The sequence below is a fragment of the Phaseolus vulgaris genome, chromosome 8 (assembly GCF_000499845.2).
Source record: "Phaseolus vulgaris cultivar G19833 chromosome 8, P. vulgaris v2.0, whole genome shotgun sequence".
Taxonomy (NCBI): Eukaryota; Viridiplantae; Streptophyta; class Magnoliopsida; order Fabales; family Fabaceae; genus Phaseolus; species Phaseolus vulgaris.
In genome coordinates, this window is record NC_023752.2 from 22,519,509 (window position 1) to 22,591,597 (window position 72,089).

The window sequence follows — 72,089 nt, forward strand, 5'->3', positions numbered from 1 at the left end:
AAGTAAAAATAAAATAAAAAATACATGTTTATGTTTTAATTTAATGAATCCACCATCACTCAAGCAACAACTTATTATTCAATTAATGTTAGTAAATAACATAGATAAAAAGAAGAAACAAAAATTTAATACCAAAATATGTGAAACTTTTAGAAATGGCAAAGTAGGACGGGTCATGTGGGCTACTGAAAAAAAACACATGATAGGTTGCCTTCAACCTACCGGCCCGTCCCGCATAACTCACAGCTCGTGCGAGCCAAATACTTATATAAATAGGTTTTGTATTATTAACATTAGGAATTATAATATATTAAAAATTATACATGATATACAAATAAGGTTTAATTAAGTTTCAAGGTTTTGATTAATTTGGTTATTTTGAATTAGGTTTCTATTAAATTTTATTGGTCTATTGTGTACTCAAAAGTTCTATATTTTTCAATTGAGTCCTTATCGTTTGACTTTTGTCACCTTACTTAGTTGTCTCTATATGTTATTTTGTGTTAATATTAAACGATATAGTTTTTGGTTAACATAACACGTGTCTTTTATTGTTGGATATGTTAGAATATATGGTCTTAAACAAGAGAAGGGATGAATTGTTTAAGAGGAGTTTTTGAAAACTTTTTCAGGTTTAATGAAATTCTTTGTATAAATTTAGAACATGAATCAAGTTAGCCAAGAACACAAGCAGTTATGCAGCAAAACACAGAAAAACAATCGGTTGTTTCTTTGAAACAATCGGTTGTTTATATCAGTTAAGCTTAAAACAGAATTAAAAAGAGTTCAAGGTAAGAGAGAATCACACAATTGGCTTATACTGGTTCACTCTTAAACCATGAGCTACATTCAGTCCCCAGAATACCATTGGGTAATCCACTAAGCAATCAAACCAAATTACAAAACACAAACCACCAAAGTAGTGACCTTGAACCCTTCAAAAAACACACTACCTTTGGCAAACCACACCAAGAGTATTGATCTTGAACACCTCAAGAACACACAATACTCCTTGGCAACACAACACCATAAATACAGTAGGTTTAGAAAGGATTACACCTGATTACAGTACAATCTGAATTGAATACAATTGCAATCTTATTTCACTCTCTCTGGAAAATTCAAAGTTTGATGTGAATCTTGAAATCTTAGAATCAAATCTATCAAATTGAACTTTTCAAAGCTGTTTCTTACTTATTTGAAAACATAAACAATATATTTTCCAAAGATTGGTCAAAGCAATTAATGAAGGAACGTATTCAGTTAGAAAACATTTAAAACAGATTCACCATTCAAAATTGAATTTTGTTAGGATTTTCAAAGAAACAATCAGTTGAAACCACGAAACAACCGATTGTTTTGGCTTGACAGTTAAGTCAACCAAACCAAAACAGTTTTCAACCTTTTTCAAAACTCCTAAGAGCAAAACAACTGGTTGATTCGACAAAACAACAGGTTGTTTTTCACTTAGTTAGAAAAACACTTGATTTCAAAAAGGTTTTAAATCACATCAGTTTTAGATTCAACAAAGGAGTGGATCACACTCTATTATACCCAGATCCCACCGAAACACAACAGCAACACCATCCTTTCATCAAACACTTTGGATTTGGATTCTTCAAAGCACTTGATCACACTTGATCAACAGGATGAAGATAAACGAAAACGAAAAAATAAAGCCTAAAAAAATGGTGTTGAGAGACTATGAAACACATGTGGGGTTGAACAACAAAATAATAACAATAGAATAAGGATTAATGCCAAAAGTAAGCAAGCTCGTTGTAAGTTTTTGATCATCCATGATCTTCATGGACAACTCCAACCTCGTCCTTGTTTTGTAGTCTCCCAACACCATATTTAGGTTTTCGTTTTGCTTTCCTCTTTGTTTTTGTTTACCATCATCCAACATGTTTCCGTTTTCACTTCCTTTTCAATCTCATCCAAAAAAGTTTTTCATTGTCATTTTGAACCAAAACAATAAAAAACAACTTGTTATTGGATGTGCTACAACTAAACCTTGTTATCTAATGTTCTTCACTACCTTCACATATAACTTTAACTCCACGCTTGTTTTGTTGCTCAACCCCACACTTGTTCCTTAGTCTCCCAAAATCGTATTTATGTTTTCATTTTTCTTTCCTTTTCATTTTCATTTACCATCATCCAACAATAAAATTCACCTTATTAACCACTTAGTCGCATATGTTTTTTCAAACAAAAACTATGTTTCCCCTAATGTAATACTAGGTTAACCTAGGTTCAATCCCCAAAGATGCATCTCATACAATTTTATTACTTTATATTCTCCTTAAACAAACTAAATTGGGGAAGAAGTGAATTTGCAAAAATAGTAACAGTAAAGAACATTAAATCGGGTACATAAAGAACAAAACAAAGTAATCAAAATGAACTAGAGTTAAGTAAAAACACTAAATGATTTACTCCAAAAACAGAACTTGAAAGTTGATGTAAATAGAAACTTAGAATTAAATGGCAGAGAAATAAAATTGCAGAAACAAAATGAAAACAGAGCATGTATTAGACGATTAAACTAAAACTACATTAGACGATTCAAGTAATAGATGATTGTGAAGTAAAATGAAACTATGATCTAATTTTAAAGCAAAAATAAAACACAAATCAATTTGTGCATTATGAAAACTAAGTACAACTATTAAATCGCCCATTCGATAATATTTTACCATACTCTATAGTTCTACGAAAGAAAAATTGAGCATTTAATGGAGATGTAAATGTTAAAAGTGTAAGATGTCAAATTGTAAATGACAGAAAATGTGAACAATAGAAATTGAAAAGAAAAAAAATAAATTATTAAAGTAAAAAAAAAAACAAGAAAAATGTAAAAAAAAAAAGGCCATCTAATGAACAAAACTATACATTTTGGAAACAAAACATGACTAAAATCAAAATTGCAATTAAATGAACTAAAATTGTAAATAATTAACTACATAAAGTGAAATTTAAATGCATAATTGTAAACAAACAAAAATTAAAAGCAATTGCAGTAAAAAGAATAAAATTTCATTCGAGAAATGTGAAATCCAAATCTAAAATTCTTGTTCAATGAAGAAAATACATAATCAATCCAAGACAATTTCAAAAGAAGAAAGCAATTTAAACATAGCGTAGTCTAACCTAGTTTTAAGTTTGTTGTTACTCATTTCCAAAATTCAATTATCTTCCAAAGGTAAATGTACAAAATTAAAAGCAGTAAGGAAAAGTATAAGACAAGGAAGATAGAGAACAGGAATGTAGAAGAACTCGAATGGACACAAACTGAAATTGCATTAAATTGTAAAAATAGAAAACTAACTAAACTACCATTTACTCTTAAGTAAGTGTAAACACAATTGTGTCTAAGTAAAAGGTAAAAGTAAAAATGTCTTAATTTGTGGTTATAATTACTATTTACAAGGTTCTAGAAGTACATATGGATGAGCTTAAACTGAAATAAAAATCGGGCCCATAAAAATTTATTACAAAAATTCTTATACTAGACTGTCTTCCAGCTCCTAGATCATCTAATGCTTCCTCTATTCAACAAATTTATGTTATTTGTTCCTTTCAACTCAAAATGCTAATCTTTCATGGTCCAATTATCTTCTTTAAAGCTCCAAAGTTCAAGAATCTACTATTGAGATCAGGGATAGTCTAGATGATATGTCTAGATGGTCTGTTAAGCTCCTAACGTTCTTATGAGACTCTAAATTGTCCCTGATTCATACTTTTATGTTTTGATGATAACAAAAACTATTTGAATGAATTTATTGAATATTGAAATATCTAAACAATGTTTCTTCAACTGCAGTGTTCATTAGATGGTCTGATAGATAATCTTGAGTGCTACAACTTTTGTTCATATTAGATGATCTAATAAATTAGTCATGTTAGATCGTCTAATGTACAAGTTGAATACGTAACAATTTTTTATTACAAAGTTAAACGAAATATTTTGAATATACATATCCACTATATGTGTTCAATCAAAGAGAAGATTTGAAATCATGCAGTGAATATGTTCATCCCCATTTTTTTTGATATCTCTACAATCTATCTTTCTTTAAATAGATTTGACAAAATTAACTTTTGTGATTATCTTTTATCATGTTTCTATATATTAATCTTTTCTAAGTAGAAGCATTTTGAAATACTAAAATTCTTAAATGATTTATTTTAATATCACGAAAAATCTAGAACGAAAACATTATCAAATTAAGTTTAATTTGTTTTTACTAATCCATATTGCAATTACTTTCAAATTATTTTTGTAAATAGATTCGAAGCAAAAACAAATTGAAAGATCGCAAATCTAAACTTTCTGTTATTTGTTATGGTCTTGCACCAAAAATGTGAAGATATAAAGATACCGCAAAATTCAACATTAACCAATTTGAAGATTAAAGGAAACATTCAAAAAGGTATATAAATGGATTGAATGTGTATAATGAAGTAAGGCAAGGAAAGCAAAAAAAATCATACTAGTGATCTTGCATAACACATTTAGTCTTTTGGGTTATGAGTGAAATCATTGTAATTCTTCACTTTGTGAATTTATACATGTGAGTTTTTCTTTGTTTCTTTTGAGAGTTCTTAATCTCAATGGGAGGTTAAGAAGTTGTAATCTAGAGAGGTACGAATAGTGGTTGTAACCTGGAGAGGTTAGAATACTTGTTGTAACGTGAAAAAGATAAGAATACTTGTTATTACCAAGTGTGTTAGTAGTGGAAGCTCTTAAGTAGTTGCTTAAGGGGATTATATGTAATCTGAGTTTGGGTGAACCAAAATATGTTCACGTGTACTAATATCTCTTTACTTTTGTTATTGCTTTTATGTTATTCTTATTGTTGGACGATATGTTAAACTATCCTACTAGACAATCAGTTAGATCGTCCTACTAGGCGATCTACTAGATGGTCCTACAAGACGATCTGTTAAACGCTCCAACTAGATGATCTGTTAAACGATCCTACTAGATTATTTGTTAGATAGTCCTATTAGACAATTTGTTAGACAATTCATTAAACATTCTACTAGACAGTCTAATTATTTTATCTATGCAAAAAGAGAGTCTAAGGATCCATTCAACTCCCTCTCTCTGTTCTGGAACCAATTGCACCTACATCTACTACAACAAAGATTAGTTCAAAATGTTATCATAGTTAAATCAACTAATTAGACGGTCTATAAAAATTTAAGTTGAAAATATAATTTTTATACAAGATTTTTTATAACTATAGTTCTCTACAAAAATATAAATCTATACTAAAAACAAAAAACAATAACATAAGAAGCCTCTACGAGATACAATTAGTCCATAAAATATGAAGAAACAAAAGTCATCACACCTATTGACCAAAAACTATGTCGTTTACTATTAATACAAAATAACATGTGGAGAATAACTAAGCAATATGACGAGGGAAGATGACAACAATATCACCCAATTAACATACAAATTAAATGGGGATGACTCAATTGAAAAATAGAATTTTTGTAGTATTGAATAGATTAAGAAAATTTAATAGGAACTTAATTGAAAATATCAAAATTTATCAAAGACTCTAAACTTAATTAAGCTGAATAATAACTATTATTTTTTTTCTATCCTTTCGTAATTCACACTACAAAAAAATGGATTTATCTACAGAAGAAATCTATATGTAACAGCAAAAATTTGTAGGTAAATCAGCATTACCCACGAATTTTTCACTAAAAAAAATATGTATGTAATGTAGGCGTTACGAATGTTGAATCCGTGGGTAACAACAGTTTGTAGATAATACCCACCAACAACAGTCGGTAGGTAATATCCACCAACAACAATTTGTAGGTAATACCCCCAATAGCATTTCGTAGGTAATTCTACATGCATCAAAATGTTCATTCAAACATTTAAATGAATCTCTTTAGATATTTTATACTTGTACACTATTTAACATATCCAACATATGAAGTAATCCAACATATATTAATTGAACAATTTATTACACAAACATCATCTGATACATCTAACATAAAATAAAACACAAATTTTATTTCAAATTCAAACATAACATAATCGAAAGCTTAAAATTCCTAAAAGTCTACCTAATCAATATCTTCATTTTGTTGTTGCCTAGGAGGTTCTTGTTGCGGTTGTACTTAAAAAGATTGTTCTTGAAAGACATTTCATTCTTGTGGATCATGTTGGTATGGAACACCTCAACAACTTTGGCAACAAATCAAAGTAAAATTCATGGCCCCATGTACCACCAAATTAAAGGAGCTAGCAATTTTATTATTTTTACTTCCACTCATATTTCATATTTGATGTAGTAAATTATCCTTTATAATTCCTGTAGACTAGACATAACCATATAACAAACAAGTAGTTGATAAAACAACGTAACCATAAGTTTGAGAATAAAATCATAAATCCAAAGTCATAACTAAGTCTCATTACAACTTATTTAAAAGCTAATATACAACATGTAACTCAAAAGTAAAACATGAGTAGGGTTTGACTCGCTAATGGATGTATAAGCTATTCTCTATCACTTCACTGCTACAATTTTTGCAGTTAGGGTTAGACGCAAAAATCGTGTGCCCTCAAATGGGGAAGCTTCGCTCTCAGATTTTGATTTTGGAATTTGGGTTTCGATTTGGAAATGAGGTTCATACATTGGATTTGGAAACTAATAAGCTCTGGGATTTCGCTTTTGGATTTGGAAACAACTTCAAAGCTTTAATTTGGGTGATTTAGGAATGTAGTCTTCAGGTTTGAACTGGCAACCACGTTCAGAGGTTTGGTTTAGGAACAAGGTTCAGAGGTGAGCTTAAGAGGTTCAAAGGTATTCTCATTTGGGAAAATATTTTGATTTCAATACTTTCGTTTTCCAATTCAATACACATAGTGCGCTTTCGATTTTTGAAACTAAAACATTTTGAAAATTTTCCAACAACAAAAAGGGCGCTACGAGAAATTTATTTTTAACAGGGGGTATTTTTTTTTTTTAATTTACCCATGCCTTCACCGATGACTTATCTTTTCCCACCAATCTTTATTGGTGGGTAACTACATCTCTTCATTAGTTTTTCCAAACTTACTTTTTTCCATCTAAAATGATATTACCTATGGATATAACAGTGGGTAAATTAAATTTACATACAAAAAAAAGTTGGTGAGTAAATTAAATTTCCAACACCTTTGAATTATATTTTTAATTTTCCAACACCTTTCAATTTTGTCTTAATTTTCCAACACCTTTCAATTTCGCTTTTACAATTCCTTGTCATTTCAATTTTGTTTTACAATCTCTTGTCATTTACAATTCCATTTTTTATATTCATTAGGAATTTAAATTCCGCTTTTGAATTCCTTTGTCAATTTAAATTCCTCTCATGTTAAGTGATTTCTTTAACTTTCCATAGCCATTTTGCTTGAGTCATGATGTTCTTAGTGTTCTAAGAGTATTTTCCTATTCGACTTAATTGAATTTATTTGTGAAGAATTAAAAACAAAATTATAAGTTGTCTTAAGTAGTGGTTGATTTAATTCCAAATATAGAATGCAAGTGTTCACATAAATTGGATTTGAATCCAAATTTCATTTTAGAATTTGAAAAGTGAATAAAAAATATGCATGAAAAGAATATGGAAATTTTGAATCCATAGAAACAAAGAAAATTAGGTGCATTCACATTTCAAAAATCAAGTTGTTAAAAAATATTCTATTTGTGTGGAAAATTGTGTTCATATCTTGTGGAGTTTTATTCTTACTTTAATAATTTCTAAACATAAGCTTCATATTTAAAATTTAAGTTTGAGTCTTAAAAGTTTTTTTTGTTGTTTGTATTGTTAAAAGTTTGTCTCCATCTTATTTCCAAATTTGGTTTAGCTTTCTTGCTTTATACTTTTCTTCCTTATCTTCAAATTGTCTTAAGTTTTCTGAGTCCTCTTTGAGTGAGTGATAAGAGTATTGTCATCTTTCATTTGAAGCAATTCTTGCATGCATGGACTCTTTGGATATTAGAACCTTCTTTTTTAGTGAAGAGTAATATTAACCTTACTTCATCTTTTGCTAAAAAGTCGAGTGATACACGTGAGAATAGTGATTAAAATTGTTATGTTGAACTAATTGTTTGAATTTGTTTCTGCAAAATTATGTCTCACTTGTCATCTAGGGAATCATCCAAACCACCTTCTCTTCAAAAGGAAAGCCTTATGGTGGAGCTTGAAAAGACTAAGAGAAGCCTGGTTCAAAGGGAAGAAGATATATGGAAAATGATGGAGAGGTTACAAAGACTAAATGAGTCACAAGATAGGCAAAATCGGGAAAGAAGATGGGAGCCTAGAAGAACAACAAGATATCAAATGCACTATGGAAGCTAAGAAGAGGAAGATGAAGATTGGAGAATGCAAAATTATGAAGTTAGGCACCATCATCATCATCATCAACCCAAGAAGTCCATGTCTTACCCAAAGAGTTTGTGATACACAGTTATCATGAATCTCTTAAATATCTAAAAAGCCAGAGCAAACTTGCTAAGTGGGTAAAGTTTATTGAGCAAGTTTCCTATGTTATCAAACATAAGCAAGACAAGTCAAATGTGGTTGCAGATGCTTTTTCTAGAAGACATACATTGCTCAATTTTTAAACACTCAATATTTCGTTTTTTATCACATCAAGGGAATTTACAAAGACGACCTTAATTTTTCTCACATCTTACAATAATGCTCAAAAGGAACCCACAAAGACTTTTTCATCCATGAAGGCTTTTTTAAAGGAAAAAGACTGTGTGTGCCTCAAGGGTCTTTGAGACACTCTCTTGTTAAGGAGACACATGAAGGTGGATTAATGGGACATTTTGGGGTAGGAAAAACCTTAGATACCTTGCATGAACAATTCTTTTTTCCCATCATGCGAAAATATGTACACAATTTTTGTAATAAATGCATAACATGTAGGAAAGTTAAGTCTAGGGTTCAAGGTCATGGTCTATATACCCCTCTACCCATCCCTGACATGGCTTGGGTAGATATTTCAATGGATTTTATTTTATCTAAGGGTATGAATTCTATCTTTGTGGTGGTGGATCATTTTTCCAAAATGGCCCATTTCATTCCATGTCACAAAGTAGATGATGCTTGTAATATTGTCAATCTCTTCTTTAAGAAAGTTGTTCAATTACATGGACGTCCTAGAAGTATAGTATCTGACAAAGACTCTAAGTTCTTGACTCACATCTTGAAAACCTTGTGGAGCAAACTTGGCATAAAACTGATGTTTTCTACTACTTGTCATCCCTAAACAGATGGATAAACAAAAGTGGTTAATAGAACTTTGTCACAAATGTTGAGATGCCTTATTTTCGAGAATCCTGGGGTGTGAGAGGACTTATTTCCTCACATTGAGTTTGCTTATAATAGAGTAGTTGATTCTACTACTTCTCACACTTCTTTTGAGGTTGTGTAAGGGTTCAATCCCCTTGCACCAACACGTCAAACGACAAATAAAAAATAAGGTAGGCAAGTATGCTCAACATGCAAATAAGAGACGTAAAGAAATTATCTTTAAACCTGGGGATTGGGTATGGCTTCACTTAAGAAATGATTGTTTGCTTACTCAAAGGAATCTAAATTCCTTCCCCGTGGTGATGGTCTCTTTCAAATCATTAAAAGGATCAATGATAATGCTTATGTGTTAGATCTATGTAACACATATTTAGGGACTAGTTCTTTTCATGTGAGTGATCTAACTCCTTTCTTTGCAGATATTTCAAATTCGTGGACGAATTCTCTCCAACCTAGGGAGCATGATGAAACCCTAACTTATAAAACATCCACTAAGACATCCCAGCCTTCTAGAAGGATGATTAGGAGCATGACACGGGACCCAGGGCTAGTCAGACTCATTCCATATGACTCACAGTCCATTATGCCTTAAAGGATTACCAGGAGCATAGCAAAAATTTGGACCTGAGCACCAATTATTTTCCCTGCTTTTTATTTCGGTAGAATAGGATTTAAATAGCATAAAATTGGGCTTGTGTCAAGCCCACATTTTTAACTTACCTTCTAGAAGAGATCTCCATATTTCCCCCACCATGTGCTTCACATTTTGAGCTAGATTCTAGAAGGCTCTCTCCATGAACGGCTCATTCATACCCATTTCCCATGTGCCTCTCTTGATCACCTAGGCACCTTAGGCTATAAATAGAGTGCATTGCTCTCTTGTAAATCACATTAAATTTTGAAGTAAAGAAACCTTTCTTGAGTGAATTTTTTAGTATTCTAAAGTTATTTGAGTCTTATCTTGGCAAAGAATGCTGCAAGTGGCGACTCCTTTCCTCACTCATCTTAGAGCTCTCCTTCCTCAAGTGGCGTGATTCTCTTCCATCTTCATTGATGCTTCATCCGCCTAAGAATTCCTTTTCTCTTATCTATTTCATTTTCATTCATTATTTCGTCAATTCTCTTCCAATTCTTATGCTTAATTCTGTGTGCCATTAGTCATTGTGTGTGTCTTTTCTCTTTGCTCTTTAAAGAGAACCTTCAGAATTACTTAACTACTTGGTTAAGTTTGTGTCTAGTGACAATCTTCACTGAGTCATCACCTTATCTTGCTAAACAAAATTCTAATCCAAGTGAAATACATAAAAACATGTGTAATTACAAATTAACTCATATCAACACCTCTATTTATAGAAGATATTTTTTAAGAAGGAATCTAAAAATCTAGACAAACTTAAGAATTGAAATCTTAAGCTTGGAAACCCATCTCATTGATAAACAATGATATGTTCTTTATCTATTTAGAAGAATGATCCTTATCATGTATACATCGTAAGACACAACACCTCTTTTAGGAAGAAACCCTATGATCATCTAATGGCATCTTCTTATAACCAAGTTTTTAAGGTATGAGTGGCTTCATTCCAAACAATACTCAGTCTTACCTAGGAGTGACTATGTTCCAAACAATACACAGTTGCTTAGCCAAGAGTGTTTACGCTTTAAACAGTGCCTGATTGTTTACCTAGGAGTGTCTGCATTCCAAACAATACTCAGTCATAGTTAGGAGTGGTTGTGTTCTAAACAAAACTCATTTGTTTGGCCAGGAGTGGTTGAGGTTCATAAAATACTTGTCTTATATTTTCAATGATAGTCTACCTTGTGAAACATGATCAAGCTTATCAAGAATTACATGGAGTCTTAGTTAATAGACTAGCCAGTACAAAAATATCAAGCGTAAATATTTCTTTACTCTCAACACTTTTATATTGTTATTGAATTGTCATCTAACTTTAAAGAGGGTCTTTTGAACTAGATTTGCAAAAATATCTTGATAGTGAGTTTGTCCACTTGAAACTGCATCTGACTATTTTAATCATACATGGATCTTGTGGAAATTATGAAATGTTTTATTATACAATTCAATTATCTCTTCTTATGTATTTTACCTAGCTTTCACAGTTAATGTTAGAGCTTGGCCTCTAACGGGTTGAACACCTAACAATTATTAGAAGAAAATATATGATAACGGCAAGGATGGAATGACATATCATGTTAGGGAGCATCACTCACAAGGTTAGTGACATTCTTAGGAGAAGACTAGCCCTATTGAAAATATTGAATGGAAATGTACATAAAATTCACACACTATCAATTATGGACCATCAACACTGAGACATCGACATCGACATCAAATCTCTAGAGGAAGACTAAACACAAGAAAAGTTCAATTACATGCAGTTGAACAATAAAAGCTAAAGCTAAGTGCACTCTTATTTGTGCTTTATCTATAAATAAATATAAACAAGTTAGTAGGTTGAAGACATCTAAGGAGATGTGGGACTCCTAGAAGATAAACTACAAGGAAAATGAGAACGTGCTACTAAGGAAGACTACTACCCTCAAACATCAATACAAGTTTTTCACCACAAATGATGGTGAATATATTGATGACATGTTTGAAAGAATGTAAATTATTCTAATCGAACTAGAAGCTTTAGGACAAAGCTTCCAAAAAGCTTAGATAAATTTGAAGTTGTTGTATAACATGCCATAGGTGTGAGAACCGACAACCACAACCATCCAAGAAGCGTACAACTTAAAGAAGGTCACTTGGGATGAGCTTTTAGGAATCCTAAAAGTCATAAGGTTCATCTCTAAGATCAAGATCAAAATGAGACCATAACAATGTCTAACAAGGGTTACATGCAAGGTCTACGTTAAAACAACTTCAGATCAGACACAAGGACATTTATCACTGAAGGCTTTAGAAGAAGATATTTATACTTCTGAAGTTGAGACAAAGAACTCAATTGATGATATAATATCTCGAATGTTAAGAAAGGTTAAGAAAATGCTTAAACAAATTAATTTGTAGAGGAAGAAAATTGAATAGAATAGATATATGTGTTTATGAGTCTACTTAGGTTGTGTTCTATATTGTAAATTTTATAGAAAATTTAGATGTTTTGATTTCAAATTGACATTGAATATTAGAAAGCTTAACTTAACAAATACCATTTCTCCCTATTTATACTTTAGTTAATCAACATAAATTCGTTGCGTGAATCCAAATTCCTTAAGTGGATTTTCAAAAATAGGGTTAACACTGACTTAAATTTGTTGGGCAAATGGGAAGATGCTGAGAAAACTCCTACTTGAGAGTAACCTTGATTATAGGGCTCTCATTTGCTGAGAAATAATATTTCAGTGAGTGAAAGTTTATTTACCTTAGCCCATTATGAGAAAAAAAACTCTAGATGTCTCTCTACTCTTCTTCCTTCTACATAAAAAATGTGAAATACCTCATGAGTGTTTGACAAGGATGCGGGTAGCGCAACGCAACTCTATACGATATTTGACTCAATCAGAAATCAGAAGAACAACACGCCAAAAGGGCTAGACTTGCTTGGATGAAGTTCTTGAAGGTTTGGAAGGTGATGGAAGGTGATGGAAGGTTGTGATTTGCTTGTGTTAGGTAATATTTAAGGTTTTGATCAGAGTTGGAGGGAAAGGCTCAAGTTCTTGGAGGAATCTTGGAGCCTTCTTGGAGAAATCTTGAAGCCTTCTTGGAGTGTTTCTTGGATAAACCAGACGAAAGTTATGCTATAGGTAAGGTCTTGGTGTTTTGTTTTTTGGAAGGTGTTTTGGATGTTCTAAAGGTAAGGTTTACTTGAGGATTAGTGTAGGAATTGAAGGATGTTATTGGTTTGAATGTTAATTTTGAATCACCTAAGATAGGTTGGCCAAAAGCTAGGTTCAAGATTCTTAAATTGTTCTTGCTTAAGGATTCATGGTTCTTAATAACAGTTGTATTTTTCAAATAATAAAGTTAACATTTTTTTACATTGTAGAAATTCAATCCTTAAAATTTGAGAAATTTAAATTGATTTCAATTTTTAAATACAACTCTATTGAAAGTACAACGACCTTGTTAAAAACATTTGAAGCATAGAGTCATTAGAAAATTCAACACACCTATTCAAGTTTTTGTTTAAGAACTAAAATAACTTCACCTCAGATCCTCATTCCTCAAGGTATGACTCTTCAAATGAGAACATACATTTTGCAGAGGATGATGAAAAGTATATCATAATTGATGAAAAACATTGGTAACAAAGCTCAAACAATGCTTGGTATTTTATGGAAATGTAAAAACTAACACCTCACGGTTTTTATTTTTCTACAGAATCCTAGGCCGTAGGGTCTAAGTTGTATTAGAGAAAAACTAAGGACCTTAATTCACAATTTCAATGGTGCTCCTTTGGAATGTCAAGTTCTTTGAATACTGGACTATCAACTCCAACACCCATAGCGTTAAGGCCATTGTCAACATATATAACAGAACCTGTAATGCCTGAAGCCAAATGTGATGACAAGAATGCAGCAGTGTTGCCTACCTCCTCTGTTACAGAATCTCCAATATGTAAGTAGTTGCAGGTAAAAAGGTGCAAAAGGGTCGTTTCAGAAAGGAAGAATCTCAAAGTGAAACTTTACCAGCATGTAGTTCTTTCTGAAGTGGTGCATTGGTAAATGAATAATCAATCATCATGTCAATGAAGCCAATTGCTTTTGCTGCACGGCTTCCCAGTGGACCTAGCCATTGAAAACAACTCAACATGTTAATCAATTTGCACTGAATTCATTGACATGCAACTGAAAATAATTTAAGTCAACATGTCTATCAATTTGTTCTGAATTCATTGACATGCAAAAAACAATGAAAAAGTTTACTTGCATAAATGTATGGTACAGTTATATTTTTTTAACCACCCCATCAACCCGGAGAAGGAGAAATTATTAGGTGTTCCTAACCTGTGAAGAGGGTAGTGAGAGATGAAAAAGGGCAAGAGGAAATTATTAGAAGTGATTTCATGGTGAATAATATCTCTAAAGACTTGGTTTTTAATTGAGCCTCATGGCATCATGTGATCCATAAAGTTGAGATCACTAGTGGGATAAGACAATTGCTATTGTATAAGACAATAATTGGATCTACTTTTAGTAATTGTGAATTATGTAGTTCAGATATAATGCAGTAAAAATTCTCCGCTATTGACACATTTCCAATTTGGAGGGAATTAGACATGAACAGTTTTGGTAACATAATAATAAGACCAGAGCAAAAAATATTTTACAACACTTCCTTCTTCACCAAGCAATTGGCATCACTTGCTTCAGATTACGAATTTATGTGTCATTACATGGAGAAAAGGAAAGCAAACAAAAATTATTTGCTGACGAAGTGGTAGGCCATCAATACCTGCGGATATGGTATTGACTCTGATTCTTTTCTTTCTGCCAGCTTCAAAAGCAAGCACCTGGAAAAGCAGAAAACATTAGGTATAATATATTAAATATCGAAAGGGTAAAAGGGGGGAGGTGGAGAAAGTTAAGCTACATGCACATAATTTGAAAATTTGAAAAAAAGAAAAAAAAAAAACTCACTCTAGTATCACTTTCTAAAGCAGCTTTTGCGGAGCTCATACCACCACCATATCTGCATACAAGAAATTTCAAAACTTTAGATAAAAAAATGTGATCAAAATAAACGAGTTTATGAGCTTTGAAGCATATCCAACACACCCAGGAATGATCCTCTCTGAAGCAATGTATGTAAGAGAAATTGCAGATCCATCTACAACCAAAACATGAAGGTAAAAACAATAACTGATGGAACAATGAAGCAATAAAATGGCAAGCCTCTTTCAGTAATGAACATGCCTCGGTTCATGATTGGAAGAAAATGTTTGAGTAGTGAAATATAAGAGTAACTTGATGCAGACAAGGCAGCAAGATATCCTTTACGTGATGTCTCAGTCAATGGTTTGCTGACCTAAAACAAAGTTGAGTGTCAGTTAAAGCTAAAAGACATGAGGTGACAAAAAACTTCATTATTGTAATACCTCTGGTCCATTAGCAAGCGAGTGCACAAGTATGTCGATATTTCCAAAATCTTTCTTGACACATTCAGCAACTTCCTATCAGGTAAATCAAATCACAGTGTAACTCTACACTTCACAAACTGAGATACAGATCACAATGTAATGGCTACTCAACAAAGCATCCTATGTTTCAAACAAATATTGCCATGAATTCCTCTCCATTATTGAAAACTTTAAAAAAATAAAAGATAAACCAAAATCAAGTAATTAATGAATCATATGAAATAATCAGAGTGAAATTACGTTTTCAGCCTCAGGATTGGTCATATAGAAGTTTAAAACAAACAACAAAAAGTAAAGAAAAGACCCTTCATCTTGTAGATGATTACATCATGTATGGAATTTATATGATTTATTTATGATTAAATTCATGTGTCTTATTGAATAAGTCAGTAGAGCTTCTAGTCAACAACCCAAATAAACTTTAGTATTGACTCTGACAAGGTTATACATGTTCATTAAAGGCAAGGAGCAGAGGAAAAACATATAAAAAGATTTTTTTTCTTTTATTAAAATGTAAATCCAAGAGTAGATTATATATCTCTTTATTGGGTTACAAGCTTCAGATCTACATGATCTTAAAATATGAATAGATTGTATGACCTTAGACTATTTTCTCTATATCCTGTCTCCACTAAGAATAGGTTCTAAAATTTTCTTAAATAAAAAAGCTTAATTATGATTTCTGTCTCCACATTGAATTGGCACCACCTATGTTTACCAGCCAACAAATTGATCTATACAATCATCTGGTGTAAAGCTTCAATGTATTCTAAAGTGTATAAAATATGGAATATTCTTCGAATTGATCATTAGTTATATGTAACAATTCCTCCTTATATGGATTTGAAATAAGTACCTATAATAATGCTTTTGGTAAGTTGTGATATTTATTTCTAATAGCTTTAATAAACTTGGCTTAATAGCTTATTTAGCTAACAATCATTAGCTCAAAAGAAAATGAGAAAAGAAGCTGATATCCAATTAGATGCTCCCTGGAGAGATCTTAGCACAAGAAAATTTTCATATCAACATTTATGGCACCAAACCCATGTACAATTTAACAAGACTGATAATATATTCAAACGTTTCAGATAAATCAAATTAAAAAGAGTATTGAAAGGGTATCATAATGGTGGAGAAATACAGATGACAGAATAGTTAATGAATACCTGCACAGTCCAATTTGAGGCTCCAGCATAGCGCTTGTTAGCTTTCACCTATACAATTTCCACAAACATTAGTAGATGATATGTTTTGTAAATGTAATTTGTTATGGACTTCTCTCTTACATCTTCTGGGACATCTTCAGGGTTGTCATATACTGCATCCAAAGGATACACTTTAGCAATCTCCATCAATGAACCATCTTTCAATCTGAAAGATGAAAATAGTTCCTTGTTAGCAAAATAAGTGAGTCTCACATTTTTTAACAAATAAAATCAATAAAACCACTTAAAAGTTTTACTTGCGTGACTCATCGAATTTTCCACGTCTTAGACTGGACTCAAAAATATTTAGAGCCTGCATAAAAATGTTCAAAGTTAGTACCTGACCACTTGTATACTGCACAAAGATACATCAGGGTAAAAGCAAACAATGCACAAATACACAACACCGAAATCTGTAATAATTACTCACAGGTACCCATGTGCCAAGAAGAATTTCAGCTCCTGCTGCTGCAAGAGATTTTGCTATTGCCCACCCATATCCATTGTCATCAGCCACACCAGCAATGAAAGCCCTTTTACCTGCAGATCACTAAACATTTAGTGGAATGCACAACAAATCAAAGATATAAAAAAAGACAGTACGAAAAAAAAAGGTACACTTGGCAATACCAGATTTTGAGAAAAAAGTAAACACTTAAGACATTATTGTTGAGTTGTTATACCATATAGAGGTTGCACAGACAACAGTTTATAGATACTGTCTAAGAGAAACGATTTTTTTACACTTTTTCTTTTCTAGTGTGCCAACTTTCAGCAAAGTAGATTTTGGAATGAGTAAACTATTGAATAGAGAAAAGAGCCTATGGAGTCACAACACAACCTTTTGACATTACTCCATATAACTATGGGAAGGAAAATTAAGGGCAGGGCATATATTCTTAAAATCGTAAACAATCAAATTCAAGATTACAGAATAGATTAAATATAAACACACCAATATATGATGTTTGGACATCCTACAAACTTGTATTGATACAAAGCATTCATGGAAATAGATGTGAAACCTTTCAAATCAATTGGCAATCCCGGAACCTCATCGTTTGAACTAGACACGGACATTGCATTTGTCCTGATTTTTTCATATTTTACAGCAGCTGCTGTCATTGTCAAGAGAGGTTGTGTTGATGCAACATGACAAACACTTGCCAGTTTATGACATGAGTCAACCTTAAACCTGCCTCCAAGATTGGCAGGATTTACATTTGCAAACCTTTGTGATGAAACATTGGGTCTTGACATTGCAGTTGGAAAGTTGGACACTGTTGTTGTTGCCATCTCGTACAGATGTGTAAAGATGGCAGAGCACCTAGATCTGCATACAGAACTAACATTATGATCAACATATCACACTATATTGAGAAATGATTAATATTTGTCCTGACCTTATTCTTAACAAAACTTATGATGACAAAGAAACCTTGGATACCAAATAAGGACAGCTCAGAAAAGAATACAAGTTGATAAATAATTCAGAAGTTAACTCAGTCCAAATGCGTCGATTGAAACTTTGCCTATCTCTTATAGTACTTGAGTACAGATTTTGGCTCCATCTTTCCACTAAGCATATATTAAATAAAATTATCACAAATAAATCTCCAAGTTATCACTTACCTCACTCATGAATTTAACATTGCCTTTAATTGGTAATGTTTACTACTGCCAATCATACATATATTTGGTTAAACTAAAAAAATTCTAACAAATTAAAAGCTAAGAAAGCCAAAGTTTCTACCGATGAGCAAGAAAGATAAAACGATTAAAACAAATCCAACCTCCTTATTGATAAAAAGTGGCCAAGACCAGGAAAGAAAAACAAACAAAAAGTAAAGGTATTTTTACATTAAATCTCTAACTCCTCAAGGTTAAAGCTCTTTACTAGATCACTCGCAGTTTCCAAAAGGCTTATATCTTTTTCGTAAATAACAAAGACATGAAAAGACCACCTCAGTCCAATTACTAGATCCCCACAAATCTCCACAACTGAGTCACCCACTTGTTTAAAAGTTCCATTTATCACAGTCTCTGATCACAAAAATTGTTACTTGATCAAATATATCACATGCAGAAAACCAACAAAAAAAAACAGCCAAAAACATCCATACACACGTCCCTTGATCAAATGCAAACACAGTGACATTCTTCATGCAGATTAATTGCCCCCCTTCTTTTCAATAGAACCAACATTTGCATGATAGTATCAATGTTGCATTGTAGAAACAAAACAAACAAGAACAAGAAGATGGCCAGAGAAATTGGGTGTTTGTTACCTGGAGAGAAAGGTATAGGAAATGCAAAACTAGGCCTTGTATGTTGGAATGTGTTAGATTAGGGGTAGATAATGGGGGCAGTGGATTCCTGAGAGGGTCGATGAAAACAATGTTGTAGTTTGATGTGAAGTAGGTTAAGAGTAGTTAAGGACTTTGAAAATGACGACTCCAAATCCAATGCTATGTAACATGCTCCTCCAATACATTTATATAATAAATGCTAACTAATAACTCTTAATATTTTTCTTACTTGGAGGTATGTGGGTAGGAAAAATATAATTAAGAGGACAAATTCTATAATTATGTTCTTGACAAAGATGATTGGATATTTTGCACTATCTTTTAGGATGACCGAGAAATTCTTGATTTTAAAGGATATTTGATTAAAGGATATGCAAAAATAAGAAAAAATATTTTTTATAGAATAAGTAATTTGAGGAGCAGTTATAGGGAAGTTACAAAAGATAAATTAAAGCAAAATCAATGCAGAGTGAAAGTTATCTTATTTTTTAAAGAACTAAATGTTATATTGTAATCCTATAAATAGGACTACATAGGCACATTAGAAGGCAATATTACACATTTGTAAGACAAATACTCTATCTAACACGTCCCGAAGCATAATAATGGCAAATAACAGAATTTTCTGTCTTATTATTTGTTTCTTAACCTTCTTGCTTCTTTTTTGTCTCCGTTTTCAATTTTTCTTTGGATTATTTTATTTTACCTTATCGTTATATTGCATTCAATATTATTTTTTATCACGTCTATGATATTAATATCTTTTATAATATGAATAATATTTTCATTTATCTCTTAGTAAATTAATTTATTATGATTAATATCGAAATAAATGTTATATATATTGACTCTGAGATATTATTATAACAAAGTTCAATGCACGAGAAAGGTATAAAACAATTAAAATGGATTAAGAATTTCATAATAGGATAAGATTTTAAGTTAGTATAATAATTCATAGGTTAAGTTCTTTTATTTTAAGCACTATAAGGCCCATGTGACCCACTTATCTCCTATTAAAATTATTCACTCATATATGAAAAGGTATGTGAATTTTGAGTATACCCTAATTTTTAGAGTAGTTGTAGCAAAAGCCTAGCAAATTGGTGCTTTCAATACCTCCTCATGCCTCCTAAACCTCAAACCAAGGACTTGGAGGAAGTCTTGACCACCATCTAGGACCGCTTGACTGCCATTCAAATTCAAATGGAGGAGAACCTCAACTGACAAACATCATTGGAGACACGCAATGACAAACTCCAATCCAACCTCACCATTCTCATGAATCAGGTATCTTCCATTCCCTTCTTAGATCCCAAACCACCCCTACAGGAAGAAACAAATTTTCAGGCACCTTTAAATAGTGTTAACCACCAGACCAGCCCTCACATAGCACAATCCCAATCACAATACCAAACCCGGCCAACACCTACTCTCTAACCACCCAAACTTACCTTACCTCCTTTTGATGGAAAGGAACCCTTAGATTGGCTTTTTCAAGTTGACCAATATTTTTCCTTCTATCAAATACCTATAGACCGTTGTTTATCCATGGTTGCATTTCACATGCAAGGGGATGCTCTTTCTTGGTTTAAATGGTTACACCACAACAACCTCATCTCAAATTGGCCCACCTTCACTGGAGCCTTAAAGCTTCGTTTTGGCCCTTCTACATACACCAACCACCAAGTAGAATTGTTCAAACTCCAGAAAATCACCACAGTCACTAAGTATCAAGGTTTATTTAAAAAACTATGCAACTACATAATGGGTCTAACGTCGGATACCATACTTAATTGCTTCATTTTTGGATTACATCCAGACATACACAGAGAATTAGCCATTTTGAACCCCTATTTTATATCCCAAGCCATTGGTCTGTCAAAACTCATTGAAGATAAAATCAAGGATTCCAAAGAGAAACCCACTTGGTTTCAAACATAGTACACCACCCAACCTCCCAACCTATCAATACCAACAATCTCTCATAAGACCACTACCCACCTTTACCCAAATTCAACCATACCCATCAAATGTAGGAATGACGTGCCCTTGGACTATGTTACAATTGCGATGAGAAATTCATTCCCGAGCATAAATGTAATACCTCTCGTTTTCTACTCTTATTGGATGATTTAGAACCTCTTGATGACGCAAAGGAAGACATGGCTCCTACAATAGAAGCCTCAAACACCATTCATTTTCACTTGTCTTCCCAAGCCCTAACGAGGAACACTTCTCCTAAAAACCTCAAATTTACAGGAATAATTCATAACATACCAGTCATAGTTTTAATTGATTCAGGCAACTTTCATAACATTCTTCAACCTTGCATTGCTCAACACCTAAACCTACCCATTACACCTAGCCTACCCCTATCGATGATGGTAGGAAATGGAGCTTTCATTTAAGGCCAAAGAATCTAACCATTAGTTAACATTTCTTTCCAATCCTCTACTTTCACTATACCATTCTATCTCCTGCCCGTTAAAGGGGTTGATGTGGTTTTGGACATTGACTGGCTAAGCACACTGACCCATTAAGGCTAATTTTTCTATCCCAAGTATTGCCTTCACACACCAAAACCAACAAATCATCTTAAAAGCCACCTCTACACCAACACCTTCCCCCACTACTTATCATGAATTCTGCCAATACCTATCTACACATTGTTTTTTCTCCTTTCACCTTCTTTCCATTAAAAACCATAATCTTCACCCACATTCAGTGGACAATAAAATACATAACCCATTATCCCACCTATCATCCCTTCCCCTTACAATTCAAGCCATCCTTAGGCACCACCAAATCATATTCCAAAGACCACATGGAACCCTCACATAGACCCCATAACCATCATACTCCCCTTGTACCCAATACCCAACCAATCAGAGTAAAATTGTATCACAACCCTCACCATCATAAAGAAGTTATCACTCAACTCATAGCTGATATGCTTCAAGAAGGCATTATTAAGCCTAACACCAACCATTTCTCCTCACCAATTCTCCTAATAAAAAAAGATGGCTATTGGTGTTTATGTGTTGATTATAGAGCCCTTAATGCAGTCACAATCCGTGACCGCTTCCCTATTCCTACCATCGATGAATTGCTCGATGAAATAGGCTTAGCTACAGTTTTCTCTAAAAGAGATCTCTACTTAGTATATCACAAAATTCTACTCCTCTAGAAGTCACTCAGAAGATAACATTTCGTACTATTGATGGCCACTATGAATTTTTGGTCATGCATTTTGGCTTGACTAATGCACCCTCAACTTTTCAGGCAGATATGAATTATCTTCTAAGACCCCTATCTACGTCGGTTTGTTCTCATTTTTTTAATGATATTCGTATTTATAGTTCTAATTTAGAAGATCACATTGTGCATTTAAAAACCATCTTACAAGTTTTACAACATAAATTTTTTTCGCTAAGCTAACTAAGTGCAGTTTTGCCACAAATTAAGTGAATTACTTGGGTCGTATAATTTCAGAAAAAGGTGTCTCCCCAAACTCAGAAAAAGTTAGTGCAATTCAAAAATGGCCACAACCACGTTCTTTCACGAATTAGATTATTATAACCCCAAAGCCACTTCTCCCCCTATTTGTCTTCACAAATAGAGTGTAAGAAGGGATAAAAATAGCATAGATTAAGGTAAAGCTCGTGAATCAATGATTCCTAACTCATTCCTTAAGGAGAAAAACCTGAATACGAGTGTGTGTGTGTGTGTGTAGCAGCACCATTGCAGCAACTAACCTGTGATACCATATCAAAATTGCAGCAAAAATATATGGTGTATCAGAGCTTATGACAGCAGCAAAATTAAAGTACCATAGACCCTAGAAATTTCAACAAGGAGACCACAGTTTTCTCCCCCTATCTTTTCTTCATCCAACAGTTCCCAACAATGGAGCACTTCAAAAAAGTTTATCTTCAAGTTGGTCTCACAATCTAAATCACATTCTCCACACAGCATATGCCATCCTCATAACTTGATGTCAATAGAGGCAAGTTAGTTGGTAACACTTTCCTAAGGATGACAAAAGATATTTCAAATGCATAATAGCTCAACATTAAAAGAAAGTTTACATTAAATCTTATACATAGAGTAAGTGAAGTTGAGAAATATATTCTCACTACAATAGTAATTATATTATAAAACTTTGTTAGAATATATGGCCTTAAACGAGAGGGGGGGTGAATTGTTTAAGAGAGGTTTTTGAAAAAAATTTCAGGTTTAACAAAAAATTTTGTGTGAATCCATAACAGAAATCAAGTTAGCCAAGAATATAAGCAATTAAACAGCAAAGCAACAGAAAAACAATCGGTTGTTTCTTCGGAACAATCGGTTGTTTATATCAGCAAAACTTAAAACATAATTTAAATGAGTTCATAGTAAGAGAGAGATACACCAATTGTTTATACTAGTTCACTCTTAAGCCAAGAGCTACATCCAGTCCCCAAAAAACCATTAGGTAATCCACTAAGTAATCAAACCAGATAAAAAACACAAACCACCAAAGTAGTGACCTTGAACCCTTCAAGAAACACACTCCCTTTCGCAAAACACACCAAGAGTACTGATCTTGACCACCTCAAGAACACACAACACTCGTTGGCAACACAACACCAGAAATATAGTAGGTTTAGAAGGGATTACACTTGTTCACAATACAAGCTGAAATCAATACAATTGCAATCTTATTCCACTCTCTTTGAAAACCCAAAGCTTGATATGAATGTTCAAATCTTAGAATCAATTTTTGACACTCCTCAAAAACTTAAATTTGTTTTTGTTACTTGTTTGAAAACATAAACAAACCATTTATATTTTCCAAAGATTGGTCAAAGCAATTAATGAAGGAGCGTATTCAGTTGAAAAACATTTAAAGCACATTCAATCATTCAAAACTGAATTATGTTAGGATTTCCAAAGAAATAATCGGTTGAAACCATGAAACAACCGATTGTTTGGTTTGACAGTTAAGTCAACCAAATTAAAATAGTTTTCAACCTTTTCAAAAACTCCTAAGAGTAAAACAACCGGTTGATTCGACAAAACAACAGGTTGTTTTTCACTTAGTTGAAAAACACTTGATTTCAAAAAGGTTTTAAATCACATAAGTTTTAGATTCAACAAAGGAGTGGATCACATTCTATTCTTCCCAGATCCCTCCCAGAAACAGCAACAACACCAGCCTTTCATCAAACACTTGAATTTGGATTCTTCAAAGCACTTGATCACTCTTGATCAACAATCTCCCCCTATTTGATGAAGACAAATCTTTGGTTGCTTGTGTTGATCTTGATTGAATCTGAAACTACACATGCAAAACAAAAAACTATGCAATCCAGAGCATCTCTCATAGTAGGTTGTGATCATACATCAACTAGTTTTCAACATAAATGAAAAAGCAGAAAACCAGCCAAAACAAACAACCGGTTGTTTCCTCGATTCAATTGATTGTTTTTATCAGCAGAAGCAAAAATAACTTAAAAACAGAAATTAAAGAGTTATAACAGTTTGTAAAGCAACACAGAAACCATATTCTCCCCTTATATGTCTTCACAAATAGACTTTTGAAGGAGATGAAAACAGAATAGTCCACAATAAAGCAACATAAACATAGAAAGAACAACAAAGTCTTGACTTCCAAGCTTTACAATCGGTTGTTTCATGAAATCAACCAATTGTTTTTCTTTAATCTTCTTTTCCATACTGCAGCTTGAAAATCTGATTCTGAACAGCTTCAATTTGTTCATGAAGGGTCTGAAAACGTGTATCCAAGCTTTGAAATCTATTATCAAAGTTCTGAAAATTTGACACACAAAGATCATGAAGATTCCTTTGGTTTTCAGCAAAGCCATCTAGCCTATTCACCATGTAGCTCTCAAAGGAAGACATTGAAGGAGTTATATCTCCTTGATGTCCAGCACTTGTCCCAGCACCAAAAGCAATAGCAGGTTGTTCTTCATCTGGAACATCCATATCAGCACCTTCAGCAGCTTCTTGATCATCTTCACCATGTTCAGCATGAAAGCCACTTGAGGAACCACCATGTTCACCATCCTTACTTACCCATTTTCCATTGATCTTGGTAAAACCCATCTTAATTAGTGATCCATTGTTCACTTCAAATGTTGATTTCACCAACTCAGATGTTTCATCCTCAAGGTTCACTTCAAAATAGTTTAAGAATTTAGAAATCAAGATAGCATAAGGATAATGATAATCACTTAACCTCATAGATTTTTGCATGTGCTCATTGATGTTATAAATCCAGTTAATCTTGACTTTGCTCATTATGCAGTATATGTAGACAAGATCTTCCTCAGTTAGAACAGAATGGTTGCTCCCTCTTGGTGTTAGAATCCAAGTGACAATGAGAGCCAACAACCTTTCATTCAATTTCAATCCTCCAACCGAGCATGTTCTTACTTGTGCATGAGGATTCTTCAAACAACTTTTGTAATATTGAATTTTGTTGAAGTCTTCCACCACACCAATGTTTCCTTTATTGATTCTCAAGCCAACATACTTTAGGCCAGTCACAGCAACCCAAACTTCATGAGTGATCTCCATATCCACACCCTTGACATGAGAAACAAGATTGTTACCTTCAAACTTTAAATTGGTGTAGAAAACCCGAATAAGATCCGGATAGATGTTCTCTTTCATCTTTAAGAACCTTTTCAGCAGTTGTTCTTTAAGAAGCCTTCTCACATCATCCAGCTTTTGGCTCTTCAACCAGCCAAAAGAGACAACTTTTGGATTGTTTATCACTTTTCTACTTGTTTCAGAGCGATATTTCTCAATCAATTCATTGTCTCCTGAAAACCAGCCTTCAAGACGTCCTCCTGATCTTACAACTCTGATTTTAATTCTTTTTTATGACGGAGGAGTGGAATCCATGAAATCAGAATGTGAGAGACAAAAAAACATAGGAAGATATGAGATGCAACAAGAGATATGTCAATGGGTTGTTTTTGTGTAGAAAAACAACTGCAAAGGGTTTTATAGCAAAACAAAAATCCTTTTTGATCCTTTCGCTACAGTGGGTTTCAGTCTTCAAGAAAAGGAATCTGGTCCAGTCTTGCACAGAATCACGTCAGCCCTTACCAGAAAATCACATGGTCAACACATGCTGATTTGACTAATCATAAAGGCACTTGAATTTCCAAGATATGGAATATATTATGTTCCTGTCGGCTCACTCGAAACGCCTTCGTGCGTCTACGTCACACTCACGTCCAGAGTCCTTGCGTTCACTTGTGCCTTCCCTGTGATGAACACCTGAAACACAAAGACAGTGGGCGCCCTTGCGGCCGTTTGCACTCCAACACTCAAGTCAGTACTAGGGTTAGGAAACACCAAAAAACTGTGTACTCTTGCTCTTGTGTATGTGTAACGGCGCAAGAGGATTCTCTCTTGGCCAAGCCTGTTAACTTACTATTTATAGATTGAAAACTAGGGTTTTTGTTTACCTGAAACGGGCCTTTCTGGTGGGCGGGCCCAACACTGTTGTTATCTTACTCTTAGGATAACCTAGTGTGTGGGGTCCATAACTGGAGTGCAACCTCTGACGGGATGACCACCTGGATGCCTCCTCGTGCACCTGATCTCTGGGGTCACCCTCCTTTGAGAGTGCCCTAGTTGTTCACGTGCCATGCATGCAGCTCACCCCTGATCGTGGCCCTTGCTGACCATATCTTTCCAGTGGCTTTTATACTTTGTGTCACGCCTGAACGCCTCGTCCACTCTACATGCATGGGCACTCGTGATCTAGGCTTCTCCCTTACTGATAATTGGTGTGTGATCTGGGATCCACTTCTCGTGGCCCATCTCTACTGTTTGGATTCCCGATGTCCAACCTCTCCACACTGTTTGGTGGCAGTCGGTGCATCTTGATGACTGACGTCTGACTACTCTTGGTTCCTTAGCGCACGTGCTTTGCGGAGTACTTGCCCGTGCTGCTCGTGGGACCCGCTTACGTGGCACCAACATTACTAGTGGTTATTCAACACTCGAGGACTGGTCGGTACACAAGCCCCCCAGCCTCGAGCTGTAACTCGTTCAGCTAAGAGGCTAAGTCCTTGCCCTGGGTGATCTATGTGGCTCTGTGCGACAGGACGTAAATACGGCGCCAAAGTGACGTCTTTTCGAGCCTGTCTTATCTGTGCACACGTGTCTTGATCAACGGCTAGGGCTTAACATCGCTTACGCTTCTTCGTCTTCCTGTAAACACTGGAAAACGCGCGCATCAAATCGCTTGTTACATCATTCTCCGAAACTCTTTGATCGTTTCGCCTTCTTCCTCAAGCATTCGTGCGCTTCTTCCACACCTTTCTGCTCTCTCTTTGCTATAACCTACAGGTATGAACACTGACTTTCATTCACTCCCGCTTACTGGTTCTGGATAACCGCTCATTTGCCTAATCTTTGTATCAACCACTTTCTGTTTCTGGGTTTTCTTTTTTATTCAAGAAACCCTAAACTCTGGGAGATATTGTTTTTGGTTACTGTAACGTTGCATTTGTGCTTTCTTTCCATACACTCGCGTGGTTTATCTTCATATCTCTTGAACTTTGTGTGCAGGCATGGGTTTAACCGAGGAAAAACTAGCCAAGTTAACTGATATTCTCACTCGTCTTCACGGGGTTTCTAGGGACGTGGGCACTTCTCTTCAGCACGCTCGCGCTCGCGCCCTCGCCACCGCTGCGTCTTCGCCGGTTCCCTCCAATCCTGGGGTTTCAATCCCTCTTCCTGTCGTTCAATCGTCTCCCACTTCCCTCTCTTGCCGGCATAAAGCCGTGGTGATTAAGTCAGACGAGGATTCTGCTGAGGGGTCAATCTACAAAAAACCCAAACCTACTCCGGTGACGGTTTCACACTCTTCATCCTCCGGCCGCTCTGCCCTGCCCCGTGGTCGCTCGACCGGTGTTTCTCTGCTCCCTGGTCTCGGCGGGACTGGTGTCTCTACTCCTTCTGCCCCTTGTCCTCCAACATGCCATCAAGGGCTTTCAACAAGAGGTGACTGTGGATCTAGATGGAGTTGTTACTAGGGAGAAACTGGGTTTCGACTTCGAGGCGCTTCTCGCTCAGTTCAACGTCCTATTGTTCAGGGCTGAATCTGGGGACTCCTCGACATCTCGCTTGTTTTCTGCCCGCGAGGCGACTCTGAGAGAATAGTTAGTCCATTTCTCGAAGCTTCTCCACAACAAGCGCCAAGAGGTTACTACGCTGGAGGCGAGAGTCCTGTCCCTGCGGGTTCAGGTCTTTGAGTTGGAAGAGGACGACAAGGTGTCCAAAGCCAAGATTACGGAGCTTGAACGAAGGTCTTCCAATCTTGAGGTGCAATTGGATCGGGCGAAAGCCGAGTTTCGTCAGCAAGCCAAAAGGTTTGAGGAAGCTGAGGCTGACCTGACTGGAGACATTCTGGATGCTTATGACGAGGGTTTCAAGGATGCTCTTGCTCAAATTGCTTGTGTGCATCCAGAAGTGGACACTACACCCTTTTTCGCGTCGAACATGGTTGATAACGGGAAAATTGTTTCCAGGGTCCTTCTTTGACTTGTATTGACGCACAAACTCCTTTATTTGTTTGCTACTTTTACTGTCTGAACTCATATCTGTTGCATTTCTATATGTTAAATTGCGTTTTGACTCTTATCACTGCTCCTGTCGTGGTGTCTGGCACCGCGATATTTCCTTGGATGTTCTGTCGCATGTTCCCCTTGCTGTGAGGGGAGGTTTTCACCGTGAACTGGGTTGTTCCGCCTTAGCGTTCTTCGCAAGGGAAACAAACTCTTAAATGTCCTCGTCTTCGCTCAACGGCGCAAAGGATTTATCTGTCGAATTGTTTCGTTTTTCCTCGGCACTTTCACTCATGAGGGGAGGTGTCCTCTTACGAACCTACCTCTCTGCTCGCAAGACTTCTAGCACAAGAGAAATTAATTCGTAGCTGACCTCAGCTTCGCTCGAGGGTGAGGAGGATTTAACTATTGACTGACCTCAGCTTCGCTCAAGGACGAGGAGGATTTAACTGATAACTATTACGTTTAACCTTAGCGCTTTCACTCGAGAGGGGAGGTCTTCTCTCCGAACCTACCTCTTCAACCACGAGGCTTCTAACGCGAGGAAAACGATTGCTCGACTGACCTCAGCTTCGCTCAGAGGCGAGGAGGATTTATCTATTACGTTTAACCCTAGCGCTTTCACTCGAGAGGGGAGGTGTTATCTGCGAACCTACCTCTCCGCCTACAAGACTTCTAACGTAAGGCAAACAAATACTTAACTGACCTCAGCTTCGCTCAGAGGCGAGGAGGATTTATCTGGCGAACTATTTCGTTCAACCTTGGCGCTTTCACTTGAGAGGGGAGGTGTTCTCTCGCGAACCTACCTCTCCGCTCACAAGACCTCTAACGCAAGGAAACAAGTTCTTAGCTGAATTGTACATAACTCGAAAAAATACTTCAATTATCTGGGGACCTCATTAAAAAACCTTGTAAGGGAAAAAGAGTGTCCTCTAATACCACGTACAATATTCCTGAAATAAACTTGTAGTTGGCTGCGTTCCGTGTATGAGGAACCGAGCCCTGCTTCAACGCCTAAGCATGCGCGCTTCATTTCCAAAGATCTTTGTTTTCTTGAGGGAATTGGTCCACTCGGGGGAGAGCGGGTGCGATGGCCCCTGAAGTTTCTCTCCAGGCTCTTACCATACTCTGCTTCCCCTGGGCGTAAGACCTTGAAACTGACCCTGCCTTTGTTCGGAGCCCAAACCGATTGTCTAATTGATCCTCACTGGTGATCCCGGTTCTGAACTCTACGATCTTCTCAACCGGGGTTCGTGCTGTCTAGACGGGGGTGTTGCTCAGGTTGGAGATTCTCTCTCCAATCTCTCTTTCCCCGGAATTGCCAAACGGATCAGATTCGATTTCGCGGGTGATTTCTGTTACGGCCTGCCGGGTTTGGGGCGGCTGACCTCGGGCAAGAGGACTCTCTCAGCATACGGTGGTCCATTAGTGACCATGGACACCCCTCGCCTTGTCTTGAGGCTATTCTCGTAGCAACGTTTGGCCTTCTTCTGATCTGATTTGATGGTAATCACCTTCCCCGTCAGGTCCGGTAACTTCATCTTCATGTGCCTTGTCGACGGCATCGCCCCTAACCTGTTTAGCGTTGGCCTACCAACAACATATTATAAGCAGATGAGGCGTTGACGACAAGGTACCTGATGCTCTTGATACGACCACTTCCTCCTGAAGGGCTCGCATCATCTCCATAACCTACAGCAGGGTGAGGCCCTCACCCCCATTTGGTGCAGCAGGTCCTTGCCTCGTACTTCTCATCTCTTGGACCTTTCTGGTTCTTGCTAGTGGGACAATGTTGTGTATCGTGCCCCACGGTGGGCGCCAAATGTTCCTGCCGGTTGACTCGAAACGCCTTCGTGCGTCTACGTCACACTCACGTCCAGAGTCTTTGCATTCGCATGTGCCTTCCCTGTGATGAACACCTGAAACACAAAGACAATGAGCGCCCTTGCGGCCGTTTGCACTCCGATGCTCAAGTCAGTACTAGGGCTAGGAAACACCAAAAAACTGTGTACTCTTGCTCTTGTGTGTGTGTAACGGCACAAGAGGATTCTCTCTTGGCCAAGCCTGTTAACTTACTATTTATAGACTGAAAACTAGGGTTTCCTGTATACCTGAAACGGGCCATTCTGGTGGGTGGGCCCAGCACTGTTGTTATCTTACTCTTAGGATAACCTAGTGCATGGGGTCCCTAACTGGAGTGCAACCTCTGACGGGATGACCACCTGGATGCCTCCTCGTGGACCTGATCTATGGGGTCACCCGCCTCTGAGAGTGCCCTAGTTGTTCATGTGCCATACATCTCGCCCCTAATCGTGGTCGTTGTTGACCATATCTTTCCAGTGGCTTTTATACTTTGTGTCACGCCTGAACGCCTCATCCACTCTACATGCATGGGCACTCGTGATCTACGCTTCTCCCTTACTGATAACTGGTGTGTGATCTGGATCTACTTCTCATGGCCCATCTCTACTGTTTGGATTCTCGATGTCCGACCTCTCCACACTGTTTAGTGGCAAGTCGGTGCATCCTGATGATCGACGTCTGACCACTCTTGGTTCCTTAGCGCACGTGCTTTGCGGAGTACTGGCCCGCGCTGCTCGTGGGACCCACTTACGTGGCACCAACATTACCAGTGGTTAGTCAACGCACGGGGACTAGTCAGTACATATTCCTTTTATGACAAGAAGCAATTTTCTTCTTAACCAAATCAGGCCCCATTACTGCTTTATTGACTCATAATTCCCTTAAAACGAAATTTGTAACAGATAGAGTGCATAAAGAAATCAAATCAATTTTTATGCAGTGTTGTCAGAGAAGAAACAATCGTTTGTTTCGAAAAAACAATCGGTTAACAATGTTCATGATTTTAAAACAAAAACAGAGAGGAATCAAAATGTAATTGTATACACACATAGATGAATATTTTAGCATGAATTTATAACAGAGAAAAAGAAAACAAAGACAAGGAAGGTCTTATCCTTTTGTTATGAAGTCCCTTCAATGAGTCATTTATTTATGATCAAGAGTGCTTCTTTTGGCTTTCAAGACACCTTGAGCTGGTATAGAATCTTACTTCAATTCCAGACAAACTCCTTGTCTTCCAAAAGCTTGATCAGATAACTCAAGACCTCATGCTTCTTTTAGTATCCCTACAACACAAATAAATTCAAGCAACAAGATTTGGTCCTCTTACAAATGTGGGTCCTTTTGATTCAATTTTATCATTTGACACCTCACAGCCTTTGGGAATCCATTTCATAATACCTTTAGGAACAAAATATTTCATGATTTTACAGAATCTAACTGAGTGGCCTCTTTTCATGCAGTAAAAGCATGTAACAACCGGTTGTTTCGATCTTTCAATCAGTTGTTTTTCTGGCAGTTTTGAAAAAGGCTTTAAAATCCCACTTTTCTCTTTTTGAGGATAAAACCCCAAACCAAATTTTCCAAAAACACATTTTTGGGATGCCAAGATAGTTTCAAAGTTGGATTTACCCTTTGAAAGTTTATCCACAGTTCTTACAAGATAGTGGATCTTACTCTCAAGAGTTTTACAATTTTCACAAACTTTAGAGTTACTCAAATGAGAAGAATTTTTGCAATGCATTTCAAAATTTTCAAAATCAGTTTTTGACTTTTCCAATTCTTCTTCAAGAGTCTTGACTCTATTTTCAAGCCAGTTATTCAACCCTTTCAATCGGTTGTTTGCGAGAGCCAATCGATTAGCTTCTTCATGAGTTTCTTTAAAAACTTGAAGTAATTGACTATAGTTTTCAGCATTTAAGGAAGCACAAGAACTTACATTGCTTGAGCTGCTTGAATCATCGTCTCCTTCTGTCATTAAACACATTGAGTTTTTCATCTTCACTTGATGAGGAGCTTGATGAAGAGACTTCATTTTCATCCCAAGCAATATAGGCTCTTTTTGATTTCCCTTTATTTTCCTTATTGCTTGACTTTTTTTCCTTGCCTTCTTTATTTGGGCAATCAGCTTTTATATGCCCTTGTTCTCCACAACCAAAGCAAGTATAATTGTTAGAATTGAAATCACTAGTTTTCTTGTTTCCATACCTTTCTTTGTTGGATTCTTTGTTGCGGTTTCTCTTCAAGAATTTACTGAACTTTTTAGAAAGCAAGCTAAGATTTTCTTCCTCACTTTCATCACTTGAGTCTTGCTTATTCTTGTGCTTGGCAGCTTTCAAAGCAATGTTCCTTACATGCTTATCTTCACTTTCTTGAACATTGAGTCTATTCATCTCCAACTCATGTTCTCCAAGCTTTCCAAACAAGGAGATTGTAGTTAAAGATGTCAAGTCCTTTGATTCAGAGATAGTCGTGACTTTAGGTTGTCAAGATCTATCAAGACACTTGAGAATCTTGATGTTTAACTCCTCTTTGTCAAAGGTTTTTCCAAGACTCATTAGATGGTTGATGATGTGAGTGAATCTCTTTTGTACTTCAGCAATCGATTCTCCCTTGAGCATTTTAAACATCTCATACTTTTGTATTATAGTATGTTTCTTTGCTCTCTTCACATCATTTGTTCCTTCATGGGTGACCTCTAGAGTATCCCACATTTCCTTAGCAGATGCATATTGTGAGATCCTAAAAAATTCATCCGAATTCAAAGCAGAGGTTATGATATTCTTGGCAATGCAATCAAACTTGGCCTTTTTATTTTCAGCATCAGTCCATTGGGACCATGGTTTTTCAATAGAAGATCCATCCTTTTCAAATTTAGAAATAAAATGGTCATTTGCAATTGCATCCCAAATTCCTTTATCAAGATATTCAACAAAGATTTTCATTCTAACTTTCCAAAACTGATAATTCAAACCACAAAACAAGGGTGGTCTGTTAATTGAGGCACCCTCCCCAAAAGGTAGTTTTTTCAGCCATAGAAAAAAGATTTTAGGATCAAACTTAAATATTTTTCAAGTACCAAACTCTTGATGCCAATTGTTAGAATATATGACCTTAAACGAGAAGGGCGTGAATTGTTTAAGAGAGGTTTTTAAAAACTTTTTCAGGTTTAACAAAATTCTTTGTGTGAATCCAGAACAGGAATCAAGTTAGCCAAGAATATAAGCAATTAAACAACAAAGCAATAGAAAAACAATCGGTTGTTTCTTCGAAACAATCGGTTGTTTATATCAGCAAAACTTAAAACATAATTTAAATGAGTTCAGAGTAAGAGAGAGATACACCAACTGTTTATACTAGTTCACTCTTAAGCCAAGAGCTACATCCAGTCCCCAGAAAACCACTAGGTAATCCACTAAGCAATCAAACCAGATTACAAAACACAAACCACCAAAGTAATGACCTGGAACCCTTCAAGAAACACACCAAGATTATTGATCTTGACCACCTTAAGAACACACAACACTCTTTGGCAACACAACACCAGAAATACAGTAGGTTTATAAGGGATTACACTTGTTCACAGTACAAACTGAAATTAATACAACTGCAATCTTACTCCACTCTCTTTGAAAATCCAAAGCTTGATATGAATGTTCAAATCTTAGAATCAATTTTTGACACTCCTCAAAAACTCAAATTTGTTTATGTTACTTGTTTGAAAACATTAACAAACCATTTATATTTTTCAAAGATTGGTCAAAGCAATTAATGAAGGAGTGTATTCAATTGAAAAACATTTAAAGCACATTCAATCATTCAAAACTGAATTGTGGTAGGATTTTCAAAGAAACAATCGGTTGAAACCACGAAACAACCGATTGTTTGGTTTGACAGTTAAGTCAACCAAATTAAAATAGTTTTCAACCTTTTCAAAAACTCCTAATAGTAAAACAACCAGTTGATTCGACAAAACAACAGGTTGTTTTTCATTTAGTTGAAAAACACTTGATTTCAAAAAGGTTTTAAAGCACATCAGTTTTAGATTCAACAATGGAGTGGATCACATTCTATTCTCCCCAGATCCCTCCCAGAAACAGCAACAACACCAGCCTTTCATCAAACACTTAGATTTGGATTCTTCAAAGCACTTGATCACTCTTGATTAACAAACTTCACCTCTATTGATTTTCACATATTTATTATTAAGTTTCATTCATTCAAAAAAAAATAAATGGTTTATAAAAAGTTTCTAAAAGTATAAATATATTAAAATGTTTTGAAATTACCAAAATAAAACATCATAGTTGTTGACATTATAATAGGATTAATTAAATCAACATGGACCAAAAATTATTTCATCTAAAATTCAATATTTACATAAAAAAATTATATAAGTTAACTTACATTCTTAAATGTCATGCCCCTTTTCAACAAATTAATTTATTTTTCTTGGGATTTTTGTTGTGAAATCAATATCTTTAAATATATGAGCAAATCAGCTAAAAAAAACATATTAACCTTAACTACAAACAAATATTTATTTTTATAAAATTGTCTAATGTTGAGTTAATAACCTCCTCATCTTCAAACAATTTTACAACACACAATTATCCATTCCATAACACAACCTTCACCTTAAAGTCACAACTTTAATCCAACAGCGTGAACAACCTCTAAAATAGATCTTAGATCAAAGTGATCCTCCTCTAAGTGAAAGACATAAAAATCGTTAACAGAGATGTTGTTCAATCACTTTTCTGAAAAGAAGTATTCATAAAATAAGGTTTTTTCTACAGTATACCTTATTAATCAATTGGTTCTTAATATCAAACACGAAATGTTTAATTAGTTGAGAACATTTAAAATAAAATAATTGATGAAGAATTGAAAAGCTTAAATAGTTGTCATAAATTAATAGTTCGATTTTTTCAATACATAACCTTAATACTGTTGTATTATTTTCAGTGTCACATTATACACACGTATATTTTTTACTTTGTTTCATTAATTTTCTTAATACAGCTAGGGCACACTCCACAGCTCCACGTCAACAATTTCACCAAGAACATATTAAGACAAGTCAAAAACATGAATTAAGAAGGTTTCTCATAAATATAAAAAATTATTACAAATATGATTTACCTATTAATATAAAAGAAGAAACACTATTTTTGCAATATCGTGACACACATATTATGGTATCTTAGGCATATCATGTTCCTTGAACAAATAATTTTGCACAATGCACTAATTCACCTCTTTCATTAGATCATTCCTTTTATTAAACCTATATTTGTAGTTTGTTGGTATGTATTCATCACCAGTAAGGATAATTTCAAAGTAAAATACTTGATCCCTCGTTATTTTAATTATATAATTTAAGCTCATATGGTATCCAATACTTAACAAAAATTTCATGTGAGACTCATGCATTATCATAAAATCATTGTTAAAAAAGACATGTTCTTTTTTATAGAGAAACCTTCATTTTTATTAAATATCATATATCTAGTTAATAAAATAATTAAATTACACAATTTAAATGTTGCAGGATAAAATTATTCAAAAATGATAATAAACCAAATTCACAAAATGAGGTTAGTAAAGAAAAAAATGCAATAATATTTTTAAAGAAATTAATTATTTTAATGATAGATTGGGTGTGCGTGTTTTTGTCCAATAGTTTACTTCCAAAAACGGCCTGAAACCTAAATTTTTAAGCATATCGGGCCGAATTCTATTGGGTCCACATTATATGGCTCGGTTCATCACATGCTATGGGCCAAATCCTCTCACCTGAGATAGCAAGTACCTATTTTGAATTTGAAAAGGTAACTATTTTTCCTTCAAACCATTTTATAAAATTGATAAAAAAAATAATTAAACTAAATAAGGAGAACAAAATATACTCCAATTTAGTGATATAAGTTAGATATTAATTATTTTAACATTTAATTTGATGTTAATATTTAATTTTTTGATAATTATATTCAAATATTTACAAAAATAAACTACAATGAAGTTACATGTTAGCATAAGTACAAAGAATCAAAACATCAAGAATTTGATATTTCAAAAAGTAAACTCTTAAATTTAATTTCTAAATATCTTATATAAAACATGAAATTTAATGCAGTAAAATTATTAGTTATTGTCAATGCAGTGGTTGGTGATGACTTTTCAAGAAAGTCCTTACACATGATAAAATTAATTTTCAGTTTTGTTTGATAAAAAATCAATATACATTTTTTTTAAGAAAGACAGTCTTATTTAAACCCGTGAAATTATCACGAGTTAGTTACCTTTTAAAAATATTTAACAATTTTATGTCTAAAACTTGAGCTTAGGATCACTAACAAAATTCCACCAATTTCGAATTAGTTGATTAATATATACGATTATAAAAAAAATTATTCTCAATTATTATCTAATGACCAATGTTATATATTTGTATGTGTTAACTATTTTTTATATACTAATTAGCAGTTTTTTGGTGTATTACGAGAGTAATTCTAAACTTAAATAAATTGTATAAATAATAATAAATTAAAATAAAAATAGATACTAATTTTATGATGAATAAAATGCTACTACAATAAATAAATATAAGTAAATTAACAAAACAAAAAGCAAATTTATTGAAGAATGACGAAAGAAGCTTTAACCATTAAACTAATCAAGTTTTGTTATCATGTTATAATTATTATCATACTTATTAATATTATTAATATTATTAAATATGATAAATAGTGTTAATATTGTTAATATTATAAATAATATTAATTTTATTAATATTATTTATATTATTAATGTTATTATTACTACTATTATTAATTTTATTCATATCATTAATACTATTAATATTATTATTACTATTAATATTATTTGTATTATTATTATTAATATAATACTAATAATATTATTTATATTATTATATTAATATTATTAATGTGTATACTTATTAGTTATGATTATTATTATTTATTATTATTATTTATGAATATTAGTTATGATTTTATAATTATTTATATTATAATAATATTTTTAATATTATATATATATATATATATATAATTATTATGATAATAGTTGGTAGGTAATAGATATCTGTGAGTAATAGTTTGTAGGTAATAGAGATTCGTGGGTAATAATTGGTAGGTAATAGAGATATGTGGGTAATAATTGGTAGATAATAAAGATCTGTAGGTAATAGAGATTTGTAAGTAATAGAGATCCGTGGGTAAAAGTTGGTAGGTAATAAGATTTGTGGGTAATAGTTGGTAGGTAATGTTGAATTTACCTACGGATTCAAATCTTTGTGTAATATTTGTAGGTAATGTTGTTCATAGGTAATATCTGTAGGTAATATTGAATTTACCTACGAATTCAGATTTATGAATAAAAATCCATAGATAATATTGTTTTTTTAGTAGACTTATAGTTAACTTTTAATTTTATTAAGGGTATGACTTTTCATCAAAATTATAGAGATGCAAGAAGAGATTAGGAGGTAGAGAGAAAAAAAAATCTCTTTTAAAAATGAGAAAGACCATATAAAAATTAATGATCAAAATTATGATACATCGTTTTTACTTGTCATGTCAAAATTTAACTCCAAAATTACATTCAAATTAAGATTAATTTAGATGACAAAAAATCTTAGAAATTCAATTTAGAAAAAAAAAAATCTATAATTTGATGAATATATTAAGATTAGAATTGAGATATAAGATTTAGAAAGTATAATTGAAGGCAATAGAAAGTAAATAATGTAATTTAAGTTTTAAGTATGAAGAATGAAAAAGACATATGTGCATGGTAGGGAAGAAGATATAGTTGGAGAATGAAGAGTAGTGATTAGAGATTATTGTCCTTATGTTATGATATTAGGAAGCAATGATAGTTGTGAGGGAAGTAGATTTTTGACATGAGTGGAACTAGAGTTGGCATATTGGGTGTGTTTCCCTTTCTAATCAAGTGCAACTCCAACAAATTATTCTACAATCTCAAATCTCATGTACTGGATTCATAGAATCAAACCATATCCTTTAACTTTTCTGCTCCATACTCAATACTTCATACTCCATACTAAGATTTAGTCATCTCTGCAGGCCACTTTCTTAAGATAGGCACATCAAGGCCAAATCCAAACTACAAGAAACCTAAAAAAACTCATATCATTCATGGTAACAATTCACTCTTTGCTTTTTTGCTTCAGCTGTTTTCCTGCTTTAAATATTAATATCAAATAAACATTTTAATATGTAATAAGTCTATTTTATTTTTTTGTTAGTAAAATATGACTTTGTTATAATTTTTTTAGTGGTAATGAAAGGTGTTAATGGGTTATAAATGTAGAATGAGAATTTGGAGGTTTTTTTTAAAAAAATTGGTGTAATTAAAACTCGAAGGGTATACGTGATTATTAAGAATAGTGGTCGACAAAACGTTTCAATTTTTTTTATTTCCACGTATCATAACTTGTACTTATTCTAAGCCGTTTAGTTCACGAATACTATTTATTTAATTCTGGAATTTAAAAAAAAAAATCTATCTATTTCCAGAAATTCCACTTTAAATTGCATTAAATTTAGAAGAAAAAAAATGAATTTGGAGAAAATTATGGTATAATAGTGAGACCATTTGGGTTGGGTGGTGATTTTTGAGTGGTTTAGTGAGTAAATGTAGCCTTCCAAATGCAACATTACCAATGGAAGTGAGTGTTGGTAACTGAAATAAACATGTAGAATTGTGCATCAAAATCAATGTTCAAGAAACAAAAAGTAATTCAAAATTAAAATTTGAATTTTTTTTAACTAAATTCCAAGGTACTTAAATTTTAGCAATTTCAAGTCGCCAAAACCTAACCCTAGCCACCTAATTTTTCAATTGATGAAAAAATAGTAACCTAATTATTCTCGTTTCTTTTATTTTTCAAGGACATATAATAATTTAAAAATATTATCATCACTTATTATAACCATTTAAATATCACAAAAAAAATGTAATTAAAAGCAAGGATTCATGTGGGGACTTGGACAATTAAAACTTTGCCTTGATAATATTTTTAAGTAAGGAAAAAAAAAATAATTCTTCTTAAATATTAGTTTACATATATATGTCTTTTCCTACCTACAATAGTAAAATCCAGCTATGCGTATACTTTTATATTTGTTGGGTATGGATATTTATTTTTTCCTTTACTTTATTGACGAGAGTGAACCCTAATCCCTCCATATTAAGAATGAGTAGAAGAAGAATGGGTATTATTAATTTCTGTTAATTCAATTTTAATTTTAGAAATTTCTTTCTCTAGACTATGTGCTGTGATAACAGGACAAAATTGAAGCTCTACAAAACTCTAATATATTCAAAATAGAGAATTTTCGAACAATTGAAAATAAAATAAGCTACATAGATACATGAAATTTCCAATCAATATAACTTGTTATCTCTTGAGGCTTTTTATAGAAGAAATAGAAAAGAGTCAGAGAATTTTTTATTTTTCTTAGTTGATTTTGAATGTTGGAGTGGATTGAATAATTTCCCCATCTAAAAAGAATATTATAAATTTTATTTATTTTATTTTATTTTATTTTAAAAAATACTTACAAATTTACGTACTTAGATTAAATTTCTGAGTTAATTATTGTTAAGGCTAAATTAATATAAAAAGAAGTATATTTCTTTTTTTTAATATTTTTTATATTGTATTCAATGATTGTTATTATTTGAATTATCAGGTTAAAATGTCAAATCTCATAATAATACTTAATCTAAGAGTTTTTATAAAAAAAAAATAATATATAAAAAAAATGACAAATTACCATAAAAGAAATATAAAACACATATAGTTATTACCTTACGAATCTTTCCACCAATCAAGTAAGCTTTTTTAAGGGAAAAAAACAAGATCGTTAAATGTATAGAAGTTAAAGTTTAACTTTAAATCTTTGAATATGTCAAACAGTGTGACTAAAAAATTATCATTTTTTTCATTTGTCTGATTTTAGATAAAAAAGAAGAAGAAGTTGATTTCACCTCATCATTTCAAATAAAGATTCTTTGGTGTAGAAGGTTAGCAAATGGGTTTTCTTTTTGCATGTTTTAGCCAAAATATATAAATTTTGTAGAAGAAATTATGATGTTTTGGACAGTTATATATAATAGATTGTTTATGAGCAGCACTACACCTTGCCGACAAAATAAAAGGGCAGAATTTGTTAAAACGTCTTTCATAGATTTGATTTGATAGAAAAACAAACATAAAGGTAAATTTTGATAATAGAATAAGAAAAAAAATAAGGTAAAGTAATTTTGGTAGGTGGAATTCTGACATCATTTGAACAGTATGATTGACTTTATTTGTGGATGTTTTTGGGTTGGAAAAACTAAAATTTCATGACCCAATTGAATTCTTTTTGTCAAACTTATCCAAATTTGAGGGCATTGGAGGAGAGAGATACATAGGTTTTCAATGTTTGTGTCCCACCATTGAAGGGTCCTAATAAGCACCTTTTTCTTCTTCTTAGGATATCAAATTCTGAAATGGAGTGGTCCTTGCATTTGGTACACCTTCCTTCACCATCACCCATTCAAAGGAAACTCCCCTTAAATCTACTCCAACCTTGTTCCATGTCAATATGCATTACATTTTCTCTTCAACTTTTAAACTCACCACCACATGTTACCATAAATAAATGCCATTATTAATGTTGAATATGCCTCCAGATCAAAACAAATTTTCAGCCTCTTCATTCTCTTCCCAATTATACAAGTGCATTTCATAATTCTCCTCGACTCGTCTTCTTATGGCCACATCAAAGAATTTGGTTTCAATCATCATATTCGTTATATACCATCCATAACTTTAATCATGATTTGTGTTTCATTATTATCATTATTCTCATTATCATTAATAATTAACATTTATTGAATATCACAATCGATTATTAGATATATAAGTATATTTCATACTAAATGTAAATTTATATCCATGCATATAATGTATAAAACTATAATGTGTTGTGTAAAACTGTACGCTCGGCTCCGTATGACCGAACATGGATGTTGAATAAAACGAACAAAATAAATACGTGGCAGAACAGCAGTTATAACTGTAGTTGAATGGGTCAAAGACATTTTCAGGTACACTCCCTTAATATTAGGAAGCCACTACTCATGACCCAAACACCACTAAGCACGATTTCAGCAACTACCTATTTGGCCCACACGGACCAAAGCCCAAGTCAACCTATAAGGAAAACTGCTGAAAGGGGGAAAGGTACATTTTTAATCTTCGGAAAAAACACTGAGAAAGGGAGAGAACTGACTTGAGCGTCGGAGTGTAATCGCAGGTACCCCCGCCGACCGGACGAGCATACACGCAGAGGAGAAAGGACTAGGAGAATTAAGCAGCTGCTGGACAACAACAATTAGATACTGACATGGAACAATATCACTCTAGCCCTGACGTCCACACAGGTACAATTGGCGCCCACCGTTGGGCCCGAATAATCTCTGCCCCCCCACAAGGATTTCGGCAACAATGGTGTCTACAACAGATAACAACAACTCTACGGAGAGTCAAATGGCGGTGTTACAAATTCTTCAAGCTCAAATGCAGGAACTACTGAAGAAAGGGACGGCAGACCAGATACGCTATGAGGAAGAACGACGCCAACAAGCAGAAGAGATGGTTCAACTGAAAGAACAGAACAAGAGGTTGCTCCAACAACTTGAAGACTCCGAGAGGGAAGGACATTCCCACGCTCCAACTCTGCCCCCTCATCCATCTGGAACAAAGATAACTACCCCACAAACTCGGACCCAAGTGGTCCATCACACTTCACCCACACAGCACACTCATCAAAGTGTCAAAAGTGTCACACCCCACAGGTCGGCAAATCCAAGAGGTCATCCCTTTTCGGACGATATCATCGCAACACCTCTTCCCGAAAAATGGAGGGGTTTAACAATGAACCTATACGATGGCTCCACTGATCTAGACGAACATTTGAACATTTTCAGGACGCAAATGACATTGTACACTGTGGACCAGACGGTATGGTGTAAGGTATTCCCCACTTCACTTAAAGAAGGACCTCTCGGATGGTTTACCGGACTCCCACCAAACTCCGTGGACAGCTTTGAAATATTGGAGACAAAATTTATAACTCAATATGCCACCAGCAGGCCCCATCGCACGTCATCCATGTCTCTCCTCCACGTCAGGCAGGAAAGGGGAGAGTCATTAAGAACCTTCATGGATAGATTCAGCAGGGTGTGTATGGGGATCAGGAACTTAAACCCTGAGATTGCAATGCATCACCTGATCTCGGCCATACTTCCAAGCCGATTCACCGATAGCTTGATAAAACGACCGCCGCACAATATGGATGAATTAAGAACCAGAGCCACCAAATTCATGCAAATAGAAGAGCATATAGACTATCACAGGAAGACACTGGCAGAAAATATGGAAAAAAGTAGAGACGTCCGCATCCATCCGAAGACGAACGAACGAGGGCCTCGTTTCCAGAACAGAGGCCCCCGTTTTCATAACTACACCCCGCTGACTGTACCTAGAGGGAAGATACTGGACGAAGCCTTACAAACTGACTTAATCCCAACGTTAAAGCAAGCACAGACACCTCCCAACGCTGATACAGCTAAACGTTGTCAGTACCACCGTAATTACGGCCATTCGACCGAAGGCTGTCAAGCGTTGAAAGATAAGATAGAAGAACTCGTCCAAGCCGGCCACCTCCGCAAATTTGTGAAAACAGTGGCACCTACACCGCGATCACCCCAACGTGATGAGAACTTCACTAAGGACAGAGCACGATATGGGCGACGAGACGACCGAAATGATCGAAACCGCACGAGCCGCAGAAGAAGAAGTGAAAGTCCGGTCAGACGGACAAGGCCTCGAAGTGAAAGCCCAGATCGCAGAAGCCGAACTAAACAGAAAATTCGAGAAGTCATTAACACAATTGCTGGGCCTATGTCGCTCGGCGCTCCTCCTCAGGAGATCAATTACATTGCGGGCGGATTCGCGGGAGGAGGATGTTCTAATTCAGCCAGGAAGAGACATTTAAGGGCAATTCAATCAGTTCATTCGGCATCCCTACACCGCCGACCGCATATCCCACCTATCACCTTCACGGACGCTGATTTCACCGCAATTGATCCCGCTCAAGATGACCCCATGGTCATTACGGTGGAAATCGATAAGTTCGCAATTGCTAAGGTCCTTGTCGACCAAGGAAGCTCGGTCGGCATCTTGTATTGGAAAACTTTTAAAAAAATGAACATTTCAGAATCAGAGGTACAACCTTACGACGAACAAATAGTCGGGTTTTCAGGGGAGCGTGTGGATACTAGAGGGTATATTGACTTATTCACCACTTTTGGTGATGATTATCTCAGCAAAACCATCAATATCCGATACTTGCTGGTCAATGCTAATACGTCCTACAATATACTCCTCGGTCGTCCCTCCATAAATAGGTTAAAGGCCATCGTTTCCACTCCTCATTTGGCTATGAAGTTTCCTTCCGTAAACGGAGATATTGCAACGATACACGTAGACCAAAAAACAGCACGAGAATGCTACGTAGCCAGTCTGAAAGTCGAGCCAACCCGAAGGTTATATAAGACAACGACCGATCGCTCGCCAGACAGAAGAGGTCGATCGCCAGAGAGGCGCCCCAGAAGAATGAGCTCCCGAAGGCACTTGGTGGCCCTTGTGGACCTAGATCCCCGATTGGACGACCCTCGTATGGAGGTAGACGAGGAATTACAACCTATATTCCTATGCGATAAGGACCGCAAAACTTACATGGGCACTTCCCTCAAGCCGGACGATCGAGATGTGATCAATAGAACATTGATGAAGAACGTTGACCTGTTCGCCTGGACTGCTGCAGATATGCCCGGGGTAAAACCCGATGTTATTACTCATCGTCTATCCGTATACAAAGAAGCTAGGCCAGTCTCCCAGAAGAAAAGGAAGTTGGGAGAGGAACGACGTAAGGCCGCCCAAGAAGAAACCGAAAAGCTTGTACAAGCTGGCTTTATTCAAAAGGCCCATTACACCACGTGGTTAGCCAATGTGGTAATGGTTAGAAAGGCAAATGGAAAGTGGCGAATGTGTGTCGACTACACAGACCTTAACAAAGCTTGTCCAAAGGATTCGTACCCCTTACCGACTATCGATCGGCTGGTAGACGGAGCGGCCGGCCATCAGATGCTCAGCTTTTTAGACGCATATTCCGGATATAATCAAATCCAGATGCACCCGAAAGACAAGGAGAAAACAGCCTTTCGCACAGACTCCAACAATTTTTATTATGAGGTTATGCCGTTCGGCCTGAAAAACGCTGGAGCCACTTACCAGCGCTTGATGGACCATGTCTTCCATGACATGATCGGACGGAATGTCGAAGTATACGTCGATGATATCGTAGTTAAGTCGAACTCCTGTGACCAACACATTACAGATTTGAAAGAAGTCTTTCAAGCTTTGCAAAAATACCATATGCGTCTGAATCCTGAAAAATGCGCGTTCGGCGTGGAAGGAGGAAAATTCTTAGGGTTCATGCTCACTCACCGGGGCATAGAGGCAAATCCTGAAAAGTGTAAAGCCATCGCAGAAATGCGGAGTCCCAGCAATCTCAAAGAGATCCAACGACTCATCGGTCGTCTTACATCTCTGTCTCGTTTTGTACCTAAACTTGCCGAACGAACGAGACCCATCATTAAACTATTAAAAAAGACAACCAAATTTGAATGGACGGCCGAATGTGAGCAAAACTTCCTCCAGCTAAAGACATTTTTAGCTTCTCCACCGGTCATCCAAAAACCAAACACTCGAGAGCCCATCATAGTCTACCTGGCTGTCTCCAGCGAAGCAGTAAGTTCGGTTCTTGTGCAAGAGATACAAGCAGAAGAACGACCGGTGTATTTTGTGAGTCGTGTGCTACACGGCGCAGAAGTCAGATACCAAATGGTAGAGAAGGTGGCATTGGCCCTAATCATCACTGCACGACGAATGCGGATGTATTTTCAGAATCATCGCATCATAGTTAGAACCAACTATCCTATTATGAAGATTTTGACTAAACCTGACCTAGCCGGACGTATGATAGGATGGGCTATCGAACTATCAGAATTTCATGTCGAATACCAGCCGAGGGGCGCAATCAAGTCCCAAGCCCTCGCAGACTTCGCATCAGAACTCACTCCACACCCGAACGAGGAAGAGGAATCTATATGGGTGTTGTATGTAGACGGTTCTTCAAACAACCGCTCATGTGGAGCAGGAGTGGTGTTGGAAGGGCCAGGCGAGATTGTCGTTGAACAGGAAATGAAGTTTGAATTCAAGACTTCGAACAATCAGGCAGAATATGAAGCTATCATTGCCGGCCTACACCTGGCTATGGAGTTAGAAATAACCAAATTGATTTGCAAAAGTGACTCTCGGCTGGTCATCGGGCAGCTCACAGAAGAGTATGAGGTAAGGGAAAATTTACTTCAGCAGTATTACCATTTTGTGAAAAACCTCTTAAATAGGTTCGAGGAAGTATCATTCCAACACGTCCGGAGAGAAAACAACACTCGAGCAGACACTCTCTCACGATTGGCCACTGTCAAGCAAAAGGGAGTCCACCGGTCGGTCATACATGTGACCCTGAGTAAACCAAGTGTCGGCGTAGAGGAATGCCTAACGACCAACACTCAACCTAACTGAATGACCCCCATCAAACAATACCTGACAGAAGGAATATGTGACCCGCACTTGGAGAAAACAATGAAACAGCAGGCTGCCAGGTATATTCTTATTGATCAAGACCTCTACAGGAGAGGTTATTCTCGTCCTCTACTAAAATGTCTGAATCCTGACCAAATTACATATGTGATGACCGAGTTACATGAAGGAGTATGTGGAACTCACTCAGGAGCACGAACCATGGCTGCTAAAGTGCTCAGGGCTGGATACTACTGGCCGACTGTGCAAGGAGACTGCACAGAATTCGTTCGGAAATGCTTGAAATGTCAGGAATACGGGAATATATCGCACGAAAGACCAAAAAACTTGCATTACATTCTATCTCCCTGGCCGTCGTTCGTGAAATGGGGGATGGATATCATCGGACCCTTTTCACCTGGCAAGGGACAATGCAAATTCCTGTTAGTCGGCATTGACTACTTTACTAAGTGGATCGAGGCCGAACCCTTGACAGCCATCACTGCTCGTAACGTCCAAAATTTTGTATGGAAGAATATCATCTGCAGGTTCGGCCTACCTCAAATTATTATAACAGACAATGGCCGACAGTTCACCGACCGAGGGTTAGCAGAGTTTTACGAGAAACTCCATGTCAAACACATCACAAGCTCGATGGAGCATCCACAAACCAACGGTCAAGCCGAGGCCGCCAACAAAGTCATTCTTAACGAACTTAAAAAGAGACTCGGCCCAGCTAAGGGAAATTGGACTGAAGAACTTTTGGAAGTCCTCTGGGCCTATCGTTGTACACCGCAATCAACAACTCAGGAAACACCTTATAGCCTGACGTACGGCACCGAAGCCATGATTCCGGTCAAGATAGGCGAGCCTTCTCTACGCCGACAGACATTAGACCTGGACTTGAATAAAGAAAGTCTACTGGTCGGCCTCGACCTCATTAATGAATTAAGAGACAAGTGCAGAATACGAGAAGAGGCATGCAAGATACGTGCGGCACGACGATATAACTCAAAGGTGAAGCCACGAAACTTTCAGAAAGGAGATTTAGTTTGGCGCATGCGCAGTGATGTCCGGAAAGACGGAGGGAAATTTGCAAGTAACTGGGAAGGACCATTCCGCATCGCGGACACAGCAGCCGGAGGAGCATATCGCTTAGATCATTTATCAGGAAAATCTGTACCGAGAACGTGGAATGCCACGCATCTCAAATTACAGTTGATAAATGCAAATCAGTGTACTCTTTCCTCGCTCGGTCGTTTTATCCCTGCAGTAGGGTTTTCGACCGAGAAGGTTTTAACGAGGCACTTTAAAAAACTATACATCTCTCTACTTAACGTCTTTTTAACCGTTCGTTCGGTCAAGATCATATTTACAACCTAAACGTTATTCACCTATCGTTGGTCAGAAATTAATAATCCTGTTATTAATTAACCGTTCATTCGGTTAGAATCATATTTACAACCTAAACGATTGTTCACTCATCGTTGGTTAGAAATTAATAATCTTACGTTATTAATTAACCGTTCGTTCGGTCAGAATCATATCTACAACCTAAAGGTTATTCACCTATCGCTGATAAAAAATTAATAATTTTGTTATTAATTAACCGATCGATCGGTCAGAATTGTACTAATAGTCTTACGGCGGTCAGAATCAAATGATGTTAATAAACCATTCGTTCGGTTAGTGGATAACCAAATGTCGAGAAAATTATTCGCTTGGAAGCAGGTATAAACAAGCATGCATATAAAATCAAACGCAAACGCATACATACATATGGTCGAAAGTATACAAACAACTATTCAAGCGTACGTTCAAGCACAAACAAAAAGATAAATTGTTTTTAACCCACAGCCCGGGTCCAGACATATTCCGAATTAGATAATGTCGATGGTCTCGTCCGGTTGTGCACTGTCGGTCGGCGGTTCCCCCATGACCTGACCGACGTCATCAGCATCTTCTCCAAGCGATACAAGGCGACCGTTCACAACATCCTTGCCAAGATCATATCGTGAGTCATCGGCCGGTATACCATGAAAAAAGGCCGCCTGGCGAAGACCTTGATTGAAGCTTTCTTCGTTGATACGCAAAATGAAACCTTGACACTTCTCAATTTCAACATTGAGTGACTCCTTCTCGGTCGTTAGATCAGCTTTCTCTTGGACAAGCTCATCCTGTTCGGCCGTCAACTTAGTAACCATGGCCTTCAACGTTTCTTTTTCTTCTTTAATCATCTGCACCTCCCTCTCTTTCTCCTTCTGACAGGCATCGATATCCTGCAACGCCTTTTTTAAAGCCTGGGATGACTCGTCCAGTTTGGCCCTTAGTCTCGGAATCACGACCGACTCAGCTCTCTTCAGCTCATCCCCGATGGCTCGACTCACCACAGCCGCCCGACATTGGAGTTCCACTATCTCTTCGATCAGGTGTAATGTAGGTACAACAGCCAGTATACCTTCATCCTCGGGTAGAAGATCAAACTGCATGGTCGGAGCAACCCTAAGGCCTAGTCCGAGCATGCTAACCGGTTTGCCACCAGATGAGGTACCCACCTCCAATTTTTGAACCTTGGACGGACGTCCTCTCTTCTTGTTCGCAGGTGGCGCAACAGCAATCTCGGGCGACACCACCTCTACAGCAGCTGGCTTCAGTACAATACCAACGGAAGAAGAAACCTTACGATCCTCGGCCTGCTTCTTCAAATCCTTCATGAACTTGCTCAGACTCGAATCCATCCTTAAAATAATGCCTACACAAAACAAACCGTCAAAACGCAATCCCACAACAAAGTGACCGACAGCAATTGAATACACATACCAGTTAAATCTGCCCACTTTTTGGACGACCCATACAAGGCTATCAGCTCTCGGGTGGGCAGCCTACAAGGTAACCGGTCGATAACTAATATAACCTCCTTATCAAAAGGTGTTAATGAATGCAACAACTGGTTATCGAGCTGAAAAGGTTTCTCCGTCCAATGGAAAGGAAACTTAGTTGTTCCATCAGCATTATAAAAGAGGTCACGGCCATCAGGCTCCACAAAAATCTTGAAGTAATTATCTTTAAAAATTTTATACGACGTGGTGTATGGAGCAAACCGAACATTACCCGACCAACTGACCAACGACAACCAACTCACAGGGGTGCCCGGATACGTATTATAATAATACAAAAACGACTGCGGGGTAGGATTAAGCCTGAAAACTCGACATATAACGCGAAAAGCTTGGAGAATCGCCCACGAGTTGGGATGCAACTGCGTAGGCGCAACATTGAGAGTCCGAAGGACTCCCATGGTAAAATCATCAAAAGGAAAGGTCATGCGTAAATTAGAAAAGAAGGTACTATATACAAAAAAGAAATCATGCGGCGCGTTCTCCCGACCATGGCAGACACGGTCGGTCACACCACAGACGTCTGCAATTAACGCCTCACTCGGACAATCAGACTCTACAAAACCAGGGTTGGCAAAAAAGAACTTATCTAAGTCATCAGCCGTTTTAATTTTCGTGGAAATATTAAGGACGGACGAATCGACCCAATCGTAACTCGGGCCTTCCGAAAACTCACTCGCGCCACCAGAAGCGGTGCGAGTCAAAGACGAATCTACACTACAAGAAGACTCTACAGAAGAGGGCATCACTAACCTTAGGGGCGGATGCAACTGAAGCAAACTCGACAACCGCAATAGACTCGACGCTCGGAGCAGAAAGCACAAGATCTAGGAATCAGAAAGAGTGCGTAAACCCTTTCCCAACAAATGAAATGCTATTTATAGGCAATGAAGTGAGAGAAGAACCCCTTCATCAAACGTCCAGCACCATTGGATCTCATTTGATCCAACGGGTACAATCACTCGGCATTCGAAACGACACTCAATCGCCACCGTTGAAAACATCAGATGAAACAGTACACGCCTAAACGGCGGCTCTGGCAAACGTCACATCTCTGCGACACATTTAAGAGGAACCAGCTGTAAAGCACTATCTTGAAACCCCATCCATCTTGTACGACTCTTCAGCCAATCATACCCTCGAGCCTGGGGGGCAAGTGTACCGCTCGGCTCCGTACGACCGAACATGGATGTTGAATAAAACGAACAAAATAAATACGTGGCAGAACAGCAGTTATAACTATAGTTGAATGGGTCAAAGACATTTTCAGGTACACTCCCTTAATATCAGGAAGCCACTACTCATGACCCAAACACCACTAAGCACGATTTCAGCAACTACCTATTTGGCCCACACGGACCAAAGCCCAAGTCAACCTATAAGGAAAACTGCTAAAAGGGGGAAAGGTACGTTTTTAATCTTCGGGAAAAACACTGAGAAAGGGAGAGAACTGACTTGAGCGTCGGAGTGTAATCGCAGGTACCCCCGCCGACCGGACGAGCATACACGCAGAGGAGAAAGGACTAGGAGAATTAAGCAGCTGCTGGACAACAACAATTAGATACTGACGTGGAACAATATCACTCTAGCCCTGACGTCCACATAGGTACAAAAACTATAGTGTATTATATATACTGATTTCAACATTTTTTTTAATATATTTCTTTAATGTATTTAATATTAAATTATTGGCAGTAAACTAAACATATACGAATATTGCTACTAAATATATCATCAAAATATAACACTGTCCACATATTTTAGGTACATTGCCCAGATTATAAAATCTACTCTTATTTTGAATACAAAATATCTCGCTTGGTATTTTTGTTTTGATCAAATTTATGGGTAATTTTTTTAAAATTAAACCATTATATTGGTAAACAGTTTTATATAAACAGTTTTTTACGAGATAGGGAAAAACGGAGAAATATATATATATATATATATACATATTAGATCAAAGAGTTGATATTATGAAGTAAAATAAAAAAATATTCTGAAATAAATTGTATGAATTTTCTTAAAATTTATATTTAAACTTTACTTATCTCTGTAAAAACTTATTTTTAAAGTGTAATATGTTTACAATTTAAATTTATCTCAACACATATTACGAAGATGAAATATCTCAAATGTGAAAATTAAATCACATTACACTTATAAATAATTTATAAATAATTTGATCATGATTTAATAAATCTAATAACAATTATTATAATAGATTCTGTTACCATTTCATAATTTATGAATTTGATTGTAATAAATTTTGCATTGTATTCTATTACTACATTTTAATTTAATCATATTAATAATTTATTAACAAATTTTTTATTATTTTTTTATTCAGCAAGGTTTTTTCTTAAACAATTGCTAACAAATATTTTAAAAAATACTCGCAAACTTAGAAAAAAGTGTTTAGATAGTGAATATTCTATTTGACATAATCAAATTACATTTAAAAATATTGACATATAAAAGATATGAAATATATACTCCTTCAACACTAGTAAGGATGTTATTATACAAGAAGTTTTCAACCTTAAGTTGTTGTCAATGTCACCACCTCTCCTTATGCATGTTGATCCCATGTAAAAATGTAAAAACAATTACAACGCTAGTTATACCATCAAAGAATGCTCAAGGGTTCAACACATAATTGAAGAAGTCATGTGTTGGTTATTTCACAACAATACAAGGAAAGAGCAAAGACAAAAAAGAGGACACTACAAGAAAATTATGAAATAAAAATCAATGTTTAGAAATAAATTTTTAGAAACTAACGATAATTTGTTGGATGTGAGAGTTCAAAATTCAACGAGAAAGAGATACATTTGAACTATACATACAACCAAACTATTCCTATCAAGATCTCTTTCTCATATTACATTTATCAATGATGATTTCAACAATAATGACCCGACGTAAGACAATCCAATTGTGCTCACTATCATGATCACCAAGTATTGAGTGAGAAAAGTACTAGTAGACTAAAGCAATTCTACCATACAATATTGGCTAATCTTATTGATGTTAGACATCCCCAACTTGCTTGTAAAATCCTATCTTGGTCATGTGCTTAGGTTTGCTAAGTTCATGTGGTTCAACCCAAATTGAAACACTAGAAATCTTCAATAACTAATGGACAAAAGAAACTTGACCTTCAGAATAATGTTATGATGTTGGATTCATGTCAAAATTGGAGAGTTCAACAAAAGAAGAGGAGGTTGATTTGAGCCTTCAAGATGAATTTGGAGAAGGTTGTCTAACCTTTTATTGCCATGATAAACTTCAATCTAAATCAACAACATACTCAATGTACTCAAGTAGGACGAACACAAAGTTGCACAGTTCAATAGTAGATCGAAGAAGTACTTGCCTATAATGTCTACCAGTTTGTTTAAACATTGACCTAGATTTCATGTGGTAGTCAAATTTGAACACGAAGCATATCATCCTTTTTTTTTCTTTAAAGGCCTTTGAAAATCACCCAATGGATTATTTTCCAAGAGGAGGCTTCACCCATAGTGCATAATTGTATGTAATCAAACTTTCTCATCCCCATGCCCTGTGCATAGTATAACAAAGATTGATATACCAAGAAAAGAAAAACATGGTGTTAAGAAATTAAGTTCTTACCTTTAAATTGAGTTATGAGATCTCTACATGAGGAACACTAAGTAAACCTTTATTTGACTAGAAGAAGAATGTTTTTAACGATTTGATGTCGACTTTATCTTCAACACTAAGTAGGTCGTTTACCCTAGATTTAAACTTAATTAATCATTAGTAAAATAGTAGAAACGAAGGAGTAAAATTCAACTAGAATAATAAGTTTTTCTTAGGAGCCTCAAGGGAGCATTTGAGCTAAAGAATTTGTTTATCAAGTTTTTAATCGATTATGTACAAATAGCAAAGAGAGAATTATATTCGATACCATTAAAAGATACCTAATTGACTTTACAACATTAAATAGTGAACATTCAATGCATTTAGGGTGAAATAACACACCCATCCCACGAGTCACTACCTTTAACAAATCATTGAAGAAACAAAGGATGAGTCGCCTGGACATTGTGTAGTTCAAGAAGAATATGAAAAGCGTCTATTCAATGGTACAAAGATTAAGATTTATACTCTGTACAATAAAGTTATTACATTCGAACATAGCACAAGATTAAATTATGTACCTACTCGCAATAAGATACACTCAAACCAAAACCAAGTAATAAAGATAATGGTTAAATCGTATTGATAGACTCTTAATGTGTTAACGATTATGCAATATTTATAATGTCTCATAATATTCACTTCAATATATTTTTAACGATATGAATTCAGAAAGACCTATAAATATGTGATGATTCTCAAGAATTACACTCTTAACCTTCTATATTTGTGTAAATTTTTAATATAAAATAAATATATGAATTTTATTATTGCAATATAAGTGGACTAATAACACAAACAAGAATATTTCCTTATGTACATTGTCCTTAAGAATTTATTTGCGATATATTGTGCTAGTCTCCATATATAATAGGAATTTCTCTTATAATATCATAATATCGAAGATTACTGAACTAACATGCACTTATAAGAGAAAAAACCCAAAATTTATAGGAAAGAGAACTTCAAACAAAAAAAAATAAAAAAAAAGTAAAAATATAATTTAGAAAAATGTGAAACATCATTTACAATGATTTCACCTAATTTTATTTTTTATTTTTTATAAAAACATTGTAAAGAAAGGCAAGACAATGTTTTGGAAGCCAATGACCTTGCAAACCAATGTTTCAACGTTCACAAGAAAAAAAAAACCGGATAGACTTTTAACATTTATATTAATTAAATAAAAAAATAATTAAAAAAAGAAACTAGTCATCCTTATAACACTCATATAGAGAAAATCACAAGACTTAAAATTAAACATATAAAAAAATCTAAATGAAATCCAGAATTTAAAGTAGAATCTGATATATAAACTTTGAAGATTATGGAAATCAGGAAATAAAAACTAATTTTTAGATACCAAAATAATTAGTTGCAATAATAATTAAATTAGATATCATTTCAGAAACAAAAAGAAATTGGTTTCTAAATTAATTTTTATTATTGTGTTAAATAGTTTCTAAATTGATATCTAATTAGCAATCAAAATTTTAATTACCAATTATTTAGTTTCTAAATTTGGTAGCAAAAATCTTGGTTACTAATTAGAAACTATTTAACAATAATAGAAATTAATTTAAAAATTATTATTTTTTCTAAAATAATTTTTTATTTAATTACTATTGCAAATAATTATTTTGATATCTAAAAATTGATTTCAAGTGAGATGATATAGAAAGACCTTTTAAAATGTATATTCTGTGCAATTTAGGATTATATGCATTTTTAAATACTAGCGTGAAAGTAAAGCATCATGGTGACGGAGTGAAGGAGGAAGATCCAATAATCCAGGAATTTGCAAGTGTGCATGAAGGAGAAGCAGCACGCACATCTTTCCAATTATTCTACCCACTGTCACTTCATCTTTATTATAAACAAAACTGTATTTAATGGATACCAAGATGTACAACAGAATAGTTAATAAACATGAAAAAAATTAAAAAAAGTTAATGAATTTTTTTTTATTATAAAAGAAACAGGAAGAGAATATCTGTAATTACGATACAAAAATAAAAAAAAGTGTATACTTTATTTTTAATTGGATTTTGATTACATTTTTTTTAATTTTGATTTAATTAGTATAATTTTATTTTTTTCATTTCCTATTATTTTAATTTGAACTGCTATATATATATATATATAGTACTTTTTGTAGGTTAAATATTCATACATATTTTGCATTTCATACAAAATTCGCTCTTTGAACAAGAAAATGAATATTTTCAGCGAAAAAATAGGCAATGTCAAATAAAAAACAAGTTAATATTTTATTATTCATTTATCATTATTTTATAATTTATTAATATATACTACCATATTTTTTACACATTTTACCCATCCATTAAAAATTAACAGGTTAATCTAGTATAAAAAGTAAAAAATAAAAATAACTTCATTTTATTACTACTTTTGTAAAATAATAATAATATTATTATTATATACAATTTATTTTGATGGTATATCAGGTTACACTATTCACAAAATAGTAAAATAAGATAAATTTTGTAAAATAATTGGAATTAAATAATAAAGTGAGTAATTAGGGATTTTTTCCCCGACTGTGCTAAATAAAAGCCACTCACAATATTAATCAAAACAACATTATCTATTATTTATGGTGTATATCTGGTTGTTGAAAAGCGGAATTTTCAATGTGCTCTATCGTTATCGAAAAACAGGTTATTTATTATGGAATTGAATTCTGATTTTAAAATTTTATTTTAAATTTAAATTAAGGAAAATTTTATATTTAAAATTATTTATTTAATAAATTTTATATAATCCGTGTAAAACAAATCAGTTAAATAGTTATTCAGTATTTTTTTATTGATAATATATTTCTGAATTTATTTATCTACTTTACTCTTACTATTTACTCTTTTTTGAATTTTGAATTTTTTAGTTCTTCTTATCATCTCAATAAATTATATTTTGCGTTTTCAATATTCATTTTAAAATTTCATTTTAAATTATTTCAATACTAAAAAAGAACTACTTAGACATTCAAAAAGTTAAATACATATTCATCATATTAAATTAAATAATTAATTTAAAATATAATCTATATTTATTAATAATTTTCTCTTATACGCAATTAAATAACTTAAAATATTATTTATTTTTAAATCACATGATTTATTACATTAAAAATCATATTTTTTCAAAAACACTACAATACATAAAAAATAAACAATTATATTAACAATCACATCACAACTTAATTTAATATATTATGTAATTAACTTAAAAAATTCTTTAAACCACTATTATAGTTAATTAATATATTATTATTTTTCATTTAATTTTTTTCTTCTTTCTTTTCTCTTTTTTAAAGTACTCCTTTATTAGGTTTCTTCAATTAAATAAGTTTTACAAATGTCATTGGATAAAAATAAAAATATAGAAATATATCTTAAAAACCAATAACAATTGAATAACATGCCGACCAAAAAAAAACCAATTGAATAACATAATAAAATAGTTATATTCACCGAAATTTTAGTTTAAAACTTAAATTTAAGCTATACTTATCATCAAAATATATCTTAAAACTTATTTCGTTAATTTAAACTATTTATTCATTTTTAAAACAGTTATCACAATTAAGAAAAATATACATCACATCAATTAATTATTACAAACAAGATGTTACACCAAATTTAATTTCTCAAACATGTAAAGTATTATTCCATATTTTATATAATTAAGGTAATTAATAAATTTAATTATAAATATACTCAAATCATAAACTTAAATGTCTAATTTTTATCATCAAATAACTTGATTTTTAAAAAAAATCTCAATATTAATTATATCTAATAATTTTTTAAAATTTTATAAAAAATAAATAATCGCTAATATAAAGTATTAACTAATTTAAACATCATCTTTTAATTTTTAATTTTTTCTTCAATTTTAATTTAGAAATAATTAGAAAACTAGATCAGAATTTGACGGATTAAAATATAGTTTAAATTTAGTTTCTAAGAATTCGAATTCTGAACTTTTAGGTAAATATGATAAATAGTATGATAGAATATAATTTTTCTTATCAAAGTGGAGGAAAAATATTTTTTACGATTAGATCTTAAAATTTAAGACTGAACCCGGTTCTGTGCACCCAATGCTCTGCCGGTAGACCCGGTTCACTGATTACTGCTAACACTTTAAAATTATTGATGGAACCCACATGTTCCCGTTTCCCAGAAATGTTGTCGGAGAATGACACGGAAACGACACGTGTCCTTATCCAGAAATCTACGTGTAGAAAGGCCGTAAGGCAGCCACGTGGAACGCGGGTACAGTATTGGAGAAAGGAGTGGAATGTAGGTGAATAAAAGCAGGGGTGGCAGGAGCATAGAAGTGCAAAGAAAAGTGAGCGTTGGATTGATGAGGAAAGAGGGGTACACGATTTTAGCATAGTAGTGGATGCAGGAGATGGAGCCCCGTGGCGGAGACGAGTACGAAGGAAGTTTTACCCACGCGGCGTGCCAGCTGTGAGGGCCGTGGAGTCCGTGATTGCGTGCAGGATGGAGCATGAGGGACCCACGTATGCCCTCAGTCCGCTACACTACACACTTCCCATCTCATTAATCATATGCTAATTTATGTAATGTTTTTTTTTTTTAAATTATTTGTATTTTTTAAAAATGAAAAAATGTATGTGGATGGATGAACTATCACTTACCTGTCATGCTCCCCAATACCCACTTCCTTCTTGTCACCAATCTCACTCAATAATACCTTCAATTCATCTTTTCTAATACCCCACTTTTTTTTTTAATTTTTAATATTCAAAATGGATTATATAAAACCAATATTAATTATATAATCACTTCATAACTATTTATTTAACTATGTATTAAAATATTGTTTAAGGAATACTTTAGTAAATTAAAATGTATAATTCTAGCTTTTATAAGGCTTCTTGTTAGGTTGAGACAAGAAGATGAGTGTAAAAAGTTGATGATTGCAACTCCTAAACAATGTGATACTTCTTTGTATATGTATGGAAATAATCCTTAGCAATATTTTTTTTTTCCTATCTTACCAATTTGGAGATTTTTTAAACTTTAAAATAACTTATATTTTCAATTTTTAATGAAGCATTCATTGTTATGTTTAATTTATTATAGGTAAAAGAAATAATATTTTCTCCGTTTTACAATTATTAGAGTTCTGTTAATTTTTAAAAAATTAATGATGCTTTTATATTTTAATATTTTTTTTTAATTTATCTTGAAATTAGTTATTTTTCTCTTTGTCAAGTGATTAAATATTGAAAAAAACAATGTTATTCAAGTAAAATTATATGAAAATAATGGTATATTTATTATTATTATCATTGTTATACACTAGATAACATTAAACTGCATTCATTATAAAACGGAAGGAATAATCATTTTATGAAGATTGTGCAAATATTTATTACTGTTCTTAAATACATGTAAAAAATAATCTAGAGCAAAGGTTATACTATAAGATTGAAAAAATATTTTTGTTTTAATTAAATTATTTATTATTTTCTTAATTAAAAAATGTAAACATATAATAACTCAAAGACAATTACAATTAATTTATTTTCACTCAACATAATTCAAATCATTCACGTTTTGCTGTTTTAGTAGAAAATTGTCTTTATATAAATTTATTTAATTAAAAAAAACACTTATTTTAATATATTTATATTTAATGTTGAATTCAACTTTTGTTGGTGAAGGTTTCTGTAGATCTTCAAATGCATGCTGATGCATTTTCAATAAGGTCAATATCTTCTTATTTTAAATATGTTTCGAGAAGACACTGTATATGTTACCGACACCATAGCTTGTAGTTACTATAAGAATAATCGTTTCAGTTATTCGATCCTTATCAATTATTAATTACTTGATTAAACATGTTTATGCATTAAATTTTTGTGTTTTCAGTTTAATTTGAAATTCACACTTCTTCCACAGTATGTTTGGAACAACGCGTTCCGTACTGAAACGAACATAGTTTTAACATATAATTAATAATCACATCAATTAACATTAAAATAGTAAATAAATAATTTAACGATACAGAATATTTTTATAATAAAATTTAAACATATATTATAGAACTAACAGTCAATAAAATAATAAAAAAACTTATAACATTCATAGAATATTTTTTGTATTCACCAGGTATTCAAAGTAACGCACCATATCACAGCCCAAATATTTATAAAGGAAAAGAGGTCTCCCTCTATTAATTACACTTCATTTATTATATTCACAGATCAGCAGTTAAAAATTAAATATGACATTAACTTTTATGTGAAGTCAAACTCAAGATGGCATGTACAAAATTAGGTTTTTTTTCTCGAAAGAATTTAAGTATAATGGACTAGCAAATATGTTTTTATTATATAAACTTTGAAGTTTATATGTAATTTAAAAGTTGTATAATTATGAAAGAAACTTTAAAAGAAGGGTGTTGGTTATTATTTTTTGTAGAAGAAGAGTAGATTATTAACATTATGTGTGTGATTTGTATGAACGGGTAAACTAAATTCTTCAAAAATACTTACTTTTAGTATTTAATTAAATTAAGACTTTATAATATTGTATTTTCTTAGTGAAAGATATTATTTGTCCTTAAAACTTGTTATTTATATAAGCCAAATTTGCAAAGAGGAGTAAGTTCATAACTACGAAAGGAGAATTTGATGGTAAAATAATAATTTGGAGAGTCAATTTTGATGGGCAAATAGGAGAAGTAAAGTTTCCAAGAGACCAAATTGCAAATTTTATATATTTTAATATATAGCACACATGATGAATTTGAAGTAGTAAATTGGTAAAATGGAAGAAAAAGGTAATGTGAAACTTGGGGGATAAGACTAGGAGAATATTAGTAGTTTGATTTCTCTCTCATGGTCTCAGATTTTTGGGTGAATAGAGAAAAACTAAGGTGGAGTGGAGTTATGAGTTTGTGTCTTTATGGTTAAAGTCCTTGTTTTCCTCTCCACAGTTAAATGTTACTGAGAATAGAAGGCAGCAGAATAATAAAAGCAGCCAAACCGGCACATAGTGAGAGAGAGAGAGAGACTCACTCACTCACTCAGACAAATTTGCTTTCTTTTGAAAGAGAGAGGAGAAGATGAAACACAGGCTGCTCAACACCTGATACTCTCTGCTTCTCCATTCTCTAAACCAAATTTTCAATTTTTAATATAATTAAGCTTCTGGGGTTGTTGTAAAGTTGAAGGCTTTGGGGTGTGATCCATTGGGATCGTCATCATCATCATCATCATCATCACATGGCCAAGCCAGGGGTGTTGGAATCTGATCCAGGGGTGATGGTGAAGAAGGCCATAGAGTTGAAGAGGGAGCTGCAGAGGTTGGTGAAGTCCATTGTGGATGATGAGGATTGCAGCACCGAGACCATTGATCAGGCAAAAGAGACTCTTTGTGTTCTCAAGGAGTTGAAACTCAGAAAGAGGTCTTCTCTGTGTCTGAAGCTCCACAACAGGAATGTGTCATCTTGCCCTGATGAATTCAAGTGTCCTCTTTCCAAGGAATTGATGAGAGATCCTGTCATTGTGGCTTCTGGTCAGGTTAGTGTCAGAATTTGAACTGTAGAATAAGAAATCTTAACCTTCCAACATTTTTTTCCTGTTAGTCCTCTTATTTAGCCTATAAACAGAGTATTGACATGCTTTGATTTTTAAGATATTAAAGGTATTTGTTTTTACATGTAATACCCTTTTTTATGTAAAATATTAGAAGGATTGGTGAGCATTTTTTTTGTATAGAGTAACGACAACAACAATTTGCTCTGTTTGTGGTTTCTGAGGAAATGCTGGAAGCAGAAGGAAAAACAAAATAATTGGGGTGTTGTTATTATTGTTATTAGTTTGATAAACATCTGGGCACCCAGAAATATGAGTTGATGAATTATCCTGGTGAGGCGAAAAGGGTAGAAAGTTCTTAACAAAAATATTTTTTTTTAATTTCATTTCTTTAGGAATTAATTTAACTAAGGTGAAGATATAGATTCTGATTTTGGCCTTTTGTCCGTCTCTCTTTTTGCTGGAATTCCTGTACTTTATTCTATATTAAGTGACTAAAAAGTTATGGGAAAGATAGAAAAGGAATATATTCAGTTCTTTCCTTGTCCAGTGCAGAACCTTAGAGATATTTTTATTTTCTTTTGTTTAATGAAGTTAATAAATATAGTTCATGCTATCTATTTTAATAAATGTGATGGTAAATCGTTTCAACATTTGGAGTTGTGTTTTGCTCTGTTTTTTCTTTTTGTTTTCCTTCAATCCAAACAGTTCTAAACCTGTTTAACTGTGTGAGTGGGACTTGCTGCATTTTAGTTTGGAATAGTTTTACATCGGCTCTCAATGAAAGAGCAATAGCTAATACTTTTTGTTTGATGTGCCGAACTTCTGTGATCTTCCCTTTAGTTATGTAGTTAGCTTTACTGCATTTATGTTTCAAGTGTACATTTCAAGAAACAAAAAGGAGGAAAAAGAAAAAGAAAAAGGGCAATTTGATGATGTACCTATGATAGCCATTGTAGATGGAAAGAGAAGGAGTGGGAGGTGGAAAAAGAATAATATTCTGTGTCCATAAATATGATTCTTGAGTGAGTGGCGGTGGTGATTGTATCTTTGTGTAGAACTTTTGACTGGTTTTCTCAAAAGGGAATAATTAAAATCTAGTGTTCTTGGCATTTTTCTCTTTCTAAATTACTACAGTGATGTCTTCCACCACCCCAACTACCTTTTCTTTCTTTATGTCCTAGGCCTTTTTCTGTGCAATGATACTTCTGATTGGTTTTGAGTTTGAAACAGAAATGGAGATTGTGCAGATATTTTCCCTGTCTAATTATGAACAATGATTCATTTTGTTTCCCTCTTTTGGTTTCAATTATGCAGACATATGATAGATCTTTCATTCAAAAATGGCTAAATGCTGGAAACAGGACTTGCCCTCGAACGCATCAAGTCCTTTCACACACTGTTCTTACACCAAACCATCTAATAAGGGAAATGGTAGAACAATGGTTAAAAAACCAAGGGGTTGAATTGTCAAATACTGTTGAATACATTGATGAGGAAGGTTTAAACCAAGCAGACCGCGAGCATTTTCTTTGTTTGCTTAAGAAAATGTCATCAACACTTTCTGATCAGAAGACAGCTGCAAAAGAACTGCGCATGTTGACAAAGAAGCATCCTTGTTTCCGGGTACTTTTCTGCGATTCTGCAGATGCCATTCCCCAATTGCTCAAGCCAATTTGTGGGAGTGATTCTTTCAGCAGCATTCACCCTGATCTCCAAGAAGACGTAATCACAACACTCCTCAATATCTCTATTCATGATAACAACAAAAAGCTAGTGGCCGAAACTCCTATGGTAATTCCTCTCCTTATGAGAGCATTGAGATCTGGAACAATTGAAACAAGAAGCAATGCTGCAGCTGCCCTTTTCACTTTGTCAGCCATTGACTCAAACAAAGAAATCATAGGGAAATCAGGTGCCTTAAAGCCATTGATCGATCTCTTGGAAGAAGGGCATCCCTTAGCCATGAAGGATGTTGCTTCAGCAATTTTTAACATATGTGTAATGCATGAGAACAAGGCAAGAGCCGTGAAGGACGGTGCAGTGAGAGTGATTTTGACAAAGATAAAGAATCAGGTTCATGTTGATGAATTACTAGCCATCCTTGCACTGCTTTCAAGTCACCAGAGGGCTGTTCATGACATGGGAGATCTTGGAGCTGTGCCTAGCTTGCTAAGAATCATAAGGGAGAGTTCATGTGAACGTAACAAGGAGAATTGTGTAGCAATCCTTCAAACAATTTGTTTGTATGATAGATCAAAGTTGAAGGAAATAAGGGAAGAGGAGAACAGCCACAAAACAATCTCTGAGCTAGCACAGAGTGGAACATCAAGGGCTAAGAGGAAAGCAAGTGGAATTCTTGAGAGACTGAACAGGGTTGTTAATATCACACACACTGCATAATGTCTCTTGAGCCCTCTCTCAAGGTACATTACATCGTATATTCTGCATCTGTCTCAAGAACTCCACAACTTTAAGTTGTTTAAAGTTAAAAATCAGTCAGAAATTCTGTCTCTTCACCAATTTTTGTACATTCCTTTTTCTGACTCATCTTCATCAGTTAGTGACTGAATAAACTCATCTGCTCTTTGCCTCCAAATTGTTCAAAATCTCTCTCTACCAAGGATGTTTGGGCTTAAAACTTTTAGTTATGTTTATAATATATCATCTCTACTTTACATTATACAGTGTTATGAAAAGAACATTAGGATAGAAAACAAAACAAGTTTAGTGCAAGGCTTCATGGTCTCATATTTTCATGCTATCACTGCACTGCACCTTTTTAACTAACCATCACATTCCTTGCTAATAATCACATGGGGAAATGAATCACTGTCAATAACTACTTTCATACTTCCAATTCTACAATTTGTATTACCTATTTTCTTTTCTTTTATTTTAATTTTCAATGTATTTATTTACACAATTCTTTTATTTACTTATTCATTTTTTTCTTAGCTACCTTTCTCATCCTTAGAGATTGAGCCTAACATACTGTCTGATTTAGCTTCAGTTTCTTTCCATTTTTTTTTAGTTTCTTAAGAGTTTCATAATTCCAATACTAAATAAATTGTTAATGGTTGATGTTGAACAATTTTCTTTTTCTCTCAGAAGTTCCTATTTCTTTCATTAATTCAAAAACTGTTACAAGGACCAAATAAAAAGGACAGAATATGAGAGAATTATTTTTTGGTGAGTCCTACATTACCATTAAGAGTTTTTATTATTTTATCAATGAGAAACCTTAAATGAGTTATTTAAATGGTCCCATATAAATATTTCATTAGTCGATTATAGTATCAACAATTAATAGTTAGTTAAATGAGCTGTTTTATTTTAAATTTGTGGGTCCTGCAGTGTTTTATAAAATTTAAGAATTTACATAAAAACTTACTTTAATTTTAAGATTTCTAAAATGAGTGATAACTTATGTCAGATAAATTTTGTGATTGAAAAAAATTGGTTTTAAATGGTATGAACAAGTTAATCAATGCACTTCTAAATAATATGTTCTATTGGAAAAAATTGGTTGAACAGCATTCTTCAACTTTAAACAACTTATATAAACAACCATACTACAATGCTCTTAAATGATTACGAGCGTAGAAAAATTTTCATTCTTTAAAATTGGTTAAACACAATCGCTTAAACAATTTATATAAACAACAATGCTAAAGTTTCTCTAAAGTGAAATTTTGTTATGACTTTAGTAATGTTGTTAGATTATTTGAATTACTTTTTGGATAAATACCTTGACCTTAATTGAAATTGGCATTAATTAAATTTCCATTATAGTTGCTTTGAAAATTACATCAAACTTTCTTACTTTATTATTTTTAGAAAAATGTTTCATGAATACACATGTGTTATAGATATCTAATTACATTCTCAAGAGACATTATTTAGCTATATTATATGGGTTGCGTATCAATTTTTTTTCTGGTGTCACATGTGATTTTGATTTGTTTAAGTTAAAGAGATGTGTTTATATAAGTAATTATTCCTTATGAATGGGGTAATATTTATATTAATTTTGAAGAGAGAAGGAGATGATATTAGAGAGTTAAAGAAAATTGTTAATATAAACTCCCATTAGAGTGAACAAAATAATTTGAATTGCTTAAATTTTAGTAGATTTGTTTAAATGAAGAGCATTTAAGTTGCTCTAAAGAGAGATAAATAAAATATAGATATATTGTAGGTGATTTTACATGATAAAAGGAAACAAAAAAAATATTGTATAGTTTTTTTAACCATAGGAACTATACAGAAAATTGTTTTTTAAGCATATTTTATGTATGTTTAGGTATAGAAAAGTAAAAATAAAAAATTGTGTAATTTTCCAATGAAGCATATTAAAATGAATTTTAAGAGTAGAGATCAAAGTATATCTTTGTGATCTTTTTAATATTAAGTAATCCAAGTTGACTCGATGTGGATTAATTTATGAGAATAATGACTTTTGATGGTTATTTTTTTTTATTTAAATTCAATACTTCACTTAAAAAATTATATTATCTAGATTAACATGCATTAATTACAAGCTATTCAACTTTGACTCCTTAAGCATGTGATCATGGATTCAACTCTTAATTTAGAAAGGTGTTTTTCTCCATTTTTCATTGGTAGTGATTGGAAAAAAAAGGAGAAGAAAGAGCCATACGTCACAAGAAACATAGAAAATGGATAAAAATGTGAAAACGAAAGGAAACAATATCACCTCACAACTCAGTAGGAACCAAATTCACATAGAAAAAAAAGAGAGAAGAAGAAAGTGATTGGAGAAAATATCACTACACGACTCAAAGGAATCGAATTTTTTGTGTGTTGGTGTTCTTCGTTGGTGTTAGAGAACTTAAATATAGAGTTCATCCAATTAATGGGTAGAAGAATAATTCGCCGAAGTTCAAGTTAGATTTGTGCGGATGTAAATTATAGTATATAAACTTGTTGCAGTCATCATCTTAAATTTTTTATATTTTTTCAAAGAAGATTCACCACCATTCAAATGTTGCATCATGCAAATATCTCTGCCTACACGATTCAATAACGAGAATAATTTCGAATTTTTTAAGAGTGACATTAACGATTACGACAAAAGTTATAGCAGACAAGTAATAGCCACAGTTTGTAAAAAAGTAAAAACTGTTAAAGGAAATAATAGAATAAATTTTTTGTAAAAATAGTCTAAAATGCCTTTTATTGCATGTCCAAGGTAAATCGACAGATTTTGAATTGAATAGTGTACATGTAGCCTAATATTAAGTTCAAGTTTATGTGTACAAGTTCAAAAGCACTTTATTATATTCATTTTTGAAAGATTTAGAAATATATTGGTATATGTACTTGTATAGACTAATTGGACTTAGATAGTTCTTTGTCTTCTAATACTCGCTCCTTGGTGTTTGGTTGCTTGTCCTTCCTCTTCTCATACTCGTTCTCTGTTGTTCAGTCGAAAGTTAACCTGCAAAAGATTCTTCAATAATAAGTGCTCTGTATAAGAGTAAATGATGTATTGATAAAAGCTTACATTACTCTTGTGTAATTATGTTTATTTATAGAGTTAATAGTGGACTATCTTGCTTATGGACTGTATCTGATGCGTATCTTTAATAAAACAATATTAGTTGATTTATCTCATAGTTACCCGGATTTATAGGGTGTTAATCGAATTTGTAGGATGTTACCTAATTTGTCGCACATCTCTTTATTTGATATTTAATGTAACCAGTTCATCCGGTCGGTTGATCATCGATGTCGAGTGACGTGGCTCATTCGGCTACAATCAGTTCAATATACAAAAACTTCATTTGATGAAACATTCAACTAGATAATGCCAGAGTTTAATATTTGGAATAGCACATAAAATACAACAATCATCCCATATTACCAAAGTACTAAAAGTCATAAAACTAAGCTCTAATGAAAAAATAATAATTTAATATGTGTTGGCGGTTAATCAATCACATTGTACTACATAATTCTTATTATAATTGTGTTCTGTTGTGTTATTCAAAGATGCAAATGTTTGATATTCATTAATGCTCTAGAAATGTTGTTAATATCTCTTAAAGCAATGTCACTTGAAACTTGTTAGGTAACTCCATCAAGTTTATGGTGCAAATTGTACACAATCCGTAAAAGATATGAAAATCATTAAAAGTTTTGTGAAAAGTTGAGCTTACTCATATACCATAAAGCTCAACTACAAAGTTTATCTTTTAATGGTTCAATATCTAGCACTTTCAACAATATATGAAAAACTAGAATACATTAATAAAAATCAATTAAGTGTTAGTAGAACATACTACTGATTTTGTTTTTAACCATGTAACATTATGAAGGTATAAGTTGACTCTAGATGGGGGAGTTAAATATAGTGTAAGATTTTTCTTCAAGAACAAATAGATAGTTTAAAAAATGATACCAATACAATAATTTATATTGGTTCATCTACAACTCTTGGATTACATGTAGTTTATCATTTGAGAAACCCCTTAAAGGATTCTACTAACAAAAAACTTGATTACAATGCGAGTACAAAAATTACTCATAATTATTCCTTCTCACTATCTCCTGAGAGTGAAAACCTGAGTATTCTTTTATAAGTCACTCTTAACTTATAAGAACATATAACAAAGGATAACAAGAATATTTCTCAAAGAGGATATAACACGAATTCTTGCAAGGTGTATAACTTCCCATAATGAAAAAAACAGAGGTTTCAAACTTTTCACTATTAATAATTCACACTCAAGCTTAAAACTACATTTCTCTTATATTTTTTTCTATAGAATTTTCAGTAATGAGCTTTTTGAATCCTTAATCAATATATATAGGCTTCAAGAAAATGACAATTGATTGGTGTAATATTTAATGATGATATCTTTTTATTCTTGAAAACATGATCACAAATCTTCATTGGTTCAAATATGGGTTTTGATCCATTTCTGTTTTAATGTGTTTTTATATGATTTTATGATCCAATTGGTTGAAATATCAACTTAGATAATTATAAGACAACCTTAGATAATTATAAGACAACCTATGGAGAGGTATCAAGTTTCCTTTGGTTAAATTTAATTTTTATTAATAGTTTGATATATCTTATATTTTCAAATTCATATTTGGGGCTATATAAAAAATGTTACATCCTCAATGTAAGATGGGTTAAGTTGGGGTGACATTTCAGGGTAGGGTTATGTATCCAAAGAAAATGTTTTAATTTTTACTTTCAAGAGAAGATAAAGGAAAAAATGGAATTGAATGGATGAAATAAAGATGAAGAAGGAAGAGAAAAGTTTGGGTGTGGATGTATGTGGATAGTGGGGAGGGAGGGAAAAGAAGAATGAGTTAGGCGTAGTAGGGGGTGTAGAAGGATGAAGTGAAGTCGAAAAGGAGAACCATGTGGTTAATGAATGGACATGTTATGTTCAAGATATAACTTAAAAATGTAATGAGGTTTACAACTTAAAAGAAGGGGACTAGATAAAACCCTAGATTCTTTCTCGCAAACAATAGACTAGACAATTTATCAAATAGACAAAGTAAAATAGTGGATTCGATTTATACTAGTTTACCCAAACATACGTGCTACATCCACTTAATAAAACTTCTTAAGAGATTCCAATAATCAAATAAAGAGTACAACTGAGTATACAAACCATTCTTGATTACAACAAGTACACAAAGCACTCCTGGTTAAACCGAGTACACAAACCACTCGTAGTTATCTCATCTTAAACTTCCTTTGAGATTAAAAACATAAAATACAATAATAGAGAAAATCTCAAAGAGAGAAACACTTAAACAAATTAATGTAAACTTGGTAACTTTATGTATCTCTCTTGTGTGTTATTATTCTCTTGAGACTTGAGTCTTCTTATATAAGTATGATGAGATGACACTTGTTGCATTTAATCTTCAAGTAATTCATTAATAACAATCTTTGTTAATTACGTAGAGTTGTCATTGCAATCCGTAATTGATGTTGACCACAGGAAAAATTGGAAGGTTGAGATTTCACTCATGTATCAAAGCTTAATATGGAAATAATTCAAATATATGAAATAAAAGTGAGATATGGTCAAATTAATTAATTTACAATGAACTTCTTTTATTTCCTTTAAGAACTATTATATGAAGATTGTAAAACAAAGTTTTCATGTGTTAGCTTAATCAAGTAATGCACTTTCAATTATATAAACTTATCAATTATACTTCATTTAAGTCTTGTATTTTTTAGTTCCGACTTCCTTGGGTCCACACGTTTTAGATTTACACTTGTAGGTACCACTTGTGTTCCCATTTCTAAATTTGTTTTCAAACCTAAGAACCTATCTTATCTATATTTTGGTCAAATCACGTTCTAATACAAAACTATTATGTTTTTACCATTTTGAATATCATCCTTTATCTTAACAAATCTTAAATTCTTCTTTATCTCTTCTTTGCTCCTTCCTCTTGATCTTTTCATCACTATTTGTTAGTCTATTGTATTTTTTTAATTCTATTTGCTTCTTCAAGCTCCTCTAAGACCTTGTTAGGATATCTTGATTAACTTTTTTTTTTGATGTTTGATGCTTCTCCTAAGTCTTCATCACTTTATGTATTGAAAAATAATAGTTTTACTAGCAATAAATGAATGCACATAAGTATTACCCTGTATTTAGAACAAAAAATTTACAATTTTTAGGAAATCCAAATATATTGAATTTGAATTATTTTATTTTAAATTGTTTATGTTTTTAAATGACTTGCATGGATAAGACAATTCAAATTTATTAAATTTTAATTTATTGATTGGGTAAAGTATTTCAATTACAATCAAACACAAAAATTATTAATTCAACTATGTAAACATTGAAAAAAATAATCATCATAGAAATTGAATAAATTTGGTCTACATCCAGGAAAAGTGAGATATGGTCAAATTAATTAATTAACAATGGACTTCTTTTGTTTCCTTTTAGAACTATTATATGAACATTGTAAAACAAAGACAAAACAAAGTTTTCATGTGTTTCACTTTGTGAACTTAATCAAATAATGCACTTTCAATTATATAAACTTATCAATTATACTTCATTTAAGTCTTGTATTTTTTAGTTCAAATTTTCTTGGGTCCAGACGTTTTACATTTACACTTGTGGGTACCACTTATGTTCCCATTTCTAAATTTGTTTTCAAACTTAAGAACCTATCTTCTTTATATTTTGGCCAAATCACGTTCTAATACAAAAATATTACGTTTTTACCATTTTGAATATCATCCTTTATCTTAACAAATCTTAAATTCTTCTTTATCTCCTTCTTCTTCTTGATCTTTCCATCACTATTTGTTAGTTTATTGTATTTTTTAAAATTCTATTTGCTTCTTCAAGCTCCTCTAAGACCTTGTTAGAATTTTTTGATTAACTTTTTTGGATGTTTGATGTTTCTCCTAAGTCTTCATTACTTTATATATTGAAAAAATATTAGTTTCACGAGTCATAAATGAATGCATATAAGTATTCTCCTGTATTTAGAACAAAAATTTTACATTGAATTTGAATTATTTTATTTTAAATTGTTTAAGTTTTTAAATGACTTGCATAGATAAGATAATTCAAATTTATTAAATTTTAATTTATTGATTGGATAAAGTATTTCAATTACAATCAAACACACAAATTATTAATTCAACTATATAAACATTAAAAAAATAATCATCATAGAAATTGAATAAATTTGGTCTACATTCACGGAAAAATATTGATACTAATATTGATTGAGAAAAATCCTAATAAAAACTATTTTAGAAATAATTTTGACCTACATCAGAAAATAATTCATATATGAAAAAATAACTTTGTCTAGTTGAAAAAACTTCTATTAATATTGGTTGAAAAAGAAGCATGACTTACGCCGAAAGAAATTGTTTATGCTCACAAAAAAAGTCATAATTAATTTAATTTGAAGAATAACAATGATTTACATAAAAAAAAAAACTTTTGTAATGAAAATTATAAAAGTAATCACGATCAATTTTAATCTAAAAGAAACATCCGCAAAAATGAGTAAAAAAATTAATGTTGGACGATGAGACATTGTCCTTGACTGAGTTGACAATATTCAATCAAAATCAAACCCACAATATTTCGGTTGAAGTTAAGAGAGAATATAAAAAGAAAGAAACATAGATTCGAAAGAGGAGAGTATATTTTTTTAAAATAAATGAAATTATTTAATTTTAAATAATTATATTACCCTTATGAATTCCTAAAATTTCAAATTTCTAACCTTTTAAAACATATTTTATTACAAAACATTTTAAATATTTTATAAAAATAATTTGTTCTCTAAAATTTCATCATTCAAATACAAAGTTAAAATATAAATTCTAAATAAAACAAAATTTGTTCTGAACTCATTTGTGTATAGCGACAACTTAATATTGTGTTTGGATTGAGGTAGATATTTGTAAGTAGGGAAGAGAGTGAATTATAGAGAATTAGAGAATATCTGAGGATATGTGAGATTGTTTGGATTGAGGGATGGACATAGTAGATATCTGAGGATGATTTATTGAAATTTGTGAGTAGTGTAATAATTAAGAAATTATTTAAAAATTATTTTAAAGGAGTAAAATGTAAATTTGCAAATTTACCTTTATTATTAAAAAATATTTTAATAATGATTATGGTATATTTTTTTTTTAAGTTTGAGTTAATTATTTTTTTCTAATATATAATATTCATAATTACTGTTATTTTGTAATAAAATATAATTTTGTGTTAAATTCAGATAAATTTATTAAATATATTAAAATTTATGAAAAAAATATTTATTATTATATATATTTGTTATTTTATATATTTATATATGTTTTGTTGATATTATAATCTTATTTTATTATTTTTATTATTTATAATTATAAGTTGTTATTAATAGTATAATTAAATATTTTTGAAATTATTAAATAAATTTATCTAATATTTAAATTTGTATATTGTATATATAAAATTATATTAATAATTAAAATAGTCATAAAATAATTAATATTATTAATATTTTGAATAATTTATATATTTTAAAAATAATGTACAATTATAGTAGCACGATAAAATTCACATATCTTCATAAATATTATGAAATATTGAACGGCAACATAACAAAATTTATATTTTATTTTTTATGTATAATTTTTTATTTCAATTTGTATTCAATAAAATAAAGAAAATAAAATAACAACTTTCACTTATCATTAATAAACATTGGATGAACATGAAATAGTCGATAATTACAATAAATAAATGAAGTTATTACATTAGAATTCTAAATGATGTTGTGTCACGGGAATTTTAAAAAAAATTACAAACATAATAATGTCTAATAACACATTAAATTTAACTGACAATCAAACTAAGTTCAACATAAAAAATAATAATTACACAATAAAAATACAATCAATGTTCTTCATTGCCTTGAAGCTGGTGAAGTGTATATTCTAATCGGTCCAAACATGTGTTGGTAGTGTTGATATCCAACCTCATGTTTGACATACTTTCTTGTATATTTTGAATCCGCCTCCCATTTGTCTTAACATCATTGCATCATGAGGGATTTCAGATTGAGGATGACCACCTGCAACATGTTCTTGAGGCAATGGAATGTCTTCATGTTCTTGTTCATGTTCTTCGTCAGACCTTCCAAGTTGCCACACCATTGACCTCAAAGATATTCATTTTCTT

The 72,089-nt window shown here is 33.4% G+C and overlaps 4 protein-coding genes across 5 annotated transcripts; 2 read left to right on the forward strand and 2 right to left on the reverse strand.

Annotated features, from left to right (window-relative positions):
• Positions 1–13,473: 13,473 nt before the first annotated feature.
• On the reverse strand, positions 13,474–19,205 carry LOC137826002 (enoyl-[acyl-carrier-protein] reductase [NADH], chloroplastic-like). 2 transcript variants are annotated; one of them, XM_068631837.1, is made up of 13 exons: positions 18,958–19,205; positions 17,695–18,002; positions 17,100–17,209; positions 16,927–16,982; positions 16,751–16,835; positions 16,631–16,678; positions 15,420–15,494; positions 15,238–15,349; positions 15,100–15,151; positions 14,962–15,013; positions 14,777–14,834; positions 14,011–14,109; positions 13,474–13,918 (listed from the first exon to the last, which is right to left on the reverse strand). In XM_068631837.1, exons 2-13 carry the CDS (start codon positions 17,963–17,965, stop codon positions 13,764–13,766), a joined length of 1,173 nt encoding a protein of 390 aa, XP_068487938.1. In that variant the 5' UTR covers positions 17,966–18,002; positions 18,958–19,205; the 3' UTR covers positions 13,474–13,763. The 2 variants fall into 2 exon arrangements, with proteins under 2 accessions (XP_068487938.1, XP_068487939.1); XM_068631838.1 differs by having other exon boundaries at positions 18,634–18,995.
• Positions 19,206–32,923: 13,718 nt separating this feature from the next.
• LOC137824767 (uncharacterized) lies at positions 32,924–33,382 on the reverse strand. The gene has a single exon (XM_068630441.1). It carries the CDS (start codon positions 33,380–33,382, stop codon positions 32,924–32,926), a length of 459 nt encoding a protein of 152 aa, XP_068486542.1.
• An 8,606-nt stretch (positions 33,383–41,988) lies between these two features.
• Positions 41,989–46,194, forward strand: LOC137824768 (uncharacterized). The gene has a single exon (XM_068630442.1). It carries the CDS (start codon positions 41,989–41,991, stop codon positions 46,192–46,194), a length of 4,206 nt encoding a protein of 1,401 aa, XP_068486543.1.
• A 13,418-nt stretch (positions 46,195–59,612) lies between these two features.
• On the forward strand, positions 59,613–63,040 carry LOC137825740 (U-box domain-containing protein 9). Its single transcript, XM_068631496.1, has 2 exons — positions 59,613–60,342; positions 61,675–63,040. Exons 1-2 carry the CDS (start codon positions 60,046–60,048, stop codon positions 62,758–62,760), a joined length of 1,383 nt encoding a protein of 460 aa, XP_068487597.1. The 5' UTR covers positions 59,613–60,045; the 3' UTR covers positions 62,761–63,040.
• The last annotated feature ends 9,049 nt before the right edge of the window (positions 63,041–72,089 follow it).

Coding starts and splice junctions, on each gene's coding strand:
- LOC137826002 (XM_068631837.1), bottom strand. CDS start 17,965: ATGGCAACAACAACAGTGTCCAACTTTCCAACTGCAATGTCAAGACCC. Junction 15,014..15,099: donor TCAGAGAGGATCATTCCTGG/GTGTGTTGGATA, acceptor TCTTGTATGCAG/ATATGGTGGTGGTATGAGCT. Junction 13,919..14,010: donor TCAGAAAGAACTACATGCTG/GTAAAGTTTCAC, acceptor ATTCTGTAACAG/AGGAGGTAGGCAACACTGCT.
- LOC137824767 (XM_068630441.1), bottom strand. CDS start 33,382: ATGAAAATCTTTGTTGAATATCTTGATAAAGGAATTTGGGATGCAATT.
- LOC137824768 (XM_068630442.1), top strand. CDS start 41,989: ATGGTGTCTACAACAGATAACAACAACTCTACGGAGAGTCAAATGGCG.
- LOC137825740 (XM_068631496.1), top strand. CDS start 60,046: ATGGCCAAGCCAGGGGTGTTGGAATCTGATCCAGGGGTGATGGTGAAG. Junction 60,343..61,674: donor TCATTGTGGCTTCTGGTCAG/GTTAGTGTCAGA, acceptor TCAATTATGCAG/ACATATGATAGATCTTTCAT.